The sequence below is a fragment of the Heterodontus francisci genome, chromosome 34 (genome assembly GCF_036365525.1).
Source record: "Heterodontus francisci isolate sHetFra1 chromosome 34, sHetFra1.hap1, whole genome shotgun sequence".
NCBI classification, from domain to species: domain Eukaryota; kingdom Metazoa; phylum Chordata; class Chondrichthyes; order Heterodontiformes; family Heterodontidae; genus Heterodontus; species Heterodontus francisci.
Genome location: NC_090404.1, coordinates 45,167,529 through 45,239,617, shown reverse-complemented (window position 1 = coordinate 45,239,617; position 72,089 = coordinate 45,167,529). Strand labels below are relative to the sequence as shown.

Sequence of the window (72,089 nt, the reverse complement as noted above, 5' to 3'; positions counted from 1 at the left end):
AGGAAGATTATTATCTGAATGGCTATAAACTGAGAGAGGGGAATATACAGCGAGCCCTGGGTGTGCTCATACACCAGTCACTGAAGATAAGCATGCAGATGCAACAGGTGGTAAAAAAATGCATATGTACATTGACCTTCATAGCGAGAGGATTGGAGTACAGAAGCAGGAATCTCTTGCTGCAATTATACAGGGCTTTGGTGAGGTCACACCTGTAATATTGTGTGCAGTTTTGGTCTCCTTATCTGAGGAAGGATGTTCTTGCTATAGAGGACGTGCAGCGAAGGTTCACCAGACATTCCTGGGATGGCGGGACTGGCATATGAGGAGAGATTGCATCAGTTAGGATTATATTCCCTGGAGTTCAGAAGAATGAGGGGAGATCTCATAGAAACCTATAAAATTCTAACATGACTTGACAGGATAGATGCAGGAAGGATGTTCCCGATGGTGGGGAAATCCAGAACCAGGGGTCAAAGTCTAAGGATACGGGGTAAACCTTTCAGGAGTGAGATGAGGAGAAATTTCTTCACCCAGCGAGTGGTGAGCCTGTGGAATTCACGACCACAGAAAGCAGTTGAGGCCAAAACATTGTTTGTTTTCCAGAAGGAGTTAGACATAGCTCTTGGGTCTAAAGGGATCAAAGGGTATGGGGCAAAAGCCGGAACAGGTTACTGAGTTGGATAATCAGCCATGATCATAATGAATGGCGGAGCGGGCTCGAAGGGCCAAATGACCTACTCCTGCTCCTATTTTCTATGTTTCTATGTTTACCAGGTATACTGACAAGGTGGACATGATGGTAGAAGACGAGATCAACAAGGAAGTGAAGGCACTGAAGATAAAAAGGGAGAGTTGGTTGATAATGAAATAAAGCTAGAGAAGCTAAAGCCTCTGTGCTTGATGGTGCAAGGGAGGAGATGGCAAAGGCACAATTTATATATAAAGAGACTTGTATTTATATAGCGCCTTTCATGGCATCGAAGCATCCTAAGCTGCTCTTCAGCCAATGTAGTACTTCGGAATGTAGCCACTATTGTAAATTAAGAAACATGCCAACCAATTTGCACAGAGAAAAATTCGAGAAATAGCAGTCTGATAATGGCCAGATAATCAGCTTTCTTTTTAAGTAATGTTGAGTCAGGGATAAATGGCAAAACCTTACTTTTCACCATTTCTCCATTGTTCAAACATGGTCAAAAGGGATGACTCAAGAGATGAGGTGAGAGTGACTGCCCTTGGCCTCAAGGCAGCTTTTGACCGATATGGCATCAAGGAGCCCTAGCAAAACTGAAGTCAATGGGATTGAGGGGAAAACTTTTCGCTGGTTGGAGTCGTACCGAGTGTAAAGGCAGATGGTTCTGGTTGTTTGTGGTCAATCATCTCAGCACCAGGACATCACTGCAGATGTCCTCAGGGTAGTGTCCAAGGCCCTTCCATCTTCAGCTGCTTCATCAATCATAAGGTCAGAAGTGGGGATGTTCGCTGATGATTACACAATGTTCGGTGCCATTCGTGACTCCTCAGATACTGAATCACTCCGTGTAGAAATGCAGCAAGACCTGGCTAATATCCAGGCTTGGGCTGATAAGTAGCAAGTAACATTCATGCAACACAAATGCCAGGCAATGACCATCTCAAACAAGAGAGAATTTAACCTTCTCCTCTTGACATTCAATGGCATTACGATCGCTGACTCCCCCACTATCAATATCCTTGGGGTTTACCATTGACCAGAACCTGAACTGGAGTAAATACCGTGGCTACAAGACCAGGTCAGACGCTAGGAATCCTGCAGCAAGTGATTCACCTCCTGACTCCCCAAAGCCTGTCCACCATCTACAAGGACAAGTCAGCAGTGTGATGGAATACTGTCCACTTGTCTGGATGGGTGCATCTCCAACAACACTCAAGAGGCTCGACACCATCCAGGACAAAGCAGCCCGCTTGATTGTCACATCATCCACAAACATTCATTCCCTCCACCACCGATGCACAGTGGCAGCAGTGTGTACCATCTACAAGATGCACTGCAGAAACGTACTGAGGCTCTGTCGATAGCACCTTTCAAACCCACGACCTTTACCTCCTAGAAGGACAAGGGCAACAGATGCATGGGAACACCATCACTTGCAAGATCCCCTCCAAGCCACACACCATCCTGACTTGGGTCAAAATCTTGCAACTCCCTCCCGAACAGCACTGTGGGTGTACCTACCCCACATGTACTGCAGCAGTTCACCACCATCTCAAGGAAAATTAGGGATGGGCAACAAATGCTGGCCTAGCCAACGACGCTCACATCCCATGAATAAATAAAAAAATGACAATTCGTATCAAAATTCTCAGTCATTAGGACGAATGTGTATTAATTTCGGAAAGCCAACAGTGATTTGTCAAGGGCAATTCGTGTTTAACTAACTTGCTTGAGTTTTTTGATGAGGTAAGAGAAACGGTCAATGAGGGAAATGCAATTGATGTGGACTTCCAAAAGGCAGTTGATAAAGCTCTACATAGTAGACCTGTCAGCAAAGTTGGAGCTCATGGAGTAAAAGGGGCAGTAGCAGCACCGATACAAAATTGGTTGAGTGACAGGAAGCAGAGAGTGGTTATGAACAGTTGTTTTTTGGACTGGAGGAAGGGGTTCCACAAGGGTCAGTGTGGGAACCTCTGCTTTTCTTGATAGATATTAATGACTCGGGTGAAGGTGCTAAATGGGGGGAAGGCTAATTATAACAATACTAGGCAGGAACTAAAGAATTTAGATTGGGGGCGGCTGTTTGAGGGTAAATCAACATCTGACATGCGGGAGTCTTTCAAACGTCAGCTGATTAGAATCCAGGACCAGCATGTTCTTGTGAGGAAGAAAGACAAGTTTGGCAAGTTTCGGGAAGCTTTGATAACACGGGATATTCTGAGCGTAGTCAAAAAGAAAAAGGAAGCATTTGTAAGGGCTGGAAGGCTAGGAACAGATGAAGCACTTGAGGAATATAAAGACAGTAGGAAGGAACTTAAGCAAGGAGTTAGGAGGGCTAAAAGGGGTCATGAAAAGTCATTGGCAAACAGGATTAAGGAAAATCCCAAGGCTTTTTATACATATATAAAGAGCAAGAGGGTACCCAGAGAAAGGGTTGGCCCACTCAAGGACAGAGATGGGAATCTATACGTGGAGCCAACGGAAATGGGCGAGGTGCTAAATGAGTACTTTGCATCAGTATTCACCAAGGAGAAGGACTTGGTGGATGATGAGCCTCGGGAAGGGAGTGCAGATATTCTCAGTCATCTCATTATCAAAAAGGAGGTGGTGTTGGGTGTCTTGCAAACTATTAAGGTAGATAAGTCCCCAGGGCCTGATGGGATCTACCCTAGAATACTGAGGGAGGCAAGAGAAGAAATTGCTGGGGCCTTGACAGAAATCTTTGCATCCTCATTGGCGACAGGTGAGGTCCCAGAGGGCTGGAGAATAGCCAATGTTGTTCCTTTGTTTAAGAAGGGTGGTAAGGATAATCCAGGAAATTATAGGCCAGTGAGCCTTACGTCAGTGGTAGGGAAACTATTAGAGAGGATTCTTCGGGACAGGATTTACTCCCATTTGGAAACAAACAAACTTATTACAGAGAGACAGCATGGTTTTGTGAAGGGGAGGTCGTGTCTTACTAATTTGATTGAGTTTTTTGAGGAAGTGACGAAGATGATTGATGAGGGAAGGGCGGTGGATGTTGTCTATATGGACTTTAGTAAAGCCTTTGACAAGGTCGCGCATGGCAGGCTGGTGCAAAAGGTGAAGTTATACGGGATCAGAGGAGAGCTCCCAAGATGGATACAGAACTGGTTCAGTCACAGAAGACAGAGTGGTAACAGTGGATGCGTGCTTTTCTGAATGGAGGCTGTGAATAGTGGTGTTCCGCAGGGATCAGTGCTGGGACCTTTGCTCTTTGTAGTATATATAAATGATTTGGAGGAAAATGTAGCTGGTCTGATTAGTAAGTTTGTGGATGCCACAAAGGTTGGTGGAGTTGCGGATAATGATGAGGATTGTCAGAGGATACAGCAGGATATAGATCGGTTGGAGACTTGGGCGGAGAAATGGCAGATGGAGTTTAATCCAGAAAAATGTGAGGTAATGCATTTTGGAAGGTCTAATGCAGGTGGGAGGTATACAGTAAATGGCAGAACCCTTAGGAGTATTGACAGGCAGAGAGATCTGGGCTTACAGGCCCACAGGTCACTGAAAGTGGCAACGCAGGTGGATAAGGTAGTCAAGAAGGCATATGGCATGCTTGCCTTCATCGGTCGGGGCATAGAGTATAGAAATTGGCAAGTCATGTTGCAGCTGTACAGAACCTTAGTTAGGCCACACTTAGAATATTGTGTGCAATTCTGGTCGCCACACTACCAGAAGGACGTGGAGGCTTTGGAGAGGGTACAGAGGAGGTTTACCAGGATGTTGCCTGGTCTGGAGGGCATTAGCTATGAGGAGAGGTTGGAAAAACTCGGATTGTTTTCACTGGAACAATGGAGGTGGAGGGGCGACATAATAGAGGTTTACAAAGTTATGAGCGGCATGGATAGTCATAAGCGTTTTCCCAGGGTGGAAGAGTCAGTTACTAGGGGACATAGGTTTAAGGTGCGAGGGGCAAAGTTTAGAGGGGATGTGTGAGGCAAGTTTTTTACACAGAGGGTGGTGAGTGCCTGGAACTTGCTGCCAGGGGAGGTGGTGGAAGCAGATACGATAGCGACATTTAAGAGACATCTTGACAAATATATGAATAGGATGGGAATAGAGGGATATGGGCCCCGGAAGTGCAGAAGGTGTTAGTATCGGCAGGCATCAAGATTGGCGCAGGCTTGGAGGGCCGAATGGCCTGTTTCTGTGCTGTACTGTTCTTTGTTCTTTGACTGGGTATATTTTCAAAATTTGCGCATGATGCAAACTTTCAGGTATTGTGAACTGTGAGAAGGACTGTGATAAACTTCAAGAAGACATTGGCAGGGTGGCTGAAAGGACAGTCAAGTGGCAGATTAAATTTAATCCAGAAAACTGTAACATGATTCATTTTGGTAGGAAGAATGAGGGGAGGCGATATGAATTAAATGGGGCAATTCAAAAGAGGGTGCAAGAGCAAGAGGTACCTGGGGAGTACATGTGCACAAAACATTGAATGTTGCAGACCAGGTTAAGAAAGCCATTAATAAATCATATGCGATCGTGGGTTTTATCAATAGAGGCATCAACAAATATAGCACCACACAAGGAAGTTATGATAACCCAGATCAGTCTCAACTGGAGTATTGCATGAGTATTGTGCACTGCACTATAGGAAGGATGCATTGGAGAGAGTGTAGAAAAGATTCATGAGAATGCTACCTAGGATCAGGTACTTTAGTTACGTGGATTGCTTGTATCTATTCTCCTTGGAGAAGAGAAGATTAAGAGCAGATTTGATGGCGCTGTTTAAAATTTTGAGTGGTATGGACAGAGTAGATGGAGAGAAGCAATAACCATTGGCAGAAGCATCCAAAACCAGAGCACACTAAATTAAGGTAATTGGCAAAAGAAGCAACAGCGACATGGCGGGAAAAACCTTTCTTCTGCAGCGAGTGCTCATGATGTAAAATGCACTGTCTGAGGTGGAGGCAGATTCAATCGAGGCCTTCAAAAGAGAACTGATCTGAAGAGAAAAAAAGTGCAGAGCTATGGGGAAAAGGCAGGAGAGTGGGACGAGGTGAGTTACTCTTGCAGAGCATGGACATGATGGCCTGTGCTGTAACTATACTGTGATTTTATGATCTATAGCTTGTGGTACTGCTTCACCTCACTGTCCATTCCATACTCATGCCTGCCACATTCGGTACTGACACTGGCTGAACAAACTTCTGTTCAAACTATGCCAATTTGTGCCTGAAAATGGCTGTGGCACACTGGCCTGAAATGAAGAAATCAAAAAACAGCGTGGATCAGCTGACCTGCAGGTGCAGTTTTCTGGTGGAATTGTGGTTAGGATTTCCTGGTAAATGGGAACATTTCATGCTGCTGTGAATACTAACAACCAACATGACTTCCTTACTGAATGAAAATGGGAATTGTTCAGCAGCTCTCACAGTATCCATGCACTGAAAAACACAGTTAAAGCTCAAGATCAGTGATTATTCATTAGGAGTCGATGTATTTGTGACATAGCGAGGTTCCTCTGGCTGCCAGCAGTCACCGTTTCTGTTGTCTCGTGGCGAACATGTTAGTCTAGCACACGAAAGGTTCCGGCTTTAAAACAGGGCAGAAACATTTTCCAAACTTGTTCTGTTAAGTATGTGGAAAAATTGAATAATTCGCATTTGTTCTTAAACTTTAACAAGACACAATATCTCAAAGCCCTGTTAAATTTGCCCATTCTCTGCACAGTCTGTATACAGTCAGACTCGACACAATGCCTTTCACTTGCTCCCATTTCCAGCCCTGACGGTGCAGAAAGTTCTTCTAAAACCTGGACATTCAGGCTCATTGGTGTCAGATTATTAACTAATCATGCAGCACTAGCTTGGTGACCAACAGCAGATCTGAGCCTCATTTCAGGCTGGGCACAAAAGTCAAGTATACACTCCTCTCCAGTTTCACAGTGAATGAGACAGGGACAAACAGCAATATTTTGCCCTGCACTTTCCAATTACCCGCTTTCCTCAATGAATGGCGCCTGCAGCCTTAATCAGTGGGTTATTGGCCATCCTTGGCATGTAAAATACTACAACACTGGCCAAATATCTCAATACACCGAAAACAGGCTCAGGAAAATGCAGGCAAATTATATCCTGGTCACAAAACATGTGAGCAACTTTTACAGAATAGCCGAGTGAGTGAAACTTTCATTGAGCTTCAATGGTGAATCTCTGGTGGAAACAGGCTGTGGGAACTTGCTCTTGATTTACATTTCTTCTTGAGTAAAAGGGGATAAAATTCTTTTAAATTTATCAACGGCAGCAGCAGATTCTTGGTGTCCTAAACACCTTTACAACCCAGCTCCCAAAATACAGCTGCAATATGAGAAGGGGTAAAGGTTCATGGCACACGGAGCAGAAGAAAGGATCTAAGCTTTGACTATCACTCGCAGACGTATTAGCATTTCATGCAGTGAGTATCAGAAATTTAAGGGATTATTGATGCAGATTAACATAATTATTCACCATCTCACAGAGTGGCTGAGAGTAATTTGGATCCCTTAAAGACAGACACAGGCAACACTGTAATTAAAACAAAATAATCACTTTGTGTCGATCTTCATTGTCGATTTTGGATCTGTACTGCTCTGTTCCCAAGTTCAATCCCAATGTGTATCCTTTATAAAATGCCATTTCCAGAACTATGCACAGTACACCAGGTGTGGTCTAAACAGGCAAGGGGAGCACCGATGCTCTGAAGGAAGATATGGTGATCTGAAGGCTGTAAGCATATACCATAGAGAGTAACGGACTCTCAGAGTACATAGAAGAGATTAGAGACAGAGCATATTAGATATCATGAGCTTAAAGAGAATCAAGGTATCTAAGTGATTCTCAAGATGTATCAGATAGGATAAGCTACGTTAGGGGAATATCAGAGAGGAGAAGGAAAGCTCCTGATGTATCAGAGAGGTAAGAAACACTCAGGATGTATCCAAGAGGGTAAGGAACAATAAGGATGTATCAGATAGGATAAGGATGCTCAGGATGTAGCAGATAGGATAAGGAAAGCTCAGGATGCATCAGATATGATGAGGAACGTCCAGGTTGTATCAGAAAGGATAAGGAACGATCAGGATGCATCAGATAGGATATGGACGTTCAGGATGTGTCAGACAGGATAAGGAATGCTCAGGATGTATCAGATCGGAAAAGGAACGTTTAGGATGCAGAAGATAAGGTAAGACATTTTCAGGATGTATCAAATCAGATAAAGGACGCTCAGGATGTAGCAGAACGAATCAGAAACAATCAGGCTGTATAAGAAACAGTCAGGAGCTGTCAGATAGGTTAAGGAATTCTCAGGATGTATCAGATCGGATAAAGAACGTTTAGGATGTAGCAGATAGGATAAGGAACTTTCAGGATCTATCAGATGGGATAAGGAACGTTCATGACGTATCAGATCAGATTAAAAAGCTCAGGATGCATCAGATAGGATCAGAAACAATCAGGATGTATCAGATTGTATAAGGAACTGTGTGGATGTGTCGGATAGGATCAGGAATTCTCAGGATGTATCGTATAGGATAAGGAACATTCAGGGGTTATCGGAGATGGTGACAGACGTTGAGGAAGTATCAGAGAAGGTAAGGAGCTCTGAGGATGTATCAGAGAGGATAAGGAATGCTCAATACGAATCAAAGAGGGTATGGGATGCTGATAACGTGTCTGATAGAGTAGGTTACGCTCAGCATATATCAGAAAATGTAAAGAACCGCCCCAACTACTTAAGTCAGTTCCTCTGGTATAAAAGGTTCCAGCTTAATTTCTTTAAGGCATTTAAGATTTAATGGATTGATTGGATTGATAGAGTGAAACTACTGATTGTGAAGTTCAGAACAAGGAGGGATAACTAGAAATAATAAAGTACGCTACACACACTGGAACAATACAGCAAAAATTAGGATAGAGATAAGTACACTCAGGCATGCACAGGATAAACTAATAGGTAATGGCAGCAAAAGTGCCTTCATATTGAATAGTTAATTCAGCTCCATATTTAGCAGGGAGGCTAACAGGGTGGACATGACATTGGAAGATGAGATCAAAAAGAAATGAAGGCGTTGAAGATGAAAACGGAGAGTTGGTTGATAAAGCAATAAACGTAGAGATGACAAAACCTCTGGTCTGAATGGGTTGTTTCTAAGCACACGCGAAAGCGCAAGATATATATATATATGTATGTATAGAGAGAGAGAGACTTGCATTGATGTAACGTCAGTCATCACATCAGGGCATCGTAATGTGCTTTACAGCCAATGACTTAATTATGAATGCAGTCGCTGATGTAAATTAAGAAACTGGTAGCTAATTTCTGCTCAGCAAGATCCCACAAACAGCAATGCGATAATGACCAGATAATCTTTTTTCCTTTAAGTGATGCTGATTCAGAGATAAATGGCAACCCTCAGCATTTCTGCAAGAGACAGGAAATTAGACTGGCTTTAGAAACCCAGTTGGAAAGATAGATTTTGAAATATTTTGTTGTGATGACTCAGAATCGTTTGTTATGACAGAGGCGGGAGCAATGCACTGTCAATTCAGTCCCATCACTGCACAGTTCACAGCATATTATTAAAGTTTTCCCACCCAACCGGAAAACAACCAAATTTAAAACTCTGGTAACCCCTGAATAAAACAGACCAAGCAATGTATCTTCAGACAACAACAAATTAACGATTTATACAAACTAACTCTTAAAGACTATTTAGAGAACCCTATGTCTGGAGGCCTTCGAACTTCTTATTTTAACCTAACTCTGCATCCACACACATACATTCAAAACTATCAGTTAATCAGTTTCAAAAGTGCTTTTCTTTAAATAAATACAAAAGCTGTTTCTTGAGAATAAATAAATAAGTACGTCTTTGTTGGTTATGTTCCTGATGGGTGAGCTATTCTAATGTGAAAATAATCAAGTGTCACTTGAAATCTCCACGCGAATTTGATGAAACACTCCTTCAGCAGATAGGCATTCAAAACACTTCAGCTGCAGCAGGCATCAAACAATTCTTTCAACGACGAGCACAGTAATAGGTCAACTTGAATTTTAAAACCAACAGTCTCTCAGTCGAAACTTTACTTCAGCAATACAAACGGTCTGTTCAAAGGGTTATTTCTTCCCTCAGCAATTAACTCGGCGTGTAGCTCCTAGTGGATGTTTTGCTGAGAAAAAATAAATCGCTCTTCTCTGCAAACCAGTTTTTACACAGCCAAGTGGAAACGTTGTACCATGTGACCTCTCACTCTCCTGCCTGGTCCCAGGTAAGAAGTGCAACTGGCACACTGTGTCTCAGAAATCCAAAAGTTTCTCTCTCTGCCTTAAATTTACACTATTTTAACAGAGTCTTCAAGGGAAATTGTTTCATTCCGAGGAGAAAATAATATGGTCCCATGCCATCTCCGCCCTTGGTGAAATGAATCGCCATTCTTAAAGATGCATTTATTGCAAAGCAAAAAAAGAGAAATTGGGAAAAATAAAGTCTAACTTTTTTTTATCATTCACACCCATTCGTTGCTGATAATTACAGGCTTTTATTTGTACTAACGGCATGCAAATTACTTAACATGGTTAACTTCGTGACAAAGCATCGGCAATGACATTGTTTCCCCCAAAATATGTACAATTTTCAAAATGATAAGGCAGCAACAATAAACTCCGTCAAAACATTTTGCCATCTTTTCCCCTCAAAGGTTGTCCTATTGAAGCCATTTCAACCTTCCAAGCATAGTCTCCCAGTTTGTTTCATGTTTACATTCCAAGTGTCCCTAAAGTCCATCACCTCAGCCAGGTGTGCTACACAGCTAAGAACACTGACCACAACTGGGTTCACTATTCTCTGAGAAGTTTCTCGAGTACCCATTAACCTCTATGCTACCACTTGATACTGAAAAAAACCACGTCCACTGTAAAAAAAAAACATTTCCTTTTTTCAGTAGGGGAGCATTTCGGGAACAGTAACCATAATTCCATAAGTTTAAAGGTACTTGTGGATAAGGATAAGGGCAGTCCTCGGGTGAAGGTGCTAAATTGGGGGAAGGCTAATTAGAACAATATTAGGCAGGAACTGAATAATTTAGATTGGGGGCGGCTGTTTGAGGGTGAATCAACATCTGACATGTGGGAGTCCTTCAAACGTTAGTTGATTAGTATCCAGGACCCAGCATGTTCCTGTGAGTAAGAAGGATAAGTTTGACAAGTTTCGGGAAGCTTGGATAACGCGGGATATTGTGAGCATAGTCAAAAAGAAAAAGGAAGCATTTGGAAGGCTGGGAATGGACGAAGCCCTTGAGGAATATAAAGACAGTAGAAAGGAACTGAAGCAAGGAGTCTGGAGGGCTAAAAAGAGTCATGAAAAGCCATTGGCAAACAGGATTAAGAAAAATCCCAAGGCTTTTTATACGTATATAAAGAGCAAGAGGGTAACCAGGGAAAGGGTTGGCCCACTCAAGGACAGAGGAGGGAATCTATGTGTCGAGCCCGAGGAAATGGGTGAGTTACCAAATGAGTATTTTGCATCAGTATTCACCAAAGAGAAGAACTTGGTGGATGATGAGCCCAGGGAAGGGAGTGCAGATAGTCTCGGTCATGTCATTATCAAAAAGGAGGAGGTGTTGGGCGACTTGCAAAGCATTAAGGTAGATAAGTCCCCAGGGCCTGATGGGATCTACCCCAGAATACTGAGGGCGTCAAGGGAAGAAATTGCTGGGGCCGTGACAGAACTCTTTGTATCCTCATTGGCTACAGGTGAGGTTCCAGAGGACTGGAGAATAGCCAATGTTGTTCCTTTGTTTAAGAAGGGTAGCAAGGATAATCCAGGAAATTATAGGCCGGTGAGCCTTACGTCGGTGGTGGGGAAATTATGAGAGAGGATTCTTCGGGACAGGATTTACTCCCATTTAGAAACAAACGAACTTATCAGTGAGAAGCAGCATGGTTTTGTGAAGGGGAGGTCGTGTCTCACTAACTTGATTGAGCTTTTTGAGGAACTGACGAAGATGATTGATGAAGGAAGGGCAGTGGATGGCGTCTATATGGACTTCAGTAAAGCCTTTGACGAGGTTCCTCATGGCAGACTGGTACAAAAGGTGAAGTCACACGGGATCAGAGGTGAGCTGGCAAGATGGATACAGAACTGGCTCGGTCTTCGAAGACAGAGGGTAGCAGTGGAAGCGTGCTTTTCTGAATGGAGGCTGTGAATAGTGGTGTTCTGCAGGGTTCAGTGCTGGGACCTTTGCTATTTGTAGTATATATAAATGATTTGGAGGAAAATGTAGCTGGTCTAATTAGTAAGTTTGCGGATGACACAAAGGTTGGTGGAGTTGCGGATAGTGATGAGGATTGCCAGAGGATATAGCAGGATATAGATCGGTTGGAAACTTGGGTGGAGAAATGACAGATGGAGTTTAATCCAACAAATGTGAGGTAATGCATTTTGGAAGGTCTAATGCAGGTGGGAAGTATACAGTAAATGGTAGAACCCTTAGGAGTATTAACAGACAGAGAGATCTGGGCGTACAGGCCCACAGGTTACTGAAAGTGGCAACGCAGGTGGATAAGGTAGTCAAGAAGGCATACAGCATGCTTGCCTTCATCGGTCGGTGCATAGAGTATAAAAATTGGCAAGTCATGTTGCAGCTATACAGAACCTTAGTTAGGCCACACTTAGAATATTGTGTGCAATTCTGGTCGCCACACTACCAGAAGGACGTGGAGGCTTTGGAGCAGGTACAGAAGAGATTTACCAGGATGTTGCCTGGTCTGGAGGGCATTAGCTATGAGGAGAGGTTGGATAAACTCAGATTGTTTTCACTGGAAGGACGGAGGTGGAGGGGCGCCATGATAGTGGTTTACAAAGATACGAGCGGCATGGACAGAGTGGATAGTCAGAAGCTTTTCCCCAGGGTGGAAGAGTCAGTTACTAGGGGCCATAGGTTTAAAGTGCGATGGGCAAAGTTTAAAGGGGATGTTCGAGGCAAGTTCTTTGCACAGAGGGTGGTGAGTGCCTGGAACTTGCTGCCAGTGGAGGTGGTAGAGGCTGGTACGATAGCGACGTTTAAGAGGCATCTTGAAAAATACATGAATAGGATGGGAATAGAGGGATATGGGCCCCGGAAGTGCAAAAGGTTTAAGTTTAGGCAGGCATCAAGATCGGTGTAGGCTTGGAGGGCCGAATAGCCTGTTCCTGTGCTGTACTGTTCTTTGTTCTTTGTTCTTATCTTGGGGTGTCAAAGGAATTTGACAGTATCCCTCCAACCAATTTATCTCGTCAAGACACATGATGTTGCCCTCTCTCTCTATAATGTCTTCTAAATGAGAAACTGGGTAAGAGCCTGCCTTCATTACCAAACTGACATTTCTGTCGGCTGTGCAAAGTTGGGCTGACCTGTCAGGTTTAGGCATCAAGACCACTGGCGTTCTCCAGCTGCTCTGTCTAGGCTCAAGAATGCTGATCTCCAGCATGCATTGGATCTCTGCATTTATTTGGGCCTGTTTGTCTGGGGCTAATCGGCAAGGTGTTGTTTTAAAGGAACAAATCCCCTTATACCCACAACATGTGTGGATAAGCTTGTACATCCCAGCTTACCCCTAAAGATGCTTTTAAATGTTTTAAGAAGCCTGGTTATATCTTCACATTGTTTTGCCTCTAACTGCAAAAGCATCTTGTCCAATTATCCTAGCCAGTCTGTATTTGCGAATCTGGTGGTTCAATCTGAGAATTGTCTCGAGCTCCTTATGCCTCAGCCTAACTGTCCTTTTGCTTGTCAACAGTCCCGATTACCAAGTATGCCTGTACTGGCTTATCCTCCTCCCTGCGATAACATTGCTTTAACGTATTGATGTGACACAACCGATTCTTCTTCCGGCGATCAGAGGCATCAATAAAGTAACCTACCGTACCTACTCTTTCGATCACTCAATATGGGCCACTGAACCTTGCCTTTAATGGTTGCCCCTGCAATGGTAACAACAACAATACTTCATCGTCTCATTGAAAGTCATGGATTTTTGCTTTCTTGTCTGCCCATTTTTATATTGTGGCTTGGGATGATTTACGGTGTTCAGGAGCCCCAGAAAACCGCTTTATGTCCTTTGTAAGGCCTGGACAGTAATAATGTTGCCTTGTACGTGGTTTGGTGTTGCAAATTCCTCTATGCCCTGCAAAAGAATGTCACGTGCTAATCTTAATAATCTCTGGCGATATTTAGGTGGTACAACAACTGCCCAGTCTTCGTCCGCAGGTCTATGAGCCAGTCTCCATTTTGTCCTCAAAACCCCGCTTGCCATACAATAGCCTTTTGGTACTCATTCACCTCAGGTTCTGTCAGAGCTGTCTGTGCTGTTCGGTATAATTCTGGATCAGCTTGCTGTGCTGCAATAATAGAAGATCTGTTAAACATCTCTTTTGGACTATCTAAATGCAGAAATAAGGTTTCAGATACTTGGTTATCTGTTTGTGGTGACTCTTTTATCACTGACAATGGATTCTTTCAGCCATTGCTTGGGTGACTATGCACACAAGAGAAAGTCCCGGAACTTGTTCCTGTAATTGCTCTGTTTCCCTAACTTCACTTGGTTCCTCTGTAATTTTAGGAGAAACTGATACTTTTGATTTGGCCAAATCATTTCCTCGGCGTAGAGCAATTCCCTTTATTGGCAAACTATGGCAACTCCCACAGTTACCATCGCAGGTATTAATTCACTCTCTCGGTGTACTTTATGTAAAGGTACGTGTTTCTAACCCCCACCAATTCCATTCACTAAAACATTAGTGTTCAAACTGATCTCTGGTGGAAACATTATACCTTTCCCCAGAAGAGTTTGTGGGTTCCTCCTGTTACCCTCTGTATAATGATATGTTTTTCTGCCTCACTTAAAGGATATGGAGTTACTTTCCCCTTTGACAAAAAATCATTATATCATCTGGGGATCTTATTCTTAACATCTGCACTCATATTAGTTTTTGTATCTGGTTTTACAGCTGCCGTTAATGTCATAGCCTGGTATGCTACTCTCAGCCAGAGTCCTTCACTCTGCATTCGCTTTACGTACCCCAAAAAGTCCTATGGGTTTACCTCGCAATTTCCAGAACTCTGAGTGAAGATGACCTGTGTTGTTTCAATAATAACACTTCAGCTTGCGAGCCTCATTTCTACCCTCAGCATATTCTTTTCTGGCCTGAGGAGATGATCCTGGAGCATTCCCAGCTGTTCTTTCCTGTCCCCGGCTACTTGTCTTCCTTTCACTCTCCCACTTTCTATCCTTCTCGGGTTTATGTGGGCGATGGACAAAAGGTTTTGGCTTATTCACAAATTCAAAATCATCAGCACTTTCCACCGCTTTCCTGGCTTTCAAAGCTTTTAGGTTATCTACATGAATTTCTCTACTGAAGGAATGGAATTTTTAAGCACTTCCAAGAGAATCAGCTCTCGAATGTTCTCATATGTGGTTTCCATTTTTAATGCCCGTATCCAAAGGTCAAAAGTAATTTGCTTCACCCTTTCAAATTCTACATACGTCTGCCCAGCCAATCTCTGTAAGTTCTGAAATTTCTGACGGTAGGTTTCAGGGACTGACTCATACGCAGTGAGCATAGCCTTTTTTGCCATCTCATAATCTGCAGAAGCCTCTTTAGGAAGCATGGCATAAAGTTCATGAGTTCTGCCTCTCAACCTTCTTTGCATAAGCACTGTGCAGCTTTCTTTTGGCCCATTTCATCTTTTTGGCTATTTTTTCAAAAGAATTGAAAAATGCCTCTGCATCTCTTTCCTCAAACTTAAGAAAGGTTTGTATAAATTTAAACAGCTTTCCCTGGGTCCTGAGCTGAGTTCAGGTTCTTCCTGACCAGAATATTCCCTGGAGTCAATGTTACCTTTTTGTCTTAGTTCCATTTCTCTTCAGCTAAATTCCATCTCTTCGCTTTCTCTCTGATGTGTTCTCTCTTTCTCCCTTTCCTCTTTTGCTAATTCAAGGTCAAGTTTTCTTAATTCCTTTTCAGCACCAGGTTTTTTCGTTTCTAACCGAATACTACCCAATATCACTGCAGTACTCTTTGACATACTACCTTCTTCTTCTTCTTCATCATCTTCTTCTTAGTGTCATTGAGTCATAGAGTTTTACAGCACAGAAACAGGCCCTTCGGCCCAACGCACCTGTGCCGACCTTCAAGCTCCCGTCCTAACTAATCCCATTTCCCCAAACCTGGTCCCTTGTACGTTATGACGTTTCAAGTGCTCATCTTAATACTTCTTGAATGTCGTGAGTAGTCCTGCCTCTACCACCCCTTCAGGTAGTGTGCTCCAGATTCCAACCACCCTCTGGGTGAAAATATTCTATCTCAACTCCCCTCTAAACCTCCTGCCACCAGCTTAAATCTATGCCCCCTAGTTATTGACCTCTCCACTAAGGGAAAATGTTTCTTCCTATCTATCCTATCAATGCCCTTCATAATTTGTGTACCTCAATCAGGTCCCCCAATGGTCTTCTCATTTCCAGGGAAAATAATCCCAGCCTTTCCAGTTTGTCTTCATAACTGAAATGCTCCAGGCCAGGCAACATCCTGGTGAATATCCTCTGCATCCTCTCCAGTACAATCACATCCTTCTTATAGTGTGGCGTCCAGAACTGTGCACAGTACTCCAACTGTGGCCTAACGAGCATTTTATACAGCCCCATCATAACCTTCCTGCTCTTATATTCTATGCCACAGCTAATAAAGGCAAGTATCCCGTTTGCATTCCTAACCACCTTATCTACCTGTGTTGCTGCCTTCAGTGATCTATGGTCAAGAACCCCAAAGTTCCTCTGACCCTCTGTATTCCCTAGTGACCTGCCATCCATTGTATATTCCATTGCCTTGTTAGAGCTCCCAAAGTGCATCACCTCACACTTCTCAGGATTAAACTTCATTTGCCACTGCTCTGCCCATCTGACCAGCCAATCTATATCATCCTGCAGTCTAAGGCTTTCCTCCTCACGATTTACGACACCACCAATTTTCGTGTTGTCTTCTTCTACTTTTTCTTATTCTTCTTCCTCCTATTTTGAATGTTCGGCTACTTCATCAGTTATCTCTGCTTTTAGTCTATTCTTAGTTAAAGTTATCAAGTCACTGAGAGATACATTCTGTTTTCCAAGAAATTCAGCTGCAACTGCTAATGCCATTCTGATGGTATAGACGAGACCTTATTACACAAGAAATCTAATTTTTTTTTCGTAATTTGCGTTAGATTTGGAGCCTGGTAACCAATTAATATGATCCCAGACGCTAGAGCAATTAATATGATGCCAGACACAAGATCCCAATTTTGGTGTTATCCCAGTCAGGAGCAATTAAATGATTCCAAACGAGAGCAACCCATTAATATGATCCCAGATGATTCCCAATTTAATATGTTACGACTGAGGTGGGAGCAATGCACCATCAATTCAGTCCCATCACTCCACGGGTCACAACATATTATTACATTTTTCCCACCAAACCTGAAAATAGCCAAAATAAACACCCTATTAATCTCCGGTATAAAACAGACAAAATCAGGTATCTTCACACAACAACAAATTAACTATATATTAAAACTAACTCTTAAACACTATTAAGATAAACCTATGTCTAAACTTCCTATTTTAACTTAACTCCCCCATTCACACAACTGCATTCAAAACTAACAGTTAACTAGTTTTAAAACAACAAAAAAAGCGATTTCTTAAGAATAAATACTTAAATAAATATGTACGTCTTTATGGGCTACGTTCCTGATGGATGCGATATTCCAATGTGAAAATAATCAAATGCCACTCAAAGTCTCCACGTGGATTTGATGAACCAGTCCTTCAGTAGCTAGGCATTCAAAACACTTCAGCTGCAGCAGGCATCAAACAGTTCTTTCAACGATGGGCACAGCAATAGGTCAACTTGAATTTTATAACCAACAGCCTCTCAGTCGAAACGTTACTTCTGCAATACAGACAGTCTCTTCAAAGGGTTATTTCCTACTTAGGTAATTAACTCAGCCTGTAGCTTCTTGTACAAGTTTTGCTGAGCAAAATAGACGGCCCTTCTCTTTAGTCGCATGCTTGGCTGGTGAGGCTCTCAAAACTGGTTCAGACTGTTTTTTTACACAGCTAAGTGGAAGCATTATATCATGTGTCCTCTCTCCCTCCTGCTGTGGCGTAGGTAACAAGTGCACTGTGCCTCAGAAATCCAAAAGCTTCTCCCTCTGTCTTAAATTTGCACTGTTTTAATCCGAGGAGATGATAAATACATTTCCGTGACACGTTCAGTAAGGCAGCTCCCACAAGCATCTCAGGATTGGACCAATAGTGGCTGGATTTTGGAGCAGGGATCCTGAGCTGTTGTTGAAGCCAGACCCACAGCGAAGTGGTTAACTCTTAACTGCCCTCTGAAATGGCCTAGCAAACCTCTCACTTGCCAAGAACAATTCGGGATCGAGAACAAATGATGCCCACATCCCATGAAAGGATACAAAAAGCTGGAATCCATTCAGAAACTCCTTTGCATGTATTGGCAGGCTTACCTCTGTTGCTCAAATTTGCAAATGACTGATTGGCACCCAGGAGAACTGAGGTTCTAAGACTTTCCCTATTGTATTCGTTCATAGGTCAGTGATCCTTCATCAGAACTGGCAGAGGCTAGAAATGTAAAAGATTTGATCAAGTAACGCGGGAGTGGGGCAAGGGACAACAAAGGAGAAGGTGTTGATAGGGCAAGGCCGCAGAGAATAGCTGACAAGAAGGTCATGCAGCAAAGGCAAACGGTATGCTGATGGTGTGGTGAAGACAAGTACAGAAAAAGTGTTTAATGACAGAAAACTGAACAGCCTGGCCCCAAGCATAAACATGAAAAAAACACTGGGAACAAACTGAACAAATTAAAATAAACACGTAAAAAATATAAAAATAAAAAGGGGGGGTGGGACGGCTCATCTTGCTCTGAAATTATTGAACTCAATGTTAAGTTCGGCAGACTGTAGTGTGGCTAATCGGTAAATGAGGTGCTGTTCCTTGAGCTTGCGTTGATATTCACTGGAACACTGCAGCAATCCCAGGACAGAGATGTGAGCATGAGAGCAGAGGTGTGTGTTGAAATGATCAGCAACCAGAAGCTCAGGGTTATGCTTTCGGACTGAGTGGAGGTGTACTGCAAAGCAGTCGCCCAGTCTGCTTTTGGTCTCCTCATTGTAGAGAAGACCAGATTGTGAGCAACAAATACAATCTCGCAAATTGAAAGAAGTACAAGCAAATCACTGCTTCACCTGAAAGTAGAGTTTGAGGCCTCAGATAGTGAGGAGAGAGGAGGTAAATGGGCAGGTATTACACCTCCTGCGGTTGCAGGGGAAAGTGCCAGGGGAAGGGGACGAGATGGCGGGGTAATGGAAGAATGGACCAGGGTGTCGCAGAGGGAATGATCCCTTCGGAATACTGACAGGGAGAGGAGTGGAAGATGCATTTCGACGTGGCATCAAGCTGGAGGTGGTGAAAATGGTGGAGGATGATGCTTTGGACGTGGAGGCTGGAGGGGTGAAAGTGAGGACAAGAGGAACCTCGTCGCAGTTCTGGGAGGGAGGGGATGCGGGAAATGAGCCGGACATGGCTGACAGCCCTGTCAACCACCGTGGGGGTGGGGTGGGTGGGGGTTGATTCCTCTGTTGAGAAAAAAGAAAGACATAACAGAAGCGCGGTCATGGAAGGTTGCATCATCAGAACAGATGCGTCAGAGATGGACAAACTGGGAGAATGGAATGGACTCCTTCCAGGAGTCTGGGTGTGAAGAAGTGTAGTCGAGGTAGCCCTGGGAGTCGGTGGGCTTATAATGAAAATTAGTAGACAGCCCAGAGATGGAGCGAAGTCGAGGAAGGGAAGGGAAGTGTTGGAGATGCAGCATGTAAAGGTGAGTGACGGGTAGAAATTAGAAGCAAAGTTGACAAAGGTTTCCAGTTCTGCGGGAGCAGGATGACTGTATCACTGCCGTTTGTTTCCTGTTTGTGTTTGGGGCCAGGCTGTTCAGTTTTCAGTCAATTAACACCCTGTCTGTATGAACGCTTTGTCTTCACCACACCATTAACATACCGTTTGCCTTTGCTCCATGACCTTCTGGTCAGTTATTCTCTGTGATCCTCTGTCCTATCAACACCTTCTCTTTTGTTATCTCTTGTCCCATCCCCGCTTTACTTGCTTAAAACCTATTATACTTCTCGCCTCTGCCAGTTCTGATGAAGGGTCACTGTCCTGGAACGTTAACTCTGCTTCTCTCTCCACAGATGCTGTCAGACCTGCTGAGTATTTCCAGCATTTCTTGTAGATTAAATTAAATGCGTGACAGTGTGTTTACTCCAAATGGCTCCTGGTCCTGTGATGTAACTTCACAATAACTTTTCGATTTCTTGCCCTGATGTTTGGTTCAGGCTCACTGGACACAGCCCTCTGCTCCAGGGAGCCGCTTCACATTGCTCCTGGGCTCAAAAATTAGTGCTCTAGGTGAGGTTCGAACTCACAACCTTGGCATAGCTCATTACTTGTACTGTTACATAAGTACCACGCGCTAACCAATTGCACCACAGGAGCTACACAGTCGCTTAGTTAAAATGGAACACTACAGGCAAGTTAATAGAACATCAGTCAGCAGGAAAATACTGGAATCCGTGTTTAAGGAGCTTTTAACAAGCATTGAGAAAATCATAGTTTGATCAGACAAAGTCAACATGGTTTTATGCAGCGGAAATCATATTTCACAAAGTTAGAAACATCGAAAATAGGAGCAGGAATAGGCCATTCGCCCCATCGGGCCTGCTTCACCATTTAAAAAAGATCATGGCTGATCATTTAATTCAGTACCCTGTTCCCCCTTTTTCCTCATATCCCTTGATCCCTTCGGCATTACGATTTTATCTCAGATTAAACATTTATCAAAGTTTATTTGAGGATTTAACTGGAAGGCAAGATAAAGGAGGAGCAGTAGGCGTAATATAAAGAGGACGTTTTACTGCAGCTACACAATGTCCTGTTTTAACCACAACTGGAGTACATACAATATACAAATATATGAATTAGGAGTAGAAGTAGGCCATTCACCTCCTCCAGTCTGCTTCATCATTCAATAAGATCAGAGCTGAACTGCTCATGTCCCGGACTCCACACTCTCATCCAACCCCGACAACCCCTGACTCCCCTGCCGAGCAAGTATCTATCTATCTCCACCCCAAAAATACTCAATGACCTCACCTCCACCATCCTCCAAGGCGTTGAGCCCCAAAGCCGGACAACTTTGCAAGAGACGAAACCTCCTCTCATGCTGTCCCAAAAGGGAGAGCCCCAACTTCAAATGGTGCCCCCTCGCTCTGGAACTACCCACAAGAGGAAACATCCCCTCCACATCCACCCTGTCAAGACCACCCAGAATCCCACAAACCAAATCAAAACTCCCCTCATTCTTCCAAACTCGAATGAAAACAAGTCCAGTCTGTCCAAACTCCCCTCCCCACACTTCTCCCACAAGACAGCCTGTTCACTCAAGGCAGCAAGCCAGTAAACCCTCTCTGAACCGCCCAGACTGCAACCACATCTCTCCTCAAACAAGGAGACCAAAACCGCGCAGAACATTCGAGATGCGGTCTCACCAATGTCCTGTACAACTGAAGCACAAATCCCTACTTCCATTATAAACTCTCACAATAAAGGACAGTACTCCATCAGCCCTCCTTATCACTTGCTGCACTTGCACATCGACCCGCCATGGCCCATGCACCAGAGCACCCAGATCCCTCCGCACCTCAGAATTCTGCAGTCACTCCCCACCTAAGCAACATGCTGCTTTTTAACTCTTCCTGCCAAAGTGTACAGTACACTTTGTATAGAGTACTGTCTATAGTTCTGGGCACAGCATTTTATAAAAGATACACTATGGCCTTGAAAACAGGACAATGAAAATCCACCAGAATGTAACCAAGGCTCCAAAGCTTGCATTCCTTGGTGTATAGGAGGTTAATGAGTGACTTGATTGAAGTTTTATGGTAAAGAAATTAATTAGTAGGTTAATTAGAGAGAAACTTCTTTTTCACTTGATCCTTATGGACACGATGCTTATTAAAAAATGGTCGATAATTATAAATTGCGAGGGAGCAGTCCTGTTCTCCAATTGTACACATTCTCTCATTAATCTAGCTGTTGAATGGCACTGAGAGGGTTTCAGAGCACAGGTACGAATAAAGCTCTATCTCCCATTTTACAAGTTGGTTGTTTTGAACGTGGTACATTGTGCTGTCATCTTGAAATGAGATTCTCTTCAATATCCGAAGCAAATTAATTTGTAAACCTGATGGACAAACAATAAAAAAAACAAGTTCTTGCTTAACACAATCCCATGATGTTCATTTCGGATTCATGATAGTCAGTTCTTGATAAAGTAAAATGAACTTACATTGTGGAGATTTGGAAGAAGATGTTACTTGTACCTGTGCCTTTATTCTATTTATGAAACTTTCTGGCGTCGGAATGCCGTTCATGTCTCTTCTTCCTCTATTGAATAAGAAATGAGGAATTTGACACTGACAAGACCTGCAGAGTGCCTGATATTTCTGAGTTCATCCTTTATGGGTAATGGTTTCTCTTCGTTTGATTTGTGTCATTTTTAGCTCAGTGGTTATTTTGCAGCAACTTCATGAGAAAGACAAACTTAGCTCACTACCAGCATGGACTGACATTTTTGTTGACATTTCTAATCTACCTCGTTTAAAATAGTACAAGGTGTCTTTTAGAAATCAGCTTTAAATCATGTCAATGTGGTTCAATTCCCCGACTGGAGGACTGCATTTTTACCATCACAAACTTTATTTATTTTAGTTGTGTAGCTTCATATTAAAATAGAGTAAAATGGCAGGGTAAAAAAGTATAAGAGGAGATTGTCTCTTTCTGCATTTCCTTCAGCAGAGACTGTTTAGCGACTACATACCAATGTGCTAAAAAGCAGAGAATGTTCGAAACTTTAACTGAGCAACATTTAAACAGACATTGGTCATGATAGAGTGGTTAGGAGAATAGAAACAGCGAGAGAATGAATAAATAAAGAAATACCAAACAGAAATCTGTCATCAAGGTCGCGTTGAGGCTGTGGCACAGTGTTATGGTCTTTGAGTAAATAAGCTGGAAAAAAAGCTCACATCCCACCATGCAGATTGTTGGAGCTGAAATTTAATAAATAAAAACCTGCTCTTATATTCCTTCCCTCAGTTATCAATGGATTGGATCCATCTGCCTTCTTAACCAGCTGATCGACCTGTCCTGATACCTTCAGGGATCCATGGACATTCACTCCAAAGTCTCTCACTTCCTCTACACTACTCAGCATTTCCCATTAATCGTGTATTTCTATGTCTTGATTGACCTCCCCAAATGCATCTCCTTACACTACTCTGTATTGAACTCCAATTTCCATTTTTCTGCTCATCTGACTGGACCATCAATATCTTCCTGCGGCCGACAGCTATCCTCCTTGTGATCAACCACACGGCCAATCTTTGTGTCATCTGAAAACGTCTTGATCATGCCCCCTACATTTACGTCCAAATCGTTAATATACACCACAAACAGCAGGGAACCCAGTACTGAGCCCTGTGGAACACCACTGAAAACAGCTCTCCGCTCGCAATAAGCACCACTACCCTTTGTATCTGGCCACTGAGCCAAGTTTCTAACCACCTTACTGCATTTTCCTGGATCCCCTGGGATTTTATTTTTTAACCGGTCTGCCATGTGGGACCTTGCCAAAATCCTTACTAAAATCCATGTAGACCACATCAACTACACTACCCTCATCTAGCTCCCTTGTTACAGCTTCAAAAAATTTGATCAAGTTGGTCAAGCAAGATCTTCCCTTAACAAATCGATGCTGACTATCCTTGATTAACCTGTGCTTTTCTAAGTGACAGTTTATCCTGATTCCAATAATTTGCCCACTACTGAGGTTAGACTGACTGGTCTGTAATTATTCGATCTACCCCTCCCTCCCTTTTCAAACAGAGGTACAAAGTTTGCTGTTCTCCAATCCTCTGGCACAGCACCTGCATCCAGTGATGGCTGCAAAATGATGGTCAGACCTTCTGCTACTTCCTTTCTTGCTTACTTTAAAAGCCTGGGGTGCATTTAATCCGACCCTGGTGATTTATTAACTTTCAAGAATGCTAATCCCATTCTTATTTCCTCTCTCCCTATTTTTATCACTTCCAATACTTCACTGTCCACACCTGTCTTGCTTAACTATAGTATCTGCATCATCCCCCTCTTTTGCGAAGACGCACGCAAAATATTCATAAAGAATAATACCAACATCTTCCGCCCTACACGGAGGTTACCTTTTTGGTCTTTTATGGGCTCTAATCTTTCCTTAGTTATCCTATTACTCTTGATATATTAATACAACAACATTGAGTTCACCTTGATTTTGCTTGCCAATATTCTTTCATGTTATTTCTTAGCTTTCTGAATTTCCTTTTTGATTTCACCCCTCCACTTTCTATACTCCTCTCGGCTTTCTGTAGTATTGAGTACTCGGTGTTGGACAGAAGCTTTCCTTTCCTGCCCAATCTTACCATGTAGGATCCTTGACATGCATGGGACTCTAGATTTGGCCGTCCCACCCTTTTTCTTTGTGGGAACATGTTTACTCTGAATCTCTGGAAGCTCTGCTTTGAATCCCTCCCACTGGTATAACACTGATTTACCTTCAAGTAACTGCTTCCAGTCCGCTTTCACTAAATCACGCCTCAGCTTAGTAAAATTCATTATGCACCAATTGAGAATTCTTAACTCCTGTATTATCCTTTTCCTTTTCCATAATTATGGTAAAACTGACCGACTTGAAACGTTATTCCTGTGTTTGGCTCTCTAGAGGTTTCTGCGAGTCCTGTGGAGTTATTCCAGCATTTTACGAATAATTCTATATCGAGTACCAGTTACACTTTGATAGTTCAATGAATTGTAGAGGCTGGTGAAGTGAGCTGAGCGTATGTTTGCGCATTGGTGGTCCATGGGAGAAGTTTTGCTTCTCCCAGTGAAGACCTGGGTTCTATTCTTGGCCAATGCTAATTGCATAGTCCAGTTAAGTATTTCACAAAACAACATAACTTTAATTATATAAAGATTTACGTACAACCTCTGGATAATTTAAATATCAAATTTGAACTCACTCCTCCTCAGACAGTGGAGCCTTAATCCAGCGTTCAGGTTGGCAGAAGGATCGAGAACCAGAGGACTCCCATTTAAGGTGATTGACTAAAGGACCAATGGTGACATGAGGAAAAATGTCATTAGGATACGGAATGCAATGTGGTGAAGGCATTTTTAATCTTGGCTTTCAAAAGTGAATTGGATAATTGTCTGGAGAAAATATTGTAGCGCATCAGTGCTGCAAGTACTCACAAAATCATAGAATGGTTAAAGCACAGAAGGAGGCCATTCTGCCCATCGAGTCCGCGTCAGCTCTCTGCAAGTGCAATTCAGCTAGTTCCCACCCCTACATTTTCTAAGTAGCCCTGCTAATGTTTGTTCAATCTTCAGGTGTTAATCTATTTCTCTTTTGAAAGCCGTGATTGAATCTGCCTCCACCACTCTCGCAGGCAGTGCATTCTTCAATTCTATGATCCAGTATGCTCTCCTCATGCTCAACCTGTCCATGAGACCCACCTCCTGCTCCCTGGACGCTATTTGCACTAAAATCCTGACCACGCAACCCCCCCTCTGGTTCTCATGTTGGCTGATCTTGTTAACTGTTCTGTCTTTACAGACATTGTCCCTCGCTCCTTTAAATCTGGAATCATCAACCCTCTCTACAAAACAACAACTCTCTTTCCCACTGACTTTGCATATTACCACTTTATCTCCAACGTTGCTTTCTGAGCCACAGTCCTCGAACATATTGTTGCCTCACAATCCCTTCTTTCCCACTAGTCCATGTTTTAATCCCTCCAATCAGGTTTCTGCCCTGCCACAGTAGCAAGATAGCTCTTATGCGACTGAGATAAAGGTAATACAGCCCTCCTCAACCTAATCAGACTGTCTGCAGCCTTTGACACAGGTGAACAACCCATCCTCCTCCAATGCCTCTCTACCATCATCCAGCTGGGTGGGACTGCACCCTTCTGGATCCATTCTTATCTAACTCATCGCAGACAGAGTATCCTTTGCAATGGCTTCTCTTTCTGCTCCCACACCATTTCCCCTGGTGCTCCTCCAATGATCCATCCTGGGCTCCCGGCTATTTCTCGTCCTGCCACTCGGTGATGTCATCCAAAAGCACAGAGTTAGTTTGGGCATGTACTATGGTTGGTAAGATGTATCGGGTGGCATGCCCCAAAGATCAATGTGAGGGCCTCAATATTTTACAATTTATATAAATAACTTGGATAAAGGGACCAGCGGTACGGTTGCAAAATTTGCTAATGACACAAAGGAATGCTGACAGGGAAGGGATTCCGAAGGGATCGTTCCCTCCGCGACACCCTGGTCCACTCCTCCATTACCCCCACCACCTCGTCCCCGTCCCAGGGCACCTTCCCTTGCAATCGCAGGAGGTGTAATACCTGCCCATTTACCTCCTCTCTCCTCACTATCCCAGGCCCCAAACACTCCTTTCAGGTGAAGCAGCGATTTACTTGTACTTCTTTCAATGTAGTATACTGTATTCACTGCTCACAGTGTGGTCTCCTCTACATTGGGGAGACCAAGCGCAGACTGGGTGACTGCTTTGCGGAATATCTCCGCTCAGTCCGCAAGCAGGACCCTGAGCTTCCGGTTGCTTGCCATTTCAACACTCCCCCCTGCTCTCATGCTCACATCTCTGTCCTGGGATTGCTGCAGTGTTCCAGTGAACATCAATGCAAGCTCGAGGAACAGCATCTCATCTACTGATTAGGCACACTACAGCCTGCCGGACTGAACATTGAGTTCAATAATTTCAGAGCATGACAGCCCCCCACTTTACTTTCATTTTTAGTTATTTTTTCTTCTTTTTTTTCTTCCTTTTTTTTTACATTCCTTTTTACATTTTTTACAATCTTTTTTTGCATTTATTTCATTTCATCTTAGTTTGTTCAGTTTGCTTACTCACTGTTTTTTTCAGGTTGTTTTTCTTCAGGTTTGCACTTGCTGCTGTTCAATATTCAGTATATTCACACCTAATCTGTACTAATGCTTTGTCTTTCAACACACCATTAACATATTGTTTGCCTTTGCTCCGTGACCTTTTGGTCAGCTATGTGGCCTGGTCCAATCTGCACCTTCTCCTTTGTTATCTCTTGCCCAACCCCCACCTCACTTGTTTATAATCTGTGACTTTTCTAATATTTGTCAGTTCCGAAGAAGGGTCACTGACCCGAAACGTTAACTCTGCTTCTCTTTCCACAGATGCTGCCAGACCTGCTGAGTGAATCCAGATTAATTATGAATGTAGTCACTGTTGAAATTAAGAAAATAGTAGCTAATTTGCGCTCAGCAAGATCCCATAAACAGCAATGTGATAATGACCAGATAATCAGTTTTTCTTTAAGTGATGCTGATTCAGGCATAAATGGCAACCCTCAGCATTTCTGCAAGAGACAGGAAATTAAGCTTGTTTTTGAACCCCGGCTGGGAAGATCGAGTTTGAAATATTTTGCACTGATGGCTCAAAATCGAACAACTCCTTTTTCCATTTGTTATCACCGATGGGGGAGCAATGCATTGTCAATTCAGTCCCATCACTCCACAGGTCACAGAATATTATTAAAGTTTTCCCACCCAACCGGAAAACCGCCAAAGTAAACACTTTAGTAACCCCCCTGGAATAAAACAGACAAAATCAGGTATCTTTAGACAACATCAAATGAACTATTTATTAAAACTAACTCTTAAAGACTATAAAGATAAACCTATGTCTAGAGGCCTCATCACTTCTTATTTTAACCTAACTCCACCATTCACACACATGCATTCAAAGCTATCAGTTAATCAGTTTCAAAAGTGGTGTTTTTTGAAACAAAAGCTGTTCCTTAAGAATAAATAAATAAGTACGTCTTTGTGGGTTATGTACCTGATGGGTAAGATATTCTAATGTGAAAATAATCAATTGCCACTCGAAATCTCCACACGAATTTGATGATAGGCATTCAAACCACTTCAGCTGCAGCAAACATCAAACAATTATTTCAACGATGAGCACAGCAATAGGTCAACTTTAATTTTAAAACCAACAGTCTCTCAGTTGAAACTTCACTTCAGCAATACCAGCAGTGTGTTCAAAAGGTTTTTTCTTCCTTAGACAATTAGCTCGGCGTGTAGCTGCTTGTGGATGTTTTGTTGAGAAGCATAAATCGCCCTTCTCTGCAGACCAGTTTTAATACAGCTAAGTGGAAACATTGTACCATGTGACCGCTCTCTCTCTCCTGCTGTGCCCCAGGTAACAAGTGCAACTGGCACACTGTGACTCAGAAATCCAAAAGCTTCTCTCTCTGTCTTAAATTTACACTATTTTTACAGAGTCTTCAAGGGAAACTGTTTTATTCCGAGGAGAAAATAAATATGGTTCGATGAGACCTCCGCCCTTGGCGAAATGAATCGCCATTCTTAAAAATGCGTTTATGAAAATACAAAAAAAAAATGGAAACTGGGAAAAATAGACTGGAACATTTTTTTCTTATTCACACCCGTTCACTACTGATAATTACAGGCTTTTATTTATACTATTGCCATCCATATAACTTAACAAGGTTAAATTCGTGACAAAGCATCGGCAATAACATTGTTTTACCCGAAATAGTTATGTTTTCAAAATGATGAGGCTGCAATAATAAACTACACCAAAACATTTTGCCTTTTTTCTTCCCTCAAAGGTTGTCCCATTGAGGCCATTGCAACCTTCCAAACATAGGCTCCCAGTTGTTTCATATTTTTATTCCAAGTGTCCCTACAGTCCATCACCTCAGCCAGGTGCGCTGCACAGCTAAGTACACTGGCCACAACTGGGTTCACTATTCTCTGAGAGGTTTCTCCAGCACACATTAACCTCTGTGGCATCACTTGATACTGAAAACAAATCCGTCCAGTGTAAAAGGAAAACTGACCTTTCCTTATCTTGGGCTGTTAAAGGAATTTGACAGTATCCCTCCAACAAAGTTATCTCGTCAAGACACATGCTGTTGCCCACTCTGTCTATAAAGTATTTTGAATGAAAATTAGGTAGAAGCTTGCCTTCATTGATGTTTCTGTAGTCTGTGCCAAGTTGAGCTGCACCGTCAGGTTTAGGCATGAATACCACTGGTGTAATCCAGCTGCTGTGTCTAGGCTCAAGTAAGCTGCCCTCCAACATGCATTGGGTCTCTGTTTTTATTTGGGCCTGTTTGGCTGGACTTAAGTGGCAAGGATGTTGTTTTAAAGGAGAAAAAAAATCCTCTTGTACCCACATCATGTGTGGCTAAGCTTGTATAGCCCAGCTTACCCCTACAGACTCTTTCAAATGTTTTAAAAAGACTGGTCAGGTCTTCACGTTGTTTTGCCTCTAAGTGCAAAAGCATGTTGTCCAATTTTCCTAGCCATTCTGTATTTGAAAATCTGATAGCTGGAGGTTCAATCTGAAAATTATTTATACCTCCTTCTGCCAAAGCCATTCTTTCCTTTTCCTTCTCAACAGTTTTTATTACCTAATATGGCGTATCCTCCTCTCTGTGATAACATTGCTTTAACATATTAATGTGACATAACCGATTCTTCTTCCGGTGATCAGGGGCATCAATAAAGTAATCTACCATACCTACTATTTTGATCACTCGAAATGGGCCATTGAACTGCGCGTGTAATGATACCCCCTGCAATGGTAACAACAACAATACTTCATCCTCTAGTTGAAAGTCACGGGTTTTTGCATTCTTGTCTGCCCATTTTTACATTTTGGCTTGTGATGCTTTAAGGTGTTCATGAACCCTACAAAACTGCTTTACGCCCTTTGTAAGGCCTGGCCAGTAATAATGTTGTCTTATACGTGGTTTGGTCTTGCGAATCCCCCAATGTCCTGCAAAAGAAATGTCATGTGCTAACCTTAATAAACCCTGGTGTTATTTAGATGATACCACCATCTGTTCAACAACTGCCCAGTCTTCGTCCGCAGGTCTATGAGTTGGTCTCCATTTCGTCCTCAAAACCCCGCTTGCCATACAATAGCCTTTTGGTGCTCATTCACCTCAGGTTCTGTCAGAGCTGTCTGTGCTGTTTGGTATAATTCTGGATCAGCTTGCTGTGCTGCAACAATAGAAGATCTGTTAAACATCTCGTTTGGACTTTCTAAATCCACAAATAAGGTTTCAGATATTTGGTTTTTTGTTTGTGGAGAGACTTTTACCTTCAATAATGGATCCGGTTTAGCAATTGTTCGGGTGACTACACATGCAGGAAATATTCTGGAACTTGTTCCTGTAATTGCTCTGTTTCCCTAACTTCACTTGGTTCCTCTGTAGTTAGCGGAGAAACTGATACTTTTGATCTGGCCAAATTATTTCCTCAGAGTAGAGCAATTCCCTTTAGTGGCCAACTATGGGATCTCCCACCGTTACCATCGCAGATATTAAGTCACTCTCCAGATGTACTTTATATAAAGGTAGGGTATATACTCCCCACCAATTGCATTCACTACAATTTTAGCGTTCAAGGTGATCTCTGGTGGAAACATTATACCTTTCCCCAGAAGAGTGTGTGTGTTGCTCCTGTAGCACTCTTTTTTTAGAATTAGAATTAGAATATTACAGCGCAGTACAGGCCCTTCGGCCCTCGATGTTGCGCCGATCATCTGACCTACACTATTCCATTTACATCCATATGTCTATCCAATGACCACTTAAATGCCCTTAAAGTTGGCGAGTCTACTACTGTTGCAGGCAGGGCGTTCCACGCCCCTACTACTCTCTGCGTAAAGAAACTACCTCTGACATCTGTCCTATATCTTTCACCCCTCAACTTAAAGCTATGTCCCCTCGTGTTTGCCATCCTCATCCGAGGAAAAAGACTCTCACTATCCACCCTATCTAACCCTCTGATTATCTTGTATGTCTCTATTAAGTCACCTCTCCTCCTCCTTCTCTCTAACGAAAACAACCCCAAGTCCCTCAGCCTTTCCTCGTAAGACCTTCCTTCCATACCAGGCAACATCCTAGTAAATCTCCTCTGCACCCTTTCCAAAGCTTCCACATCCTTCCTATAATGCGGTGACCAGAACTGCACGCAATACTCCAGGTGCGGCCTCACCAGAGTTTTGTACAGCTGCATCATGACCCCGTGGCTCTGAAACTCGATCCCCCTACTAATAAAGGCTAACACACCATATGCCTTCTTAACAGCCCTATTAACCTGGGTAGCAACTTTCAGGGATTTATGTACCTGGATACCAAGATCTCTCTGCTCATCTACACTACCAAGAATCTTCCCATTAGCCCAGTACTCTGCATTGCTGTTACTCCTTCCAAAGTGAATCACCTCACACTTCTCCGCATTAAACTCCATTTGCCATCTCTCAGCCCAGCTCTGCAGCCTATCTATGTCCCTCTGTACCCTACAACACCCTTCGACACGATCCACAACTCCACCGACCTTCGTGTCATCCGCAAATTTACTAACCCACCCTTCTACACCCTCATCCAGGTCGTTTATAAAAATGACAAACAGCAGTGGCCCCAAAACAGAACCTTGCGGTACACCACTAGTAACTAAACTCCAGGATGAACATTTGCCATCAACCACCACCCTCTGTCTTCTTTCAGCTAGCCAATTTCTGATCCAAAGCTCTAAATCACCTTCAACCCCATACTTGCGTATTTTCTGCAATAGCCTACCGTGGGGAACCTTATCAAACGCCTTACTGAAATCCATATACACCACATCCACGGCTTTACCCTCATCCACCTGTTTGGTCACCTTCTCGAAAAACTCAATAAGGTTTGTGAGGCACGACCTACCTTTCACAAAACCGTGCTGACTATCGCAAATGAACTTATTCTTTTCAAGATGATTATAAATCCTATCTCTTATAACCTTTTCCAACATTTTACCCACAACCGAAGTAAGGCTCACAGGTCTATAATTACCAGGGCTGTCTCGACTCCCCTTCTTGAACAAGGGGACAACATTTGCTATCCTCCAGTCCTCCGGCACTACTCCTGTCGACAATGACGACTTGAAGATCAACAACAACGGCTCTGCAATCTCCTCCCTGGCTTCCCAGAGAATCCTAGGATAAATCCCATCTGGCCCAGGGGACTTATCTATTTTCACTCTTTCCAAAATTGCTAACACCTCCTCCTTGTGAATCTCAATCCCATCTAGCCTAGTAGGCTGTATCTCAGTAATCTCCTCGGCAACATTTTCTTTCTCTACTGTAAATACTGACGAAAAATATTCATTTAACGCTTCCCCTATCTCCTCTGATTCCGCACACAACTTCCCACTACTATCCGTGATTGGCCCTGTTCTAACTCTTATCATTCGTTTATTCCTGATATACCTATAGAAAGCCTTAGGGTTTTCTTTGATCCTATCCGCCAATGACTTCTCGTGTCCTCTCCTTGCTCTTCTTAGCCCTCCCTTTAGATCCTTCCTGGCTAGCTTGTAACTCTCAAGCGCCCTAACTGAGCCTTCACGTCTCATCCTAACATAAGCCGCCCTCTTCCTCTTGACAAGCGCTTCAACTTCTTGAGTAAACCACGGCTCCCTTGCTCGACAACTTCCTCCCTGCCTGACAGGTACATACTTATCAAGGACACGCATTAGCTGCTCCTTGAATAAGCTCCACATTTCGTTTGTGCCCATCCCCTGCAGTTTCCTTCCCCATCCTACACATCCTAAATCTTGCCTAATTGCGTCATAATTTCCTTTCCCCCAGCTATAATTCTTGCCCTGCGGTATATACCTGTCCCTGCCCATCGCTAAGGTAAACCTAACCGAATTGTGATCACTATCGCCAAAGTGCTCACCTACATCTAAATCGAACACCTGGCCGGGTTCATTACCCAGTACCAAGTCCAATGTGGCATCGCCCCTGGTTGGCCTGTCCACATACTGTGTCAGAAAACTCTCCTGCACACACTGGACAAAAACAGACCCATCTAAAGTACTCGAACTATAGTATTTCCAGTCAATATTTGGAAAGTTAAAGTCCCCCATAACCACTACCCTGTTACTCTCGCTCCTGTCGAGAATCATCTTCGCTATCCTTTCCTCTACATCTCTGGAACTATTCGGAGGTCTATAGAAAACTCCCAACAGGGTGACCTCTCCTCTCCTGTTTCTAACCTCGGCCCAGACTACCTCAGTAGACGAGTCCTCAAACGTCCTTTCTGCCGCTGTAATACTTTCCTTGATTAACAATGCCACACCCCCCCCTCTTTTACCCTCTTCTCTGTTCTTTCTGAAACATCTAAATCCCGGAACCTGCAACATCCATTCCTGCCCCTGCTCTACCCATGTCTCCGAAATGGCCACAACATCAGGATCCCAGGTACCAACCCATGCTGCAAGCTCACCCACCTTATTCCGGATGCTCCTGGCGTTGAAGTAGACACACTTTAAACCAAGTTCTTGCTTGCCAGTGCCCTCTTGCGTCCCTGTAACCTAATCCCCTACCTCACTACTCTCAACAGCCTGTACACCGGCACTGCAATTTAGGTTCCCATTCCCCTGCTGATTTAGTTTAAACCCCCCCGAAGAGCACTAACAAATCTCCCCCCCAGGATATTGGTACCCCTCTGGTTCAGGTGAAGACCATCCTGTTTGTAGAGGTCCCACCTACCCCAGAAAGAGCCCCAATTATCCAGGAAACCAAAACCCTCCCTCCTACACCATCCCTGCAGCCACGTGTTCAACTCCTCTCTCTCCCTATTCCTCTCTTCGCTAGCACGTGGCACAGGCAACAACCCAGAGATAACAACTCTGGTTGTTCTCGCTCTAAGCTTCCACCCTAGCTCCCTGAATTTCTGCCTTAAATCCCCATCTCTCTTCCTACCTATGTCGTTGGTGCCTATGTGGACCACGACTTGGGGGTGCTCCCCCTCCCCCTTAAGGATCCCAAAAACACGATCGGAGACATCACGTACCCTGGCACCTGGGAGGCAACACACCAACCGTGAGTCTCTCTCGTTCCCACAGAACCTCCTATCTGTTCCCCTAACTATGGAGTCCCCAATGACTAATGCTCTGCTCCTCTTCCCTTTTCCCTTCTGAGCAACAGGGACAGACTCTGTGCCAGAGACCTGCACCCCATTGCTTACCCCTGGTAAGTCGTCCCCCCCAACAGTATCCAAAACGGTATACCTGTTGTTGAGGGAAACGGCCACAGGGGATCCCTGCACTGCCTGCTGGTTCCCTTTCCTTCCCCTGACGGTAACCCATCTACCTACTTCTTTTACCTGAGGTGTGACTGCCTCCCTATAACTCCTGTCAATAATCCCCTCCGCCTCCCGAATGATCCGAAGTTCATCCAGCTCCAGCTCCAGTTCCCTAACGCGGTTCTCGAGGAGCTGGAGTTGGGTGCACTTCCCGCAGATGCAGTCAGCAGGGACACTCTTGGCGACCCCTACCTCCCACATTCTGCAGGAGGAACATACAACTGCCTTTACCTCCATTCCCACTATTCTAGATTCCTAATAAATCTACTGAAAAACCAAACGAAAAAAAAAGTCAAAACTTGTTCGCTTAGCAATCCGACGGACTGAAGTTTTAAATAAAAAGCTTACCTTATCAACACCCTAGAGTCCTTTTTTTTTGGTTAGAGGAGGAGGGTGGGTGGGAGACACTACACGTGTAGTGTCTCGGATACTGCCTCTGCCCAAATAAATAGTTTTCCCCTACCCAGCAGTCCCCGGTCCTCTGAAACAAAAAAGGGATTAACTTGTAACTTACTGAAATTGACCGCTCAGCTGAAAGTCCGCTCCGCACCCCGTTCTATCAAGGCTGCTCCTCGCAAAAGACCTCTGTATAACGATAGGTATTCCTGCCTCACTTAAAGGATATGGAGTTACTTTCACCTTTGACAAAAGATCGTTATAACTTTCGGATACATTATTCTTAACATCTGCACTCACTTCAGTTTTGTATCTGGTTTTATAGCTGCCGTTAACGTTATAGCCTGGTCTGTTATACTCTCAGTCAGAGTCCTTTTCTCTGCGTTAGCTTTGCGTACCCCAAAAAGTCATATGGGTTTACCTCGCAATTTCCAGCACTCTGAACGAAGATGACCTGTTTTGTGACAATGATAACACTTCAGCTTGCGAATCTCACTTCAACCCTCAGCACCTTCCTTTCTGGCCTGAGGAGATGATCCTGGGGCATTCCCAGCTGTTCTTTCCTGTCCCTGGCTACTTGCCTTCCTTTCACTCTCCCACTTTCTATCCTTCTTGGGTTTATGAGGGTGACGGACAAAAGGTTTTGGCTTATTCAAAAATTCAAAATCATCACATCAGCAATTTCCACCGCTTGCCTGGCTTTCAAAGCTTTCAGGTTATCTACATGAGTTTCTCTGAAGGAATGGAATTTTTAAACACTTCCAAGAGAATCAGCTCTCGAATGTTCTCATATGTGGTTTCCAACTTTAATGCCCGTATCCAAAGGTCAAAAGTAACTTGCTTCACCCTTTCAAATTCTACATACGTCTGCCCAGCCAAGCTCTGTAAGTTCTGAAATTTCTGACGGTAAACTTCAGGAACTAACTAATACGCAGTGAGCACAGCATTTTTTTTACCATCTCATAATCTTCAGAAGCCTCTTCAGGAAGCATGGCATAAAGTTCATGAGCTCTGCCTCTCAACCTGCTTTGCATAAGCAGTGTCCAGCTTTCCTTTGGCCCATTTCATCTGTTTGGCTATTTTTTCAAAAGATGTGAATAATGCCTTTGCATCCCTTTCCTCAAACTTAAGAAGGGCTTGTATAAATTTAAAGAGCTTTTCACTGGGTCCTGAGCTGAGTTCAGGTTCTTCCTGACCAGAATATTTCCTGCAATCAATGTTGCCTCTTTATCTTAGTTCCATCTCTCTTAACCTAAATTCCACCTCTTCTCTTTCTCTCTGATGTGCTCTCTCTTTCTCCCTTTCCTCTTTTGCTAATTCAAGTTCAAGTTTTTTAAATTCCTTTTCAGCCCCAAGTGTTTTGCTTTCGAACTGAATCCTACCCAATATCATTGCATTACTCTTTGACTTACTACCTTCTTCTTCTTTTCCTCTTCTTTTCTTCTTCTTCTTATTTTGAATGTTCGGCTACTTCATCAGTTAGCTCTGCTTTTTAGCACCTGATTTCAATTCTAACCCCAATTGTGCTGCCATTTCTTTTAGTCTTTTCTTAGTTAAAGTTATCAAGTCACTGAGAGAAACATTTTCCTTTCCCAGAAATTCAGCTGAAACTGCTAATGTCATTCTGATGGTATAGACTGTACCTTCACACAAGAAATCTAATTCTTTTTTTTTAGTAATTGGCATTAGATTTGGAGCCTAGCAATCGAGCACTCCAATTAATATGATCCCAGACGCTAGAGCAATTAATATGATGACAGATGCAAGATCCCAATTTAGGTGTTATCCAAGAGAGGAGCAATTAAATGATTCCAAACGCGAGCTCCCCAATTAATCTGAACCCAGATGAGACATCCAATTAAATATGTTACGATCGAGGCGGGAGCAAGGCACCATCCCTTCAGTCCTATCACTCCACAGGTCGCAGTATATTAATACAGTTTTCCCAGCAAACTGGAAAACAGCCAAATTAAACACTCTAGTAATCTCTGGAATAAAACAAACCAAACCATTGTTATACAACAACAAATTAATTATTTATTAAAACAAACTCTCAGCACTATTAAGATAAACCTATGTCTAAACTTCTTACTTTAACGGAACTCCCCCATTCACACACATGCATTCAAATTTAACTGCTAAGCAGTTTTAAAAAGTGGTGTTTTAAAGAAGAAAGCTGTTTCTTAAGAATAAATAAGTACGTCATTGTGGGTTACGTTCCTGATGGGTGAAGTATAATAATGCGAAAATAATCAAATACCTTCAAAGTCTCCACGTGGATTTGATCAAGCAGTCCTTCAGTACTCTGGCATTCAAAACACTTCGGCTGCAGCAGGCATCAAACAGTTCTTTCAACGAGGAGCACAGCAATAGGTCAACTTGAATTTTAAAACCGACAGCTTCTCAGTCGAAACGTTGCTTCTGCAATACAGATGGTCTCTTCAAAGGGCTATATCGCCCTTAGGTAATTAACTCGGCCTGTCGCCTCTTGTAGAATTTTTGCTCAGAAAAATAGACTGCCCTTCTCTTTCATCGCATGCTTCACTGGTGAGTCTCTCAAATCTTTTTTCAGACTGTTTCTTTTACACAGTTAAGTGGAAACATTATACCATGTGTCCTCTCTCTCTCCCTCTCCTGCTGCGGCCTAGGTAACAAGTGGATATGGCACACTATGCCTCAGAAATCCAAAAACTTCTCTCTCTGTTTTAAAGGTTTCACTGTTTTAATCCGAGGAGAAAATAAATACAGTTCTGCCACACTTTCTGCAAAGCAGCTCCCAGAGCAGCTCAGGCCGGGACCAACAGTGGCTGGATTCGGGAGCAGGGATCCTTAGCTGTTGTTGAAGCCAGACCCACAACGAAGTGGTTAACGTTTAACTGCCCTCTGAAATGGCCAAGCAAACCTCTCACTTGCCAAGAACAATTAGGCATCGACAACAACTACTGGCCTTGTCAGTGATGCCCACATCCCATGAAAGAATACAAAAAGCTGGAATCCATTCAGAAACTGCATTGCATGTTTTTGCTGGCTTACCACTTTTTGCTCAAATTAGCAAATAACTGATTGGCACCCAGGAGAATTGAGGTTCTAAGACTTTCCCTAATGTGTTCGTTCATGGGATATTATCTTCGCTGGTCCATCAATAATTGCGCTTGAGAAGGTGGTGATGAGTCACTATCTTGAACCGCTGCAGTCCATGTGGTGTAGGTACACCCACAGTTTTGTAAGGGTTGGGCGGGACGGGGGGAGGGGGGGGGGTGGGATTTTCATCTAGTGACAGTGAAAGAACTGTTCCAAGTCAGGTTAATGCATTGTGTGGAGGGGAACCTGGAGGTGGTGGTGTTCCCATGCGTCGATTGCCCTTGTCCTTCAAGGTGGTAGAGGTCATGGATTTGAAAGGTGCTGCTGAAGGAGGCTTAGCCTTGTGGTTGATAATGAAGGAGAAAGCTATAGACTGCAGGAAGATATCAATGAACAGACGGGTAGAACATTGGCAAATGGAATTCAATCCGGAGAGTTGTGAGGAAACGCATTTAGAAAAGAGTGACACGGCAAGGAATATGCAAAAAATAGTAGAAGTAGAGAGAAATAGAGCGACCTTGGTGTGCATGTCCACAGATCCCTGAAGGTGGACGTTGTCTTTCAATGGGTATGTCCATAACTTGTCTACATTATTAGACAGAAATGATGTTGTCCATCGCATGATACAGCAGTTGGAATATGTTAGTTGACCAAACAAGACGCACTAGTAAGAACTCTCAAGCAATATTTATACACTACTATCATCTTCGATTAAAGAAATCTCAATATAGGTTACCAGTCCTAGCTGAGTGATTCATAAGTTTGTGTTTCAAGAATAGAAGTAAAATCAATGTGGTGGCAGTGAATATGTTTTGAAGATTTTGAGCTTTTACAGTACATTGGGAGTGCATCAGATTCAGCTTGGTACTACAACAGCATTCTGCGAGGGTAGCAGACATTCCCAACAGCGCTCCGAGAGGTGAAGCACTATCAGCAGACAATACTGCCCGTTGGGAAGGCAGAGTAATTGTACTAAGGGGCCACTGGTTTCGTAACAAAGGGGTGCACTGAGCTGATTTGGATCAGGCCTGTGCAGGTTGGTTCAAAGGTAGGCTGATCTGTCAGAAGTTCCGTCTTTCAGATGACACCTTCAACCAAGACCTCATTTGTACTCTCAGATGGACACAAATGACCCCATAAAACTATTTTCTATCAAGAGATCAAGAGGGATTTGAAGGAGAACTTCGTTTTACACAGTGCATGTTAACGACGTTGAACTCGCTGCTGAGGGTTGTGGAAGCAGAGACAATCAATGATTTCAACAGGAAATTGGATGGGCACTTGATGGAAATAAACCCGCACAGTTATGGGGATGGCGTGGGGAATTGGACTGACTGGATTGCTCTACTGAGGGCTAGCATGGCCACGACTGACCAAATGGCCTTCTTCTGTTCTGTAATAACTCTTTGACTCCATGATTCGATGACTATGAGATAGAGAGAGAGATGCTTGCTTCTGATTGTGGAGTACAGGACAAGGGGGCTTAATATACAATTAAAATTAAGCCATTCAGGAATGATTCCAGAAAGTATTCCTTCACACAAAAGTCAGTGGAAATCTGGACTTTCTCCCCACATATCTGTTGAGTCTGAAAATTTGAACAATGAAATTGATAAACCTTTGGTTAGTCAAGGATATGAAGTATTATGAAAGAAAGGTGTACAAATGGAATTAATATACAGATCATCCATGATCTAATTGATTGTAGAACACTCTCAATGTGCTAAATGGTCTCCTTCCATTCCTATGTTCCTTCATTAGAATAACATCAGGGGAAGGTGAGGCAAGGGTTCTTGAGTGTACTACAGAACAGAGCATAGAGGAAAACGCTTTATCTGTTCTGTCTTTGGAAAAACTTTCAAACATCAGTGTGACTGGAAAAGCACCACGACAGATATACACCATACTGGGAGTGTTCCAGTGCAGTGACCGTGGAAAGAGTTTTAACCAGTTGCACAGGCTGAATAAGCACCGCACTATTCATAGTGGGGAGAAACCATACATGTCTTCTGTGTGTGGACGAGGATTCAACTGGCCATCCAACTGGAAAGATACAAGGCCACCCACACCACGGAGAAATCGGGGAATTGTAGGGAATGTGGAAAGGGATTCAATTGCTCACCTGAGCTGTACTCTCATCGGCGCAGTTACAGTGGAGAGAGGCCATTAAGCTGCTCCGTGTGTGGGGAAAGATTCAAACAGTCCTCCCATCTGCTCACACCTCAGCCTATTCACAAGGAAGTGAAGGCATTTAAATGTTTCCTGGGTGGGGAGGGATTCAGTCCTTTATACCAATTGCAGAATTTACCTGTGACTGCATAGGTTGGATTTTGCTATTATTAATGATGTTAATTTTATCCAGGACTCTTTAATATTCTGGGTAATTGTCAAATAAAGTAAATGGTAATGGGTAAGTTTCAAAGTTGAAAGGCTGAACCCTTGAGAGATGCAGGTTTAGCATAACTTCCTTGCTTTTGCGATTTATACCTCTATTTATAAAGCCCAGCTCCTGGTATTTTTTTAACAACCTTATTATCCTGTTCTATCTCCGTCAAAGATTTGTGTGCATGCAGCCTCAGATCTCTCCGTTCCAAAATCCACTTTAAAATTGTATTATTTAGGTAATATTGTCTCTGCTAATTCTTAGCAAAATTCCTCACTTCACGCTTCTCTGCATTAAATTCTACCTGCCATGCGTTTTCTCTTTTCGCCTGTCCATCTAAATTTTCCTGGAGTCTGCTACTATCCTCCTCACAGTTTACTACATTTCCAAGTTTTGTGCATCTGCAAAATTGCACACCCTTCATCCAAGTGCCAAAATTATAAATATACATCAAAAAGGCTAGTGGTCCTAATACCAGCCCCTTGGTGACAGCACCGTATACTTCATCCGAGTCTGAAAATAATCATTCAGCACTATTCTCTGCTGTTCCTCTTTAGTCAATTTTGTATCCACGCAGCCACTGCCTCTTTAAGCCCATTGGTTTCAACTTTTCCAACAAGTCTATTTGAAGACACTTTATCAAACACCCTTTGGAAGTCCATACTGATATCAATCTTCAGCAACACTTTCCATTATTTCTCTCTAAGTACTCAATCAAGTTTCCCTGACACAATTTGCCTTTTACAAATCTGCGTTGGCTGTCATTTGTGAACCCATGATCTTCCCAGTGGGAATTAACTTTGTCTAAGATGTTGCTCACTGGAACATTTCTTTCCACTGATGTAAGTTTGGTGATCTAGTATTGCCGGGCTTATCCCTCTCCAGCTTTTTGCCTATCAGACTAACATTTTCAGGCCTCCAGTGCTCTGGCACTACTGATATATCCATGGCAGGTTGAAATATTGTGATTAGAGTATCCGTTATTTCCACCCTTGCTCCCCTCAATGGTAAAGGATTCATTTCATCAAGACTCGGTGACGTTTCCATGTTGATCAGAGCCAAGCCATTTAACTATTTTTATAATATCCAATTGCTCCGCCCATCTTTTTTTCCCACCATGCCATTGGAAGGTTTTTCCTCGTTTGTGAAGACAAATTCAAACACATCACATATTATCTGAATTTAATTTAAGTATTTAATGACTTTAGATTATAAGTCAATGTGTAGTTGACAACGATTTACTGTCAATTATATAATGATCTGGTGTTATTAATGGATTTGTTTTCCACCAACAAATATACCACCCCAGAATGTCTGTGCCTTGATGTGCTGGGAAGGTTTGTTTGCTACCATGGCCCTGAAAGCTGCGCTGCCATGAGTATACTGAAAAATAATAAGTTCATGAAGTAAAATAGCACAGAATTAAGGTGGATTCAATATCTAAAGGTATGCCTGGAGATGAGGGAACAGAGAGCCACATATCCAGGTATGACGACACCCTTCTTTGGCACAGTTAGCAATGTATATGGATTCAATGCCAAAAGGCATGCATAGAGTGTACAAAGTGCACAAAGATGGCAATGCAAAGTTTGGATTTGAATATGACAAGCGGATAGAAGGCCAATTTTATTTTTAGTTACGTTAAGAGAAAAATTTAAAAGAAGGATGCAATGTGACAACTGCAATTACACAGGCTGCAAGAATAAATAAATAAATAAACACTTATTTTTCGTCTCCACTTTTATCAAGGAGGGAAAAGGGTAATAGATGTGATTGGAATGTGTTTCAGAACGACGTTGTGACAGTATTCACATCACCACAAGCATGGTTGACTAAGAGCTGTGAAAACTGAAGATGAATCAATCGCAGATCCCGATGAAATTCGTCTGAGGATCCATATGGAAGTAAGGGGAAAATAGAAGGACATTAGGCATAACTCTAGAAAAAAATTTTGAATACGGGAGAGGTGTCTGTGGATTAGAGAAAAGCAATTGCTCCACCTCTAATTACTTTTTAAAGTTTGGAAAAGTGACCCAGAAAATTGCAGATTAGACATTTATGGTGGAAAATTTTGGGAAAAGCCTTATTAAAGGTTACATCATGGAGCATCTGGATAGAAATATAATCTTAAAATATTATCAATATGTTGCCATGAAAGGGAAGCCTCTGTCAACTTAGTTCTCAAGTTTTCTTTGAGCATGTTACAGAGGAGCTTTATCGGGGTAAGACGGTGGACGTAGAGTGCTTGGATTTCTGTCGGCCTTTTACCCACTTCCGCTGGAAAGGATGGGATTGAAAAGAAATATAATGGGAATCGATGAAAATATTTTGAAAGGGATTTGTAATTGTTTGATCGATAGAACACAAAGGATGGTAATATAGGGATTCTCATCGTCCTAGGAAAATGTTGCCAATGGCTTCCAGGGAGATCTATTTTGGACTGCTTTTGATTCATATCTTTATAAATGATCCGGAACTATGATTCACAAGAACACTGACTACATTTGTATGTGAACCAAAGCTGATGCAAAGCTGAAGAGGATAAGCTACGGGAGGATTAAACTACTTGGAAATTGGGCAGACAGGCGACAGATGTCATTCCGAAGAAGGGTCACTGACCCGAAACGTTAACTCTGCTTCTTTTTCCACAGATGCTGCCAGACCTGCTGAGTATTTCCAGCATTTCTTGTTTTTATTTCAGATGTCATTCAATGTAGAGAAAGGAAAAGTTCAGCACATGGTGATAAAAATTCAATAGGGAGTAGGACTTGAATGTAAAAAAAAATATTGAAAATAAAAGAGATCTGTAGTTTCTTATTTACGATAAATTGAAGCAATTGCAAGAAAGAGTACAGCAGATAAGACTGTATTATATTAATAGGTCAATAGAGATCAGAGATATTGAGGTAATCCTGCCACTAATTAAACCATTGTTGCACGGTTCTGGATGATAGAGGTGATTGCAGCTATTGAACCAACACAAAAGAGAGTAACCAGAATGATTAATGAGATGGATTAGATTGTATTGTGAACTTTCAAACCAACACCAAGACGTAGCTTGGCTGGCAGTAAGAAGGGTCCCCGGTTAGATCCTCCTCCACGCCCACGTCTCACTGTCTCCACATGCTGTCCTCGAGGTGACTGCGTTGGGGAAGAGACTGTCATCCACCTGCTTCTGGAATGTGCAAAGCAGGCCTGGAAAGAGATGGAGTGCTCTTTGTTGAGGATCATCCTGAGCATCTCTGTAACTCAGGACTATGTGCTCTTTCTTAAATGTCCAATTTTAATTGTTTTGTAACGTTGTGTAATGTTGTAATTGCTTACAAATTTTACGAATAAAATATCTTCTTGGGAAAAAAGAATTGGAATCTGAGGAACTGTTATCTAAATTAGCATGTTCTTACTGGAAAAGTGGAGAAGTGGTAAACTTGCTGTTTTATTTTTTCGATTCTAAAGAGACTGGATAATGTTGAACTTGGCAAGTTAACTCACCTTGTACTGAACAGTAAAATCAGAGATCACAAGGCTGCACTTGAAGGCGGTAAATTCAAAATCTATTTGCTAAAGCAATATTTTGCTCGATCTGTGGAGAAGTCTCCCGAGCTATATGGTGAAAGCAGTTAATACTGATTTCTACAATGCGAATTAACTAGATTTCATTCACAGATGTCCAATTGTTTTTTATTCATTCATGGGATATGGGCATCGCAGGCCAGCATTTATTGCCCATCCCTAATTGCCCTTGAACCAAGTGACTTGCTAGGCAATTTCGAGGGCATGTAAGAGTCAACCACTTTGCTGTGGATCTGGGCCATGTCGGCCAGACCAGGTAAGGACAGCAGATTTCCTTCCCTAAAGGACATTAGTGAACGAGATGGCTTTTTACAACAATCGACTATGGTTTCATGGCCATCATTAGACTAGCTTTAAATTCCAGATTTATTAATTCAATTCAAATTCCACCTTCTGCTGTGGTGGGATTCGAACCCATGTCCCCAGAGCAATACCTGGGTCTCTGGATTACTAGTCCAGTGACAATACCAGTGAGCCACCGCCTCCTTGTACCTTAGTAATTTGAGACATGACGTGCGAAGTGTAACATTGCTTGGGTGGAATAGGTGACAGTGGTCCCATGGATCCTAAAGTTATCTACCAGTGGGGTATTTCTCACCTCATTTCTGGGTCTATTGTATCCAATTGATAGAGATCGAGTGCTGTGATTAGTCAACAAGTTCACAACCATGGGACTGGCAGGATTGTGGAAGGCAAATTGACTGGAGTGCATTTTCGATAGTAAAGAGAATATCCACGTTTAATTTTATAAGTTTCTTTTTTATTTTCTTCATTGTTGTGCCCTTTAAAAAGGGGATGTTTTTGTTAAATTAATTTTCTTTTGTTCGATGACAATGGGAAGAGCGCAGTGTGAGCTCGATGGTGTTTTGTCTTTTTTCTCCAGCTGCTTCTTGTTGCTATATTTACAGACACAGGACTGTGGCTGTGACGAAATGCTTGGTAGTGGAGAACAATACATGGGGATAGTATGTGTTTGCATTTCAGAGCCTATCTGACATTAAGATCCAAAATCATTCCCAGCAGCGATATTGCGATTCCTTCACTAAACAGTTAAAATTTAGTATCCAATAACAGATCAGAGGTCGGACTCTCTGTCACCCATATGAATGAGGAGATACATCGAGGGCCTTGGGGCTGGTGGAAATGTAGCAGGCCTGAGTCGGCAACAGCAACAGAACTGGAAACTAACTGAGAGCAGGTTACAACACGGAACTGTACGCAGATGCAGTGTTCCATATATATTCATAAATTCAGATGCAGGGAAAGCATCGCGAAGCAACTGACTGTGAATCTGGGAGGACAGGTCATGTGTAACATGGACAAGAAGAGGCAAGTGTGGAATATCGAGTGTAATTCATGGTGGATTTTACTGCCTTCATGTTCTGACTAATTTAACAAATAGACACAATGGATATTTCACCCCATTCTTTAATTCCTCTCGGAATTTGCTCTGGGTCCCTGCGTAAATAAATGGGTTGATGCAGCAACTCAAAAGCTGAAGCATATATCCGTTTTCCTCCAAAATAAATGTTGATTCACTGTCATCAGAAACTGAAAAGTAAGTCAGATTCGAAATTCGGACATAGAGGATCGTTATGAAATATAACAAATATAATAGGATGAAACTGCCCGAGATGGCAAAAAGTAAAACGATGGACTTCCTCCTTTTCTCCATCTCTGGGTCACTCTGAGCCTCTCCATTACTGTGGGACCGGAGTCTCCTGCGGCCTCTATTGGCCGCTAGAATGTGACTGATGGTCAGAGCATTGAGCAGTAAAATTAAAATGCATGGGAGAGAAGGTGTTAAAATGCAGTGAATCCAGTCAAATGCGGCCCATGCAGGTGACGTATAAAATATTAATTTTAAGCTGCAGAACCAAGGGATATTGTCAATCATGTTCAAAGGTTCAAGTGCAAAATACCAGAAGGTATTTTTTACACCGCTGATGAGAGACACTATTCCGATAACCCGCACTGCCGTTTTCTTGGTGCAATATTTTAGTTTCAGCTTCTGGCAACAAATGGCCATAAATCGATCAAAGGTGAAAGCAACCATAAACCAGACAGAACTGTCTAAGGATGCATAGAGTAGGACATTACGGAGGCTGCATACCGGTGTGATGGACAGGAAACTGAATGGAAAATAAATACCAGCAATGCGGTTTAATATCACAGCGATGATAATCAGCAGGAGATCCGTCACTGCCATGGACACCAGGTAATAAGTGATGCATCTGGAGAGACCGCATCTTCCTCGGGACAGGATCATAATCACTGCCAAGTTAGCTGTAATAGAGGCAGAGATTGATGAGAGAAAGGGAGAATGTATATGTTCAAGAGAGCGAGAAGCCAAAGGTTATTGGTCCACATCCCAGCAAAATGTGCTTTACAGGATTATTTGTGAAGTTTACTGCTTTGACGTGCGATCCTGGGTTGAAAATTATCGTTTACCCCACTGACTCTTGTTTCTGTGTTTAAATGACTATCTGTATTAAAATTGAAATCCGTCAAATGACATCTGGATGTGAACTAATGCAATGCAACACAATGGAGAGCAAGACTGGAAGCCCACTGAAACCAATGTAGGGACATCAAATAGAGAAGACAATAACATCATTAACATATCAAGAAAAAAATGTTTGCCTGCTGAGGACCTGAACTGCCCTCATCTGACTAATTACTAGAAAACGATTCACTGTTGGAAAATTCGGAAGACAATTTACTCAAAATGATCCTCAAACAGGGAGCAGTGAACAGACACTCAACTTTTTCTGACTTTGCAGAGGGGATGTTGTTGAGAATGCAGTGAACACTCCGGCGTCTTCACCGGATAGTCACGTGGAATCTTCAGCATCCATCTGAACCACCGGAACTAGCAGATAATGAGGTCTCATTTGGAAAGCGCCTCCCCCCCCCCCACCCTCCCCACTATAATGCTGCACTTCCACAGTATTTTGCTGAGCTGTAGGGATAAATTGTCAGCTTAGTCCTACAGTGGACTTTGAAATTAAAGCTTAGTGGCTAAGATGTGAGATATGCCACAAGGTATGTAGCCTCACTCAATGTGGAGAAAATGGCTAAGATGGGAACAGTCCAAAACATTGCCAGGTTCCCGGAGCAGAAGGAAAACCCCGGACCCTGCTGCCGTCATCGTGAGCTGTCAACAGCAGCTAATGTGGAAGAGGAAAGCTGGACTGAACCAGTGAGAGCTAGAGACTGAGAGCAGGGACACTGTGCTCTGACGTTTTGGGGCCAATGCAGATCATTGATAAAACGACCACTGTTACATTGCTCACATTTCTGGCAACAACTCGATGGGAAATAACATCCTTTGAATAAATTCATTCATAAATTCAGTCATCAATTATTCAATGATTCAATGCTCTAAATCAATGAATTATTTGTGGGAATTATTCTGTCATTGTGAATGTCGATGGTACAAAAGAACTATATTTACAACAAAAACAAGAAATGCTGGAATCACTCAGCAGGTCTGGCAGCATCTGTGGGAAGAGAAGCAGAGTTAACGTTTCGGGTCAGTGACCCTTCTTCGGAACTCATATTTACACCCTGGTAATAGCGTGATAATTCACCCACACTAGCAGTGGCGATAACACAATAGAACTGAACTTACTCTGTGATAACAGCATGTTACTTCACCCACAGTAACAGTGTCAATAATACAATTGAACTACATTTACACATTGATAATTATGTGATAATATGATCTTCCCTCTATCATAAGGTCAGAAGTCGGGATGTTATGTGATGACTGTATAATGTTCAGCACGATTCGTGATGGCTCAGATACTGGAGCAGTCTGTGTCTAGATGTAGCAAGACCTGGACAACATCCAGGCTTTAGTTGATAAGTGGCAAGTAACACTCAGGCCACACATATTCCAGAAAATGACCATTTCAAACAAGAGAGAAGCTAACCATCTCCTCTTGACATTTAATGACATTACCATAGCTTAATTCCCCACTATCAACATTCTGGTGTTGACTATTGACCAGAAACTGAACTGGAGTAGCCATATAAATACCGTGGCAACTAGAGCAGGTCACAGGCTTAGTATCCTGCAATGTGTAACTCATCTCCTGACTTTCCAAAGCCTGTCTGCCATCTACATGACACAAGTCATGAGTATGATGGAATACCCTCCATTTGCCTGGCTGGTGTGCAGCTCCAACAACACTCAGGAAGCTCGACACCATCCAGGACAAAGCTACCGGCTTGAGTGGCACCCCATCCACCATCTTCAAAATCCACTCCCCACACAACCATTGCACATTGGTAGCAGTGTGTACCATCTACAAGATCCACAGCAGGAACATACAGAGGCTCTTTCGACAGCACTTTCCAAACTCACAACATCTACCTAAAACGAGAAGTGTGGAAGGTGCATGGGAACACCACCACCTACAAATTCCCCTCCAAGCCACACACCATCCTGACTTATAACTTTGTCGCCATTCCTTCACTGTCACTGGGTGAAAATCCTGCAACTCCCTTCCTAATAGCCTTCTTGGTGTACCTACACCCCATGGACTGCAGCGGGTCAAGAAGGCAGCTCGCCACCACCTGCTCAAGGGCAATTAGGGATGGACAAAAAATGCTGGCCTAGCCAGTGACACCCACCTCCCAAGTAAAGGAAAACATCATCCACAGTAACAGTGTCAATAACAGAATTTAACTAGATTTTCATTGTGAGATTGCAGCACTAAGTGGGCGAAATTATACACTTAAAGGGATGAAATGGTACTTGTCAAGGAAATGTAGTATTCCATTAATGGAGAGAAATTATACTGGCAATGTGAAGAAACTATGCCAGTAAAGGGGATACATGACACTGTTAAAGGAGAGAAATTGCACCATAAATTATGATAAATTATGTCAATAAAAGGAAGAATTTATTTCATTAAAATGGAGAATTATTACGGATAAAATTGCAAAAGAATGATATCATAAAAAGGGAGAATTTATACCAGTTAAAAAGGAGAAATTGTCCTGTTTAAGAGAGAAAGGACATCAGTAACATAAAGAGACAATAATGGTCAATGGAAGCGGTGACACAGTAAACAACCATTCACGTAATTAATAACTAACTGAAATACTTTACCTGGAACCCCGACTGCTGCAAGCATGGGATAGTAAATGGCGAACACCAGTCCTTTTGGTGATCCATGCATTTCTATCAGAATCTCTGAGCGTGTTCTTCACGACACTGAAAGATTGTTACATTTATACTTGATGTCAGGCTCCAGGGAGATAATTTAATGGTTTGATCTTTTACATGCATTGCACTAATTGAAACAAACACATTAGTGAAACTGATGTCCATCTCTATGTTTTGATGGAATGGAATGATTTTCAAGGGCACTGACACGGTTCTAATGTGAAACATCTAGAGACCTCGGTATGATCCTAGTCACATATCTTCATAAAACATAATGAAATGCTAAATAAGCAGTTGGAATAGTGAACATGAACATTGTACTCGAGAAATTATTGGGTTTAAGCCCCTCAATTCTGAGTTAAGTGGTCCCATCGCAAGGTGTAACTGAGATATTCTGGTCCAAAAAATAAAGACAGTCAAGTTCTCATCCTGATCATTATTCAGTCCATGTGATTACAGGTCACATGCGACGTGGTACCAAATCTCCCTGAGACTGTGGGTGTGCACTCACTTTAATGCAACTGTCTGTGTATTCAGTGTGGACAGGTCCAGTTACATTCGGTGTTCACAAGTCCAGTTCATTGCGATTGCCTTCAGTGTGGGCTTGTCCAGGGCATGGCCTTTATATTCAATGTTGGCAGGTCCAGTTCAGCACAGTTATATTCGGTGTGAACAGGTCCAGCTCAGCGCTGTTGCATTCAGTGTAGGCAGATCCTGTTCAGATTTATTTTTTAATTTAGTGGAAACTGGTCCAGTTGAACATAATTACATTTCTGTGCGTACAGGTTCCTATCAGCACAGTTACATTCACTGTTCCCGAAAGGGTGCATGCAGGAAAGGGCAGGTCCATGCAGCATGGCTAAATTCATTGTGGACAGGCCCAATACATTACAGATATAACCAGCATGGGCAGATCCATGTCCTGGTCAGGTTATATTCAGCATGGGAAAGTCCAGTGTAGCACCGTTAATTTCTGTGGGAACTGATCTGGTTCAACAAGATTAAAGTCAGTGTGGGCATCTTCAGGCCATTACAGTTATAGCATTGCTGGATAGGACCAGTTCAGTACATTTACATTCAGTTTGCCAGGTCCACTTCAGTTCAGTGCAGTAACATTCAGTATGCACTGTTTCAGTTCAGTATGGTTACATTGAGTGTTGACAGGTCTAGCTCAAAGTGGTTACATTCAATCTGCACAGCTTACAATCTGAGTTGACAAGATCCCATTCAGCAAGGTTACTTTCAGTGTGCACAGGTGCAGTTGAACACGTTACTGCAAAAGTGGGCTGGACCATGTCCGAGACATGATATTTCATCTGAAATGAAAACATGTAATGAGGAAAATAGTCAGCAGGTCTGGCAGCATCTGTTGCCATTTCAAATTTTCAGCACCCGCTTTTTCATGTTGGCACATATTGTGAATTTATCTCATTTGTTCTCTTCTCACCTTCATCTGTGACTCTTCTGATGCCTTTCACAACTTTGACAGGTTCCAATGTCTTGACACTAATCCTCTCCTTTCCACCATGGATACTCAATTTCTCTATCCCTCCACTCACCATCAGGACAACCTGAGGGCTCTCCCTGTCATTTCTTGAACAAAGATGCAACCAGTCCCCATCCACCACCATAACCACCCACCTGGGAGAATGTGTTCTCAAATTGAACAAATTCTTCTTTAACTCCACGCACTTCCTTCAACTGGAAAATATGGTTGTATTGGTCGCAAGGCTTCAGACCCCCATCCTCACTGCTTTTTCCAGTACATTGACGACTGTATCAGCCTGCAGTCACCCTGAACTGGAAAATGTCATTAACTTTGCTTCCAATTTCCACCCTTCCCAAGACTTCTGATGATCAATCTCTGAAATTTCCCTTATATTCTGTAACTTCATTGTGTCCAATTCTGAGGATAGGCTATGGAGCAGTATTCACAAGAAACCCAAAAACTCCCACTGCCATGAACACTAGCCACCGAGGGATAATGAAGAGGAGATATGTCACTGCCATGAACACCAGATACTGAGTTATAATGACCAGGCGATACGTCAGTGCCACGAACACCAGATCCTGAGTGATAATGACCAGGTGATCCATGACCAGCATGAATACCAGGTATCGAGTGACAATGACCAGGTGATACGTGACTGCCATGAACACCACGTATCAACTAATCCTCTATTGCCTGTACATTCCAAAACATTGACCAACACCTGGGACAGGGTAAAGCTGCATTGATCATTCAATCCCTGTTATCTGTACATTCCATCCCATTGACCCAACATCTGGGGTGGCCCGAACATTAAATATGCATTTGGTGTGCAGGTGTGTAAGAACACGGAGTGTACGTAATAAGATTGGTGAGCTTCCCGTGGGAATATAACATTCTGACGATGTCTCAGACATGGCTCAACATAATGGATGATAATGTACTTAATATCCATGGCTGTAAGACATTCAAGAAAGAACGGGAAGGTAACAGTTTTGATTAAGAAAAACTGTGCAGTGCTGCAGAGAATGTCTTTGAGGGAGCAAAGACAGAACCTAACCGTTAAAATTGAGAAAAAAGAGGAGGCGATATTTCGTTACTTGGTGCATTTTATGGGCCACAAGTAGTGCGAAGTATCTAGAGGAGCAGAATTGCACCGAAATTAACGAGGGCTACAAGAGCTATGGAGTCGTGATAATGGGAGATTTTAATTACAGCAAGATTGAACAACACAATGGTTGTGTTCAGGGGAGAGATGAAAGGGATTTCTGAAGTATGTTCAGACGAATTTTCTTGCCCAACGAGGGAGAAGGCATTACTTGAAATAGTCCAGGATTGTCACTGTCAAGGAACTGCTCAGGTATAATGATCATATAATGCACGCATTTCAGCGACCTGAGGAGGAAAAGGTCCAGGTAATTTGGAGTCAAAGGCTGGAAGCCAGAAATCTATTGAAGAAATTGACAGCATTAAAGAAGAGTTGGTTCAGGCAGTCTAGGTATATTTTTTACGAGGGGAGAAGGGAGGAAAGCCAAAATCAGAGCTCCTTGGATGACGAAGGTATTACAAAACTGATAAAGGGAGAAAACAAGGGAGAATCGGGCTGAATATAAAACAGTGTAGAGAAGAGGTGAAAAATTCATAACACATGCAGAGAAAAAGTACGAAAATCAAACAGAAACGGACTTGTCAGAAAAGTTGTGGAGCCGATTAGGAATCAAGATGAACATTTATTGGTCAAGGCAGAAGGTATGCTTCAGGCACTAAATTATTATTATTTTTCATCGGAGCTTGCCAAGGAAGAGGACTTTGCAAAATATATGGCCAAACGAGGAAGTTGCTGGGACACCAGATGAGAAAAAATAGATAAATAGGACGTAACAAAAATGCTGGCGATGCTTAAAGTGGTTACGTGAATAGGTTTAGAGGGTTGCTGAGGGAAGTAAGGAGAAAAATCGCGCAGCTGCTGGCCACAAGCTTCCAAACTTTCTTAAATACCAGCTGGTGTCAAAGGACTGAAGGATTGCAAATGTCATATCCCTGTTCAGAAAAGGGAAGAAGGATAAGACTGTCAATTACAGGCCAGTCAGTGAAACATCGGTGGTGGAAGCACTTAGAAACAATAATGCAGGAGAAAACTAATAACCACCTGACAGATATAGACCGATAAAGTAGCACCTGCACGGATTTATAAAGGGTAAATCGTCGTTGACTAACTTGATTGAGATTTTTGAGGAGGCGACATAGAAGATTGGTCAGGGCACTACATTTAGTGTTCTATACATGGACGTCTAAATGGTGTTCAATAAAGTAGCACATATTAGGCTTGTTATCAAAATTGAAGCCTATAGAATAAAAAAAACAGGGGAAATGAATCCAAGATGAGTGATAGAAAACAAAGAGAAAAACAAAATACTGCTGGTGCTGGACCTCCAAAATTTAAAAGGAAACATTCTGGAAATACTCAGAACCTCAGCACCTGTGGAGAGACATACACAATTAACGTTTCAGCTCGATGATTTTAACTGTGTAATAGAAAGAGTAAGCGATGTAAAAGACTGCGAGCAAGTTGGGAGGCATGGAAAGGAGAGACGGAAGGAACGATCAAAAGAGAAGATCTGTGATACGGTGGGAGGCATGAGAGATTAAAGGACAAAAGGTGTGATTCTGCAAGGCAGGGGGAAGAAAGAGTTGTGGGGAATGGCTGTTTTCTGAGTTGGAGGGGGTTATACAGTGACGTTTCCAAATGTTCATTACTCTGACCACCACTATTCTTGATAAACATTAATAGCTGGTGTTTGGGGGTGTTGGGCACAATTTAGAATTTTCAGACAACACGAATCCTGAAAATGTAGTAAACTGTGAGGCAGACAGTGATAAACTTCAAGAGGACATAGGCAGCTGGGGAATTGCTGGACAGATGACAATGAAATTCAATGCGGAAAAGTGTGAAGTGATGCATTTTGTCAGAACGAATGAGGAGAGATGATAGGTGCCCAATCATACAAATTAAAGTGGGTGCAACAGCTGGGAGACCTCGGTTGTGCTTGTGCGCATATCTTTACAGCGAGCAGGACAGGATAACAAAGCAGTTAATCTGGCATATGGGATCCTGGGCTTTCTAAATAGAGGCATAGCGTACAAAAACCAGGAAGTCATGTAAAACACTGTTTCGGCTCCATCTGGAGTATTGTGTCCAATTGTGGGCACCATACGTTAGGAAGGATGTGAAGGATATGAAGATTGTACAAAGAGTTTTACGGGAATTATCCCAGGGATGAGGGATTACAGTTACATGGATTCACTGCAGAAGCTTGGCTTGTTCTGCTTCAAACGCCAAAGTGTAGGGAAGATTTAGAAGAGGCGTTTCAAATCATGAACAGGTTTGCATAGAATACATAAAGAGAAAATATTTCCAATGGGCGAGGGGCCAATAATGATATGGTACAGAGTTCTGGTGTTTGGCAAAAGAACCAGAGGTGGCATGATCCTAAAAAATCTTCTTGCACCTTGAGTTATTTGGATTTGTAAATCACTGTCTGAAAGGGTGTTGGATTCAGATTCAACAGAAGCCTTAAAGATTTCAGGCATATGGAGAAAGGACAGGGAAGTGGAACTAACTGGACTGCTCTTCAAAAGACCTGGTGTAGACACGAGGGACAACTGGCTTCCACCTGTGCTGTTCTATGATTTTATGATAGCAACAACATTAACTTGCAATTAAATGGCGCCTCTACATTCATAAAGAGTCACAAGACGCTTAAAGATACCTGGTTTGGTGTATTTTATTCTGGGGATTAATAAAGTGTTTCATTTGGATAATTTCGGGTAGGTGGGAAACTTTAATAATATGCTATGACCTGTGGAGTGATGGGACTGAATAGACAGTGCATTGTTCCCGCCTCGGTCATAACATATTAATTGGGGTCTTGCATCTGGGATCATATTAATTTCTCTCACATCCAGGATCATATTAATTGCTCTCACGTCTGGGATAATATTAATTGGAGACTTGTTTGACTGGGATCAAATCCAAGTCGAACGCCAATTTCGTGAATTATAAGGGGAGCAATAATTTAAAAGAAGAAAATAATAAAATGAAATGGTTTTTGTTTACAAGGGTAAAGGCTGCATCATTAGAATGGCATTAGCAATTGCAGCAGTTTTTTCCTGGAAAGGAGAATTTGTCCCTCAGTGACTTGACGTTAACTAAGATTAAATTAAAGAATTGGCAGCATAACTGAAGTTAGAATTGAAAGCAGGTGCTAAAAAGCAGAGATAATTGACATTCTAGACCCAACATGTAAAATTAGAAGAATAGAAGATAGTAAGTCAGAGAGTGATGCAGTTCATTTGGCTAACATACAGTTAGAAATGAAAAAAAAAGCGTGAGGCTGAAAATGAATTAAGAAAACTTGAATTGGAGAAAGAGGAAAGGGAGAAAGAGGGAGCATTTCAGAGTGAAAGAGAAGAAAGGGAATTTACGTAAAGAGAGATGGAACAAAGACAACGGGGCAGTATTGACTCCAGGCAAAGTTCTGGTCAGGAAGAATCTGAATTAAGCCCAGGACCCAGCGAAAAGCTGTTTAACTTTATACAAACTCTTCCTAAGTTTGAGGAAAGGGACGTAGAGGCATTTTCATATCTTTTGAAAAAATAGCCAAATAAATGAAATGGCCAAAGGAAAGCTGGACACTGCTTATGCAAAGCAGGTTGCGAGGCAGAGCCAATGTCATGCTTCCTGAAGAGGCTTCTGCTGATTATGAGAAGGCAAAAAAAGGCTTTTCTTGCTGCACATGAGTTAGTCCCTGATGTAAAGCCTGGCTACCCGACTGAACTCCAGTGGACCAGACTACATGTCAGGTCGGTTGATATTCCGAGTCCAGCATTCGGTCTCGGGTCGGTTCAGGTTTCAATTTTATCCCCGAGCCGGCCTTTACCCTGAAGCTTACCATCAGAAGTTTCTTACAGAGATTGGTTGGGCAGACGTATGTATAATTTGACAAGGTGAAGCAAATTAATTTTGACCTTTGGATATGGGCATTAAAGATGGAGGACCTTAGAAAATTGTTTCTCTTGGAAGAGTTTAAAAATTCAATTCCATCAATGGGGAGAACTCATTTAGATAACCTGAAATTTATGAAAGCTAGACAAGCAGCGGACATTGCTGATTATTTGGAGCTTTTGTCCATCACCCCCATAAGTCCGAGAAGGATAGAAAGTGGGAGAGTGAAAGGAAGCCAAGTAGCCTGCGACAAGAAGGAACAGCTGGGAATGTCCCAGGATCACCTCGTCAGGCCAGAAAGGAAGGTGCTGAGAGTAGAAATGAGATCCACAAACTGAAGTGTTATTGCCACAATGATGAGGAAACTTACAAGGCACCCCAATGTGGACAATATCTTCCAAAGTCTATCCTGGCTGATTGTATCAATCACCTTCCTGAAATCGACAAAAGACAGGCTCATGTTTTGTTCCCAACACGTCTCCTGGATCTGTCTCAGCAGATAAGTCATGTCTGTATTTCCCCGATTAAGTCTAAATCTGCAATGACTTTCAGAAAGGCTCTTTTCAGGTATTGTCAGAACAATTCTATTTGGAAGTACTCTAGCCAAAATTTGGCCTGCAATGGAAAGTAATGTAATGCCTCTGTTGTTTGAACAGTCAGACTTCTCTCCCTTTTTCTAGCAGAGGGAGTCAATCACTGCACACCAAAGGCCCTGATGCACGTCATTTCTCCCAGCATGCTGTAATCAAATATCTAACTCTGTCAAGGATCATGGCTGGAGTTCAACAACCTCCCCCCCCCCCCCCCCCGTACACACCACCGCCCCCCCCCCAACTCCAGAGTGTGTAATTCAATGGGAGACACAATGTGCCATGCCCGCTGTCTACGCCCTGCTGCTATTTTTCCTGTGGTGGGTGGCATGGCAAATGACCCACCCACTCTCGACCTAATGAGGTCCTAAGTGGCAAATTAATTGCCACATGAGCGCCTCCCTGTGCTGCCACTAGCATATTACCAGCAGCAAACGGCAGCAAACGGGCTCTTCGGCACCTGAGGAGGCCACCCAGTTATACCTGGCAGCCTCGTTGCGGGCTGGAGGTCCTCCTGATCGGGATCAGTGTGTCCCACGCAGGTGCCCCCAGCGGCATGGGCCACCCTGGATGAACCTACCTACCCGCGTCCTACAGTCTGACTCTCCCTCGCTGGGGCCCAGCCGATTGCCAGCACCGAGACTGGTTCTTCACTTACCTTTTCTAGGGCCCCCTCCATTCTTGCTAATCCTGGCTGTGTGCAGTCCCAGCAGCGCTACGGGGAGCGGTGATGCTGCTGGGACTGAGGAGCTGACAGCCCTCTGATTGGCTGGCAGCTCTTGGTGGTGGGACCTCCTGTCTCAGGGGAGTGGAAGTTCCAAGCGAGGCCAAATAAGGGCCTGAGCTATGCAAAACTGCTGCCTGGTTTCTAGGCCAATCGCAAGTGGGCTAACCTCACACTTTTCAGCTGGTGGGCGGGGCCACCAACGGAATGTAAAATTCCGGCACACACCCTGTAGAATTTTTCTTCCTGCCTGCACTGTCTGTTTAAAGTGGAAATTAGCTCTTCACAGACTGACCCCAATCTTTAGGCTAAGTGTTTCTCCACAGTGGCTCAGCATGCTGAGACAGCTGCAGGAATCACGAAGCTGTTGGCGTTCTGTCGGAGTCCCAGCCTACTGTTCAATAGCGTGCCCTTAAAACAGAAGTGTTATTTGCCCATAGCTGGGTTTCTGGCCGTCAGTGTCCTTATACTTGGGCCGACGGCCTTGAGACTTGGAAAGTCGCCTTAATGTATTGCCTTCATGATCATTGAACTCATCAAGTCTCCTCTGCCCAGTCCACAGAAACTGTTTTGTGCTGACATCTAGCTGCTAGCCGATGGAGTAAAATGCAGGACCCGCTGAGTTTTGGAGCGGGGGCATCAATCTCTGATGCAAGCCACTCACAGAAGCAGCTGTAAACTTTCCTCCTCCTTTGTCACTGCCATCCTGCAGTGTCTGTTCACGTCCCATGAACCTTCTCCCAACTTCAGCAGAAAATGGTGGAAATACACAGCTGATCTGATGTCATCGTGGTAACACAAATATTATGGTAACAGATGCTGCCATACCTGCTGAATATGTATAGCATTTATGCTTTTATTTTAGGCTAAGTAAAATACTGAATGTTACCACACTGAACGGAACTGGATTTGTCAACACGCTCAATGTAATTTTCATGAACTGGTCTTGTCCACCAGAACTATAGCAGCTGTCATATTAACAAGAATTGTGATGATAAAAAAGACTAAAACTAAAATATATAGAAACTGACTTTACCTTTTCAAGAGAATGGTCAACGCTCCAAAAGATAGTCGCATGTATATTCGACTGTTTGCTTAGAGCAAAGAATACATGTCAAGCTCAAATGTACCAATTCCACCCATTCTAAACCCATCCTGAAACATTCTTGAATTGATTTGGTTCTTCTGAAGTAAATGAGATGTGCAGTAGCCATATCCTGGTGCATTGTCGATCACTACAGGGAATAAAATACCTGTCTCATAGCAGAGGGATATGTAACAAACGTTTACCTTGAAAAGGCATCCCGAGAGAGAGAGAGAGGGAGAGAGAGGGTGGGGTGTTGGGGGGTGGGTGAGAGAGAGAGAGAGAGAGAGGGGGGTGAGAGAGAGAGAGAGAGAGGCATCACCAAACAGTTTTTCCTGCAAAGGGGCTGGGAGAACTCCAGCAAACCAGAAGGGAAACGTCATGTCTTGGAATTCTACATTTATACTTATACACCAGTGAATTGGAAGAAATCCACTATCTTCAACTGAACTTTCAACCAAGAGAGAAACCTACTAACATCTCAGGCCTGCAACCAAAAGGTTTACCATAACCCCTGTTACCTAGCCCCAATTACAACCGTTTATCCCTTTTCCTCTCTATCTGTCTCCTCATGTGTGTGTGGTTGCCTGACTGTGAATGCATGAGTGAATGCAGTTGCAACAATTTCAGGTTAAGGCATATTGATCAATGAATCATTGATTTTCAGTTTTAAACCTTCAAGAATACATTTCGCTATCTGTTTATTTGGCATATAAAACTCAAAGGGGTTAAACCCTAATAACAAAAACACTTGCTGCGATCAGGTGGGGGTGGAACAGTGGGAAAATCACCGAAGTCTCACCACGTGGGCATAGAACAGCACTGACCTGGACACCTCCAGATTGACTTTAAGTTTTCAAAATCAGATCTATCCACATTGAGATTAACTGTGCTGAACTGGACCTCTCCACACTGACATATTACAGTCTTGACCTGGACCAATTCATACACATGAATGTTGCATTTCAGAATGTCTGAAGGTGGCTGGACATTCATCTTAATGAAACGTGCACTATTAATTTTACTTTTACCATAAAGCGTTAAAGAAGTCAGAAATCGACCCTCCTCAAAAAGTAGTTAATGTGTGAATGATCAGGGCTCTTATTCAATAATGTCTTGTGACCCTATCCCACGCCGATAGCTTGCACAGCCACAATCAACTGGAGGTGAAGCCTTTGAGACCTTGGCGCTGAACTCACCGATTTTGCTGTGGCCACTTGTATTATTGACCCTCTCCCCTATTGGACATAAATGCCATAATTGGGAGCAGTAGTCCTCGTGAGCTCAGCATCAAACCCACGGATTCAGCCGGCCAAAACATTGTGGCAGTTTGTGTGGCTTTTCTTCCAGAGAGTGTTGGAAATTATGCACTACTAACGAATGCGAATAGGTGCAAATAGTCTCGCTCTAGAATCCTCCTTTATTTATATTGTGTAGTTCACGATTCATTGGTTGCTCATTTTAAAAATGTCCTGAACCGCAGCTCCACAGCCATCCTCGCCTCTCCATACATCTGCTCCGACTCAGGCAGGAGGAGTGCACTGTTAAGTCAGTCCCACTACCCGAAAGGTCACAACATATACTTTAAATTTTCCCACTTCGTGAAGCAGTCAATCAGATGCACTATTTTCCCGCAGAACAGAGCACACTCACCAGGTTTCTTTATTGAAGTATAGAATTCACATTTTTTTCTGAAACAAGTCTTAACTAGTAATGATGTAAAACATTAGAATATGGATCGAAGTTTTAAATGTCCAACATTAATTTTTAAAAAGTGCTCTTTTCAACCTCAATGAATTTGAAAAGTCCCCTTTTTACCGTAGTCCCTTCACGCTCACTTTCACACACACACATATATATATTCCTATACATAATTTGGTTAACCAGAAAAATAAAAGGGATTTTTAGAACAGAGTTCTGTTTCTGACAAAAATAGCTTGGTTAGATTACTTTTGAAGTAAACAACAGATGAGATATGTTGTTCCAAATCGACACAAAGACCTACCTTCGAGCACATGCAGATAGGTCATTCTTCAGACAGCATTGAAAGTAATTTAGCAGGCCTTCTTGAAATACAAGAAACAATCACATTCACAGTGGACTTCAGAGGATCCTTCAGATATATTGGAAAACGAAGCTTGGTTGTGGTCTTCTTTCTTGACTTCTTCTCCAGGCTTAACCCACGCACTGACTAACAACCAAACAGCTTGACAGTTTTTTTGCCAACCCAGATGTTTTGCGCAAGTTACTGGGCTTTTCCTATCAAAGGGATGTTGTCACTTTTCTGCCCATATTGCCGTGGTTTCTGCCCTAAGCCAGGCCTGAGCCAGGTGACAAACGGTAACAATGTTGCCAATCCAGCCCTCACTGTCTTCTTGATATTAAAACATTTATTTAAACTATAAATTTCTTTTAAAAATAGTTTTAACAGAGTCATTTTCATAACACATCATTGCACATTTTTGGGTCATATCTAAACCCTGATTTCACCATCACCTGGTGATGTTCATCCCAACAGCGTCACATAAATAAACAAAATCAGGATTATTTGGCAAGTGTTGTCCAATTGCAGAATCAGATCTAATGTTGGACACTGCGTTTTGAGTTTTGCATGCACGGGCTGGCTGGGTATGGCCTGTACCTTGCCCATTGCGAACAGTGGAAGGGACATGTTATTTTGTGCGATCTGTCAGTCTTTGGGATGTATGGCCTATATACCTACCATAAAACTGGCATTGAAATTCATATCACATGACTCATTTGTGTGATAGGCAGAACGTCTTTTTGCCTTGATGGCAGCATCCCGTTAGTGCTGAACACTGCATGTGGTGCTACTGCATAGCCGGAGCGTGAAACAGCTTAATTCACTTGTTGCTCAAATTTGTGGGTTATATCACCCTTCCAGGGTAATCTGGGGTACACTGGGCACTTTTCAGGACCGAAAATGACGGTATTAGGCCCGTCCATATGTTTATGTGATCTACAGCACGAATAATCCTCAGTGTGCTAAGAATTACGCTGACAACCAATTTAAGATTGCCAGTCGAGTTGTGCTTACTGTGAACTGCATACATTAGTACCCAGGGCCCTGTTCATTGCAGACAGAAGGACCATGTACACACATTGCACCTGTTTTAGTGAAACAAAATAAGTGACAGCCATTCGCTTGTTCATTCCTCAGGGCAATGCCTTGATCAATCAGAGTCAAGTTGCCTGGTTTAAATTTCAAACGACGCTTAACTGTACATCACCATAAGTTCGTGAATACTCCATAGCAACGCCTCTACCAGTCAGAATCCACTTGCCAAACAATCAGCACTCTCTTCTTATACAGTATAAATTTGTTGTTTTCCACTACATTGGTATTCTTTCGGTTTGTCCTGATGAGTGCAAGACGAAAAGTTTCGACAAATTGTCTCTATTTTAGCTATAATTAGTATTGACAGGGAACAGATTACTGGAGAAACTTAAGCGATAGAAATCTGACAAATCCCCAGGACCTGTTGGCCTGCATCCTCGGGTTCTAAAAGAGGTAGCTGCAGAGATAATAAATACACTGCCTATGATTTTCCAAAATTCCCTATATTCTGCAATGGTTCCACCTGATCGGAACTTAGCATATGCAACATTTAAGAAAAGAGGGAGAGTGAAAACAGATAACTACACGCCAGTTAGCCTGACATCAGTCGTCAGGAACGTGCAGGAAACTATTAGTAAGAAAGCATTAACAATGCACTTAGAAAAGTATCGCATGTTTGGAACAAGTCAACATGGTTTTACGAAAGGGAAGTCCTGTTTGACAAAATGAGTAGAGTATTTTGAGGATGTAGGGTTGATAAAGGGGAATCAGTAGATATAGCATACTTGTATTTCAAAAAAGGCACTCGACAAGGTGCCACATAAATGTTTAACACACAAAGCAAGGATTCTTGGAATTGGCGGGGGTGAGGGGGGGAGCGGGATACATCAACGTGAATTAACAGTCAGGGAGCAAACAGTAGAGATAATTGTGTTATTTTCAAGTTGGCAGGCTGGGAGAGTGGAGTGCCACAAGGATCAGTACTTGGAGCCTCTGCTATTTAAAATCAGTATTAATGGCTTAATCGAAGAGGCAGAGAGTAATATATCGAAGTTTGCTGACGATACAAAGGTAGATGGGAATGCAATTTGCGAGGAGGAAACAAAGAGGCTGAAAAGAGATATATACAGGTTCAATGAGTGGGAAACAAGGTGACAGATGGATTATAATGTGGGGAAGGATAATGTTATTCACTTTGGGCGTGAAACTTGGAAATGTCGATGTTCAGAGTGAATTGGGTATACTCAAACAAGGAACACAAGAAGTTAACAGGCAGGTGCAGCAAGCAATTAGGAGAGCAAATAGCATGTTGGTATTTATTGAAACGAGATTGGAAAATAAGAGTAAATAAGTCTTGCTTCAATTGCACAGAGATTCGGTGAGACCACACCTGGAGTATTTTGTGCAATTTTTGTTTCCATATTTAAGAAAGGATATGCTTGGAGGCAGTACAGCGAAGGTTCACTATGTTCATTCCTGGGCTGACAGGGTTGTCCACCGTTCAGAGCCTGCGTAAGTTGGGTATACATTCTCTGGAGTTTAGAAGAATGAGAGGCGACCTCATTGAAACATTAAAGATTCTAAGGGAGCTTGACAGGGTACTTTCCCCCGGCTGGGGAATCTAGAACAAGGGGGCACATTTTCAGGATAAGGGGGCGATCAGTTAAGACTGGGGTTAGGAGATATTTCTTCACTCAAATGGTTGCGAATCTTTGGAATTCTGTACCCCAGAGATTTGTGGATGCACCATCTTTGAATATATTTAAGGCTAAGATAGGCAGACTTTTGCTCACTCAGGAAATAAAAGGATATGGGGAGCAGAGGGGAAAGTGGGGTGAGGCCCAAGACCAGCCATAATCATATTGAATCGTGGAGCAGGCTCTACGGGCCATGCGGTCTATTTCTTATGTTCTTATGTTCATGTGTTCTTATGTTCCCTGCCTCACTAAGTCGCTCTCTCTCTCTTCCTTGTCAGCTGTCCTCAAACTCAATTGTTTAAACACGTTTTTAGTCACCTGTACCAGTATCAGCTTGTGTAACTTTGTGTTGGACAAAATTCCTGTGAAGCATCTTGTGACCATTTACTACATTAGAGGCGCCATGTGAATGCAAGTTAATGTTGTTGTTATCATAGAATCATAGAATAGCAAAGCACAGAAGAAGAATATCAGTCGGCTCATCAACTTTGTGCCAGCTCTTTTGAAGAGTGACCCAGTTACTTCCACTCCCCTGCTCTTTCCCAATATCTCTGTCTTTTTCTATTCTTCATGTTTTTTTTTCCCATTTCGTGCTTTAAGGCTACTGTTAAACCTATATCTACCATGCTATTAGATTCCAAATCCTTACAACTCATTGTGTAAAAAGGTTTTTATTCATACCACATCTGGTTCTTTTGCTAAACACCTTATATCTGTGCTGTGTCATTATCTATACTATTCTATCTGAATCGTTTATGATTTTAAACACCTCGCATAAATCGTCCCTTCACCTTTTCTGCTAGAAGGAGACCAGCCCTAACTACTCCAGTCTCTCCACATAACTGTAGTCCCTCATTCCTGGAATCATTCTAGCAAATCTCTTAGGTCCCCTCTTTTTCCATATTCCAGATAAAGTTTTAGACCAGAAATATTACTTCTGTCTCCACAGGTACTGTCTGACCTGCTGGGATCTTTCAACACTTTCTGTTTCTTTATTTTTAATTTCAGCTTTCCAGCATCCGCAGTATTTTGCTTTGTCTCTGTTTTCTGTCACTTAGTCAATTTTGTATCCATTCTTCCCACTGTTTCTTTTATTCCTTAGACTTCAATTTTGCTAAGAAGCCTAATTTGTGGTACTTCATCAATCTTAGGGCGGCACAGTGGCGCAGTGGTTAGTACCACAGCCTCACAGCTCCAGTGACTCGTGTTCAGTTCTGGGTACAGCCTGTGCGGAGTTTGCAAGTTCTCCCGATGGCCTCGTGGGTTTCCGTTGGGTGCTCTGATTTCCTCCCACAGCCAACGACTTGCAGGTTGATAAGTAAATTGGCCATTGTAAATTGCCCCTAGTGTAGGAGAATGGTGGGGATGTGGTAATAAATATGGGATTAATGTAGGATTCATGTAATAAATGGGTGGTTGTTGGTCGGCACAGACTCGGTGGGCCGAAGGGCCTGTTTCAGTGCTGTATCTCTTTCTATGACAATTTGAAAGTCCATCAGAACAACATCAACTGCACTTCCCTGACAAAACCTTCAGATGTCGAATCACGTTAGTCATAGACGATTTTACCTTGACAAAAGATCCATTGTGGCTCCACTTCATCAGTGTATGCCTGATAAGGTGGCTATTACTTGCTATAATTGTTTCTATGTGTTTTTCCACCAGCAATGTTAAACTGGCTGGCTAGTAATTAAAAGGATTATCTTTCTTCCACTTTCTGCACAAGGATGTAACATTTGAAGTTATTCAATCCTTTGAAACCACCCCTGTATCTAAGAAGGATTGGAAGATCGTGGTCAGGAGCTCTGCAATTTCTCTGCTTACTTCCCTCATTAACCCTCTGTCGAGTTGACCACTTCAAGTACTCCAGAATCTTTAGTATCTCCCATTTCTCTGTTTTATCTCATGCACGGTCACAGCAACTTCCTTATTTTACCATAACTTTGACAAAGTCCTCTTCCTCTGTACTCCATCAGGTATGCCTTCTGCATTCACCAAAAAATATTCATTTTGGTCCCAAATCCACTCCACAACTCCTCTTACAACTCTGTAGTATTTTTAAATTTTCATTCTGTCTATTTGCACCTATTATTAACGTTTCACCTCCCCTTTGTACTTTTTATAGCCAGCCTGATATTCCCTTGCATTATCAATTAAGTCTTTGACCCCACTTTTCCTGGTTCAGATTCCTCCTCAATTCGCTGGAATTTGTCCATGTCCTGTTTAGTACTTTTGAGTTTAGATTGTTCCTTCTGCTTGCACATTATTAATCTAAACATTAAAATACTATGGTCAGTATTATTTAAGTGCTGCTGGACTGTGACATTCCCTGGGACTAGATCCAGCATTGGCTATTTCCGCTTGGGCAGCTAACATACTGATCAAAAAAATTCTTCTGAAAACACTACAGAAATTGCATTCATCTCTTCCCTTAACACAATCACTGCCATATTTAACATTACTGTAATTAAAATCTGCCATCACAGCTATTCTATAGCTCTTGCCTCTCTTGTTAAGTTTGTTTCAAGTTTACTGCTCTTTCTACTTCGCAATATTTTCTGGCCCATTTAATGCACCAAATAGCGTCACAGCTCATTCATATTTTTCTCACTTCCCACTAAAGAAATTCTATCTTTAACCCTTCAAGGACATTCATTTGTCATGGAACTGTTTTTTTCTCTCCTGTAATTCAAACAATGTGCCTTTAAGATTCTGTTTTTAAAAAGTGTGTCTTTTGGACTCTGTTTAAAACAGTGTGCCTTTAAAAACAAAGGGGAACATTGTGCCAGCGGTTGCACCTGTTTCTGAGGCAACAGCAGGAGAGAGGGGGAGGTCACGTATTGTATTGTAACTTTGGGGTGTGTGCAAAAAACCGGCTAATACCAGCCTGGTCTTGAGACCAGCGAAACGTGCTTATTGAAAGGCATGATCCCTTTCTCTTAGCAGGAAAATCTATATTTATCTTTAGGCCCTGTATTGCCTCAGGAGGGAAAAAAACCCTGAAAAATGAATATTTACATTGTTGAAGGTAGGCAAATCATTTTCACTTCGAAACTCCAAGAGTTTTCTGCTTCAAGAGTTACTCTCTGTCGTCTGTTTGCGTTTGCTGGACTTGTCAGTAAAGTTTCTGCTAAAATTCTTCCAATTTTAAACTCCAAATAGTCCTGTACACCTTGTTAAAAGAATTGCATGACGCCTGCTGCGATCAGACTGTTTTGAATGCCTGTCCAGTAAAAACTGTTCATCAAACTCGCTTGGAGACTTCGAGTTGCATCTGATGATTTAGTTCCGGCACACCTCACCAATCAGGAACATAACTCACCAGCTATTTATTTATTCCCAAGAAACAGCTGTTTTTAACAAAAAAGACATAATTTATACAAAACGGTTAACCGTTGGCTTTCGAATTTATGTGTGTGTGCACTGGGGTTAAGAGAAATAGAAAGTTATAAGATCTTTAGTGATAAATGTATTTCAATATTGTTTAAGATTTCGATTATTAATAAATAGTTAATTGCATGTTGTTTAAAATACCTGGTTTGGTCAGTTTTCTTCTGGGGGTTAATAAAATGGTTAATTTGGGTAATTTTTGATAGGTGGGAAATCTTTAATAACATGCTGCGACCTGTGGAGTATTGGGAATTGTCAATGCATTGCTCCCACCTCGGTCGTAACACTTTGTTATACTGCATGTTTTTTCTTCATCAAAACGGCAACCATCCTTTTTATCCTTCCCGTTATTTCCTGAATGCCTTGCATCCATGACTGTTAAGCGCACAGTCATCCCCGATTTTGAGCCAGACCTCAGACATCGTCAGAACCCCATATTCCCACGTGACTATTTGTGCCTGCAGCTCATCAATCTTATTAACCGCACTTCGTGTTTTTTGCATATGCACTGAAAACATGTATTTTAGGGTAATAGAAGACTAGTAGATCAAAGCATCTTTACCATGCCACTGATGTTTAGTTAATGGCTTGGATGTAAGGGTAATAGAGGATGACCTGATCAAATTATCTTTAACAGGCCCCACGTGATTGGTCAATGGGATGAACTATACGGGTAATAGAGGATTGACTCATCACTAATGCGTTACCCTGCCCCAATTGTTTACAGAAAGGGACAGAATTTGTGGATGATGTAGGAATAATGGATCAATGCTATGAATTGAATGTGTTATGACCGACTGCTCCTGTCAAAGCCCCAAATCAAAATATACGATTCTGATTGGAGTGGGTCCAACGCACTGTTAATTCAATTCTGATGGTCCACAGATTGGCGAATGTATCATTCTAAACTTTCCAAATTAAATAAAGACCCAACCAAATTGTACCATCTATTAACCCCCGAATGAGGCTAACCAAACCAGGTGTCTTTAAATCAATAAGTTAGCTCTTTAATCAGATGAACTAAATCCTTAAACATTATGAAGACATAAACAACATTTTAAATAGAAAAAAAAAATAGAGTCCTTGCAAATTTACAGTCCAATGTTGCTTGAAGTCCTCACGGGATTTTGCTCCAAGTCCTCACAGGATATTGCTCGAAGCCGTCACAGAAAGTTGCTTTCCTACTTCAGCGAATTTCAATAATTAATGACTTCCAAACACTTTCAACTGAATCAATCCAACATTAGAGTTTTTTGAGGGATAGAGGATTGTCCCAGTCTAACTTCCCTTTCTTCAATTTAAATTACCAGAGATCTCTGTTTCGGCTTGATGTTTTTAGAATTTTGAGAGATAATAATTAAACAGACTAAATTCCTACTCCTTCAGTTTAACTGGCTGAGTGATTTTTTCCAGATGCACAGCTGTCTGTGTCCGCCGTCTGTGAGTTCTATTCGAAGAAACCTGTCTCCAACTCATAAGCCAGTTCAAAACTGAATTGTAACAAATGTATCGCATCAGATTCACTCCCAGTGGCTATATCTATGGTAACGAGAAACATAGAAACATCGAGAATGCACCCTTTGAATCGTAGTCTCCAAATGGCTATTTCTAAGGCAACGAAAATGCACCTTCCTATAACTCCTAAGGCTTGCTGGCTCTTAAAGCAATACTGATCCCTTGCAAGCCCCAAAGGCAAACCGCATATTCCGAAAAAAACTACAGGACCATGACAGCTCCAGTTCTAGCGGAATGAAACGTCATTGCTGAAATGGGTTCCATTACAATGGGTAAAAAAATACAATTTGTAAAAACGCTAACCCTTTTTTATTCATGCTATTAGAGATATACACATTTCTAAAAAAAATGTTTAGACTGCAGCAACAAGTTACACCGGAACACTTTGGCTTACATTTTCAAAAGGTTGTTCCAATTAACCCATTTTACCTACAAAAACTGTCTCACATCCTTTGTAAGACCTGGCCAGTAATAATGTTTGCTTATGTGTGATTTGGTCTTCCGAATTCGCCTATGCCCTGGAAAAGGATTGTCGTGTGCTAACCTTAATAATCCTTATCGATATTTAATGGTACCACTATCTGTTCAACAACTGTCCAGCCTTCATCGACAGACCTATGAGGCAGTCTCTATTTCGTCCTCAAGACCCTTTTGCCAGATAAAGCCTTCCAGAACTTCTTTCATCTCAGCTTCTGACAGAGCCATCTGCGCTATTTGGTAGATCTCTGGATCAGCTTACTGTGCTGCAATGATAGACGATCTGTTAAACATCTCATTTGCATCACCTAAATCCCCAAATAAAGTTTCAGATGCCTGATTATCTATTTGTGGTGCCCCTTTTACCTCCGACCATTGATCCTGTTTAGTCATTGCTCGGGTAACTACACATGCAGGAAATATTCTCGGAACCTGCCCCAGTAATTGCTCCATTTCCTGAATTTCACATGGTTCCTCTGTAACCAGAGGAAAAACTGATATTTTTGATCCTGCCAAATCATATCCTAGGAGTAGATCAGTTCCCATTACTGGTAAACTGTGGACAACACCTACAGTTACTACCCCAGATATTAAGTCACTCCATGGGCATACTTTATACAAAGGTATGGGTATACACACCCCGTCAATTTCATTAACTAAAACTTTAGTGTTCAAGGCGCTCTCTGGTGGAAACCTCATATCTTTCCCCAGCAAGAGTGTTTGGGACGCTCCTGTGCCCCTGAGTATAATGATAGGTTTTCCTGTCTCACTTACAGAATACGGAGTTACTCTCCCCTTTGACAAAAAATCATTATAACTCTCAGGTATTTTTTTCTTAACCTCTACACTCCTCTTAGTTTTAATATCTGGTTTCACATTCACAGTTGTCGTTAACGCTATAGCCTGGTCTGCTGTACTCTCAGTCAGAGCTTTCTCCTCTGCACTAACTTTGTGTACCGCAACAAGTCCTATGGGTTTACCTCGCAATTTCCAGCACTCTGAATGAAGGTGACCCGTTTTGTTGCAATGATAACACTTTGGCTTGCAAATCTCACTTTTGCCCTCAGCACCTTCCTTTCTGACCTGAGGAGGTGATCCTGGGACATCCCCAGCTGTCCGCTCTTGTCCATGGCTATCTGCCATCCTTTCACTCTCCCACTTTCTATCTTTCTCGGGTTTATGGGAGTGATGGACAAAATAGGTTGGCTTATTCACAAGCTCAAAATAATCAGCAATCTCTGCTGCTTGCCTAGCTTTCAAAATTTTCAGGTTATATGATTTATCACTACTGAAGGAATGGAGTTTTTAAACTCTTCTAAGGGAATTAATTCTCGAAGGTTCTCATATGTGGGTTTTATCTTTAATGCCCGTATCCAGCGGTCAAAATGCTTTTGCTTCACCCTCTCAAATTCTAAATATGTCTGCCCAGTCAATCTCCATAAGTTCCGAAACTTCTGATGGTAAGCTTCAGGGACTAACTCATATGCAGAGGGAATGGTCCATTTTTTGCCATCTCATAATCTGCAGAAGCCACTTCAGAAAGCATGACATAAGCTTCACGTGCTTTGCCTACCAGCGTGCCCTGCATTAGCAATGTTCAGCTCTCTTTCGGCCATTTCATCTGTTTGGCTATTTTTTCAAAAGCTATGAAAAATGCCTCTACATCCCTTTCCTCGAACTTAAGAAGAGCCTGTATAAATTTAAATAACTTCTCGCTGGGTCCTGATCTAAATTCAGATTCTTCCTGACCCAAATTTCCCCCGAATTTAAGACTACCCCTTTGTCTTAGTTCCATCTCTTTTAGCCTAATTTCCCTCTCTTCTTTTTCAGTTTCTCTCTGAACTGCTCTCTCTGTCTCCCTTTCCTCCAATTCAAGTTTTTTTTATTGCTATTGCTTTTTCTTCTCCCTTTCCTTTTCCTCTTTTTCCAATTCAAGTTTTCTTGATTCATTTTCCTGCTGAAGCTCCAGTTTCTTTTTCATTTCTAAGGAATCCTAGCCAATTCCACTGCATCAGTCTCGGACCTATTACCTTCATGTCTCTCATATTCCCTTTCTTGTTCCTCGTATTGCCCATAATCTGCATTATCATCGACATCATCTTCTTCTACCAATTCTAGATGCTGGGCGATTATTTCAATTATCTTTGCTCTTTTTTGGCACACGATTTCAATTCCAACCCCAATTTCGCCGCCAATTCTTTTAATTTGTTCTTAGTTAAAGTTATCAAGTCACTCAGGAAAACGTTCCCAAAAATTCTGCTACAACCACATGGTATAGACTGTACCTTATTATACAAGAGACCTGGTTCTTTTAATTTAATTGTAATTTGTGTCATATTTAGATCCCAGCAATCAAGTTTCCAATTGATAAGATCCCAGACTGGAGAGCAATTAATCTGATGCCAAACACAAGACCCCAATTTAAATATGTTACTTCAGAGACGAGTAATTACTATGATTCCAAAGGCGAGCCCTCCAGATTAGCTTGATTCTGATCCCAGACACGAGCCACCGAAATAAATATGATTCAGCTGTGAGCGAGCCCCCCAATTAAGACATGATTCAAATCCAGTAACCCAATTAATATGTGAGTAAAATCTTGAATGAGGCCCCAATTAATACATTATTCAGGTTGCGGACGTGCCCCCAATAAATATATTATGACCTGTCAAAGCCCCCCAATCAAAGTATACGATTCTGATTGTGGTGGGACAAACACACTGTTAATTCAATCCCATCACTCCACATATTGGCTAACATATCATTTAAAACTTTCCAAATTAAAGAAAGACCTAACCAAATTGTACCATCTGTTAACCCCAAAATGCGGCTAACCAAACCAGGTGCCTTTAGATCAATAAATTAACTCTTTAATTAGAAGAACTAAATTCTTAAACACTATGAAGATCTAAACAACATTTAAAATAGAAAAAATATAGAGTCCTTGCAAATTTACAGTCCAATGTTGCTTGAAGTCCTCACAGGATGTTGCTCGAAGTCCTCACAGGATGTTGCTCGTAATCCTCATAGGATGTTGCTCGTAGTCCTCACAGAATGCTGCTTTCCTAATCCAGCCAATTTCAACAATTAATGACTTGCAAATGCTTTCAACAGAATCAATCTGACTTTAGAGTTTTTTGAAGGATTAAAAACATTGTCCCAGTTTAACTTCCCTTTCTTCAACTTGAATTGCCAGAGATCTCTGTTTTGGCTTGATGTTTTTAGCATTTTGAGAGATAATAATTAAACAGACTAAACTCCTACTCCTTCAGTTTAAATGGCTGAGAACTCTTTTTTTCCAAGTGCACAGCTGACTGTGTCCTCTGTGTGTTCTGTTGGAACAAACTGTCTTCAACTCATAAGCCAGTTCAAAACAGAATTGTAACAAATGTATCGCATCGGGCTTACTCACAGTGGCTATATCCATGGTAACGAGAATGCACCCTTTGAATCGCAGTCTCCAAATGGCTGTTCCTAAAGCAACAAAAATGCACCTTCTTATAACTCCTAAGGCTTTCCGGCTCTTAAAGCAATACTGATCTCTTGCAAATCTTAAAGGCAAACTGCATATTCTGAATAAAACTACAGGACCATGACAAATGCAGGGCTCAAACGGAGACAGGCATTTTGTTTCATGGGTCAATGCCTCCAGTACTGGGAAAAGAAGGAGCTTTTCAGCTGGGATGAGGTCCATTTAAACCTAACTAGGCCCAATGTCCAGGCGAATCCAATACCAACGCTGTGTATGGGGTTTTATGGTAAAAGAAAATGGTGTTGCTAAAACTGATTGTGAATTTATAAATGTAAAGAGAAACGTCAAGGGCACAGAGCAGTGTGGCGATTTGGGTAAAGTTAAGGAGTATATAACAAACAGGGAAGGAGAGGTTAACGGTTGTAGTGTGTCAGCAAATAAGGTAAAACCAGGGTAAAATGGCAGAAAGTTAAAATTAAAAATGCCCAGAGGATTTGCAGCATAGTAGAAAAAATAATGTTCTAGATAGAGATAAATAGTATGATCTGAAATCATTATTGAGACGTAGTTGCATGGTGACCAAGGTTAGGAAATACATATTCCACATTACATGAAATCATGTTGAAAAACGAGTTAGGGTAGCCCTGATAATAAAGGATTACATAAGCACAATAGTAAGGAAGGATCTTGGCTCGAAAGAACATGAATTAAAATCAGTATGGTAGAGATACGAAATAACAGTGGGAAGTCAAGAGATGTGAAAGCAGTTTATCGGCCTCGTAGTAAGATCTATAGTGTTGGATATGGTATGAATCAAAGGCAATTAGGAT

At 42.3% G+C, this 72,089-nt stretch overlaps 1 protein-coding gene and 1 non-coding gene across 2 annotated transcripts; both read right to left on the bottom strand.

Annotated features, from left to right (window-relative positions):
* Positions 1-20,204: 20,204 nt before the first annotated feature.
* On the bottom strand, positions 20,205-20,299 carry trnai-uau (transfer RNA isoleucine (anticodon UAU)). Its single transcript has 2 exons — positions 20,262-20,299; positions 20,205-20,240 (listed from the first exon to the last, which is right to left on the bottom strand). It is a non-coding gene; the product is annotated as a tRNA-Ile (tRNA).
* A 24,634-nt stretch (positions 20,300-44,933) lies between these two features.
* On the bottom strand, positions 44,934-48,750 carry LOC137348874 (probable G-protein coupled receptor 139). Its single transcript, XM_068014107.1, has 2 exons — positions 48,681-48,750; positions 44,934-45,844 (listed from the first exon to the last, which is right to left on the bottom strand). Exons 1-2 carry the CDS (start codon positions 48,748-48,750, stop codon positions 44,934-44,936), a joined length of 981 nt encoding a protein of 326 aa, XP_067870208.1.
* Positions 48,751-72,089: the final 23,339 nt, after the last annotated feature.

What these genes read in the sequence shown, in the direction of transcription:
- LOC137348874 (XM_068014107.1), bottom strand. Translation starts at nt 48,750, where the DNA reads ATGCATGGATCACCAAAAGGACTGGTGTTCGCCATTTACTATCCCATG. An exon ending in TGCAGCAGTCGGGGTTCCAG is followed by an intron (nt 45,845 to 48,680) that starts GTAAAGTATTTC and finishes CCTCTATTACAG; the next exon opens with CTAACTTGGCAGTGATTATG.